Raw genomic sequence first — 72089 nt, 5'->3', positions numbered from 1 at the left:
GTTCAGTCTATATGAGTTTGGATTTGTAGCAAACTTTGGTTTTGGCAAATTCACATGGATAGGAACTCATACATCATAAAATCTAAGTGTCATAAGATTCCCTCCTTCATGAAAATGACTGTGAGGAAATGCTTTCACTAAAAGAGTTTTTAAGAAGATAGCGATTGTGAAAATTGTATTCTCAAAATTCGATTATGGTTACGGCATCCCTTTCCATAGTTCGAATTATGAGATTTGGCAATTAGTTTGAACATTTGGAACTTAGTAACATAGATTCTAAATTGATTAAGCACACATATGAGCTATCTAAGGTAAAGGTGCATAAGTTCAAGAAGCTTAGATAAAGGCTTATCGAAGCATCTAGTATTAAAAATATGAATTTCAGAAATTCAACAGGCATTGTTTTTCTGGAAGTTCATTCGCTTTCTGAATACATGTCAAAGCTAGTGGGAGCATAAGTGTTATGCTTATATGATAATAATCATCATGATAGTGGGAGCATAAGTGTTATGATTGTATGATTATTATGGCGAGTATTGCAAGTTAGCAATATTAATTATAGAAAAACAAAGATTCAATTTGCAAAGTTGCATGGGTTGAAACGTTGTTTTGATATAATTAAGGGAGAGAATATTATACTTCGTTTAAAAATCTAAAGCTTAGATTAAGAAATTTTAATATCTTCAGTCAAAGGATACATTGTGTGTTCTCAAATTTCGATTATGATTACGGCATCCCTCTTCATAGTTCGAATTGTGAGAACATGACACATAAAATATTATGGCAAAAGATTGGTAAAGTATCATATCTTTATGTAAGACATTATGCATCGTGTCCCATACGCTTCGGGTATAGGATCGATTGCAAATGCTATAATATTTACCATTCTAAAATTTTTCAAATGTCTAGCGCATTAAGAGGGAAAAAGGACTAGAATGGATTTTGACTAAAATTATTAAACAACTATCAAAGGACGATCCAAAGTTCGCTGAGGATTGGTCGCTTATGAGTAGATGGAAATATGGTATTGGATGGACCATATCGACATTATTTTGAATAGATAAGATTCTATTAAGAATGAGTTGTCATATGGCAAATATGGAAATGTTTCCATATTGGGAGTTGGATATTAAGAATCTATGTCTAGATTAGAAACTTTTATGCAAGAAGGATGTTCAAAGGAATGTACTTTGAATGTGAGACTTCACGTCTATGGAATTGTCATGTAACAATTTCTAAGAAAGCACTTTGTAATTTCATTAGCCAAGTGTTGGTGACTTTTGTGCTATGACTTTACGAAAGGATCGTTGCGTAAAATGTTAGAATCTAGCATATTCTAGTAGTGCCAAGAACCTTGTGTTCTTACACTAATGATAAGGATTGGGAATTGTGAAATTAGCATCATTAAAAAGGTTTTTCAATTGATCTATTTCACAAAGTAAGGACCATAGGAAACATAGTGTGCATGCTTTATGCATGGGACAGCTGTTGTTGTAATTTAAGTAATAAGTTGATTCTCTGAAACAGTAAACGATAATAGTGAGTAATCAATATGGTGGTTAAATAGAAGCGTTTTATTTACTCTCACAAGTTTGAGGCTATATAGGATTAAATATTATTGTTATGTTTAAATTTGCATGTTTTGACTTCCATAATAACTAGTTTATTCAAACATCCACAGTCGGTCATACGTTGGAAGTAAGTATGAAGGAAGACTGTCATGAATCTGTCTGTAGATTGTCTGAAGTGTTTAGACATGGCACAAGTTTGCTGCAGAGTTCATGAGTGCTTTGATAAGATTAGAGTATTGGATTAAACCCACGCTCACTTGGATCACTTCATGGTTTTATTACGAGTGATTAGTGAGACGATAATATTGTATATTCTTGAAACCGATACATGTGAGTTGTTATTTGTTGGTCGGTTGCACATTGATAATAAGTAAACACACCAGTAACTTGGTGTTATAAAACTTATTGTTGTGTGTGACTCGATCAATAAATGCAAGCGAGCATTTGAGTCGAAGTTTATCCATTCCTTTTACCCAAAGCGGGATAAAAGCGATATCTGTGGGCCTCTCGATGATTTAATGATGACACCTAAGCGCTTGGCCAAGCCGGGACTAAGTTGATGTGTTCAATTATAGTCTGTTGTCAGTCGTCATAAATCGGAAGTCGGGAAACAGTATAGAGAGAATGATTGAAACTCATGTCTTTTGTCTATACGATATATTGAGAATGGAGGAATATATAATCCCTTATCTAAAGGACACGCTATTTGATAAGATCAGAGTTGACAGCGGCTTTTGAAAGCTACGATTGCTGATCGGGTTCTGAAGTCATACGGAAAATAGTTATTAGACTTATCCAAGTGGGAGATTGTTGGATTAGTGTCTAAGTCCATAACTATTTTGGTATGTACTTGACCCGATTATGAGCATGGTCCTTTTGGGTTGCCTTCACCATAGCAATATGTAGGATGATTTAAGGAGAGAAAGGTTTAAATATGATTTATTAATATATTATGAGAATAATATATTAAAGGAGAAATCATATTGTTTAATTAATATTAGTCAAGAATTAATTGTTAATTAATTTTGTGGCTAAAAGAGATTAATTAAACTTAGGGGACTGAAGTTGTAATTATAAGATAATTATAATTGGGCTATGGATCACCTAATAATATATAGGTTGGACAAATTCTATGGGAAGCCCATTAGAAATCGTCCAAGGGATATGTTTAAGGAGTCCATGGGCTGCTTAGGGCCTAAGCAGTCAAATTAGGGTTTCCTAGTTGTAAACCCTAATAGCCTACATGTATATAAAGGGCCCCTATGCCCCAAAAACGTGGACAAGTCTTCCATTAGGGTTTCCATCCGTTTTTGGGCAGCCTCTCTTCTTCTCCCCTTCATCCAAGTTGTATATGGTGTTTGTGACTCCATTAGAGGTGCAACACTTGAGGCACTAAGCTTTCTAAGGCCAATCCAAGCAAGGAATTGATTGTTATTGCTATATAACAATCAAAGGTAATTCTATAAACCCTAATTCAGTTCATAATATGTTAGATCTAAGTTTATTAGTCTTGGATTCAAAGCATGTACAATAGAGAAACCTAGATCCAAGCATTAGGGTTTGTATGAGCACATAGGATTGTTCTTATGCCTAAAACCCTTCAAAATCATCATGGTGTGAGCAATGCAGTCATCCTGAGCTCTTCCATCTGCTACTAGAAATACCTAAATCCAAAACTAAAAACTGTAAGCACGAAGCTTAGAGAGTCTCCCCAAACTACCACATACCATACACATAATCACATAACCACATACATTGGGCCGATCCCGCTACAATGGCATTGAAAGGATCCGACATCAGGCCCCACCTGGCATCGAGCCCCGCTTGGTATACAAATCTGTTTCTACCTAGCCCGTCTGTCTCTAGGCCCCACACACTATACACATATAAACATATAATCATAATCATAATCATGCTAGTACATAACAAACAAATGTAACACTATAACTGCTAGTCTCAAGGCCCTACCTATCTCGCTACTAGCTGACAGATCCCCGAACTGTTGATCTCTCGACTCCTTAAGCGACCATTACCAAAATAACAATTAGTACAAACCAACAATACTCCTTAGGGTTAAATGACCATTTTACTCCTTATCTAAATTGGTCCAAAACTAAGGCCCAAAAACCATAATATGAAAGGCCCAATACTAGGTAGACTTCCCAAGCCCACTAGTGGCCCACTAATGGCCTAATTTGCTAAATTGAGCCCAATCCCTATAGTGGGCCTTACCCTAAGCCCAAACATATTTTTGGCCCAAATTATATGACTTCTGATGGCCCAATTAAGGCCCAAAGAAACAAAGTCCAAAGCATGGCCCAACCCGAGGCCCAAAACACGCCAAGCCCATATCTATTAAGTACGTGGGGCGTACTCCTCTGTACGCTAAGTGTACTGGCTAAATGGTGCGTACGTTGCGCGTACATGCATTTACGCCCAACATACTTCTCTGTTAAGTCACTCTTCCCATTAAACACTTATTACTCTATTCCAAAGGCTATAATCACATATCTAGGTCCTCTTCAATGTCTTAATCCATAAAGTCACTGACTTGGTGACTTCACATGACCCAACTAAGCCCAAACTCCAAAAATGGTATTCTATTTCCATGAAAGTGATCTTAACCCATGCATGAACCCATTAAGACATCCAAGATGGCAACTTTTTTGCCTTAGGGACTCATTTGGCACTGAGAGTGGCAACTCTAAGCCTAGGAATTAGATTTGAACCATAAAGCTCTATTCTTGGGACCAAAATGGTCCAAAACATCACTACCCTAGATCTAAGCATACTCGAGGAAAGTTCAAGGCTTTATACCTCAAATTGATCTGAAATGGAACAACAATCTCGGATCTACAGCTTCTCCTTTGAACCACCACCTTGCTTTGCTCTTCAATTTCTTGGAAAATGGCTTCACAACACCAAAATGCTCTATAATGGCCTTCTAAGCTCCAAGAACACTCAAGGAAGGATTAGGGTTTCGTGGTGACAATAAGTTCAATCTTACATAACTATTGTCATTAACACACATTGTCACTAATTAAATCGTCTATAAGGTTATTATACACTTATTATTATTATTCTCATTTTTGTCATAATGTTTTATTGGGTCGTATTTTGTCATAATGAAAATGAGTGAAAACTGATGTGTGAGAACAAAAAAAAAATTAACAAGAATGCATGAAAATGCCAATACTCTTGTAAGGTTGAACGTATTCACATTGCTAAACAACTTATTCTCTTAGTAATTCTCATAACATACGATAGATATACAATAATTAGTTTGAATAGAATAACCTAAGCCTATATATATATATATATATATATATATATATATATATATATATATATATATATATATATAAGATAACATGTTTAGATACTCATAAGTATATATTATACATCCAAACACAAATATATGAACCAATGGTATGATAAAATCAATTTTCTGGTTTTTGCCCTTTTTAAGTCGTAAATGGTAAATATTGAGTTAACACTTTGTAAAGTTTATTTTTACCTTTTCATGGAGGTTAAGTCAAACTAACCTTATATGTTTAAAATAGTATATTTTGGGTCAAATCTCACAAAAATGGTGTCATAACCTAGTTATGACAATTTTTGCTAGAAATCTCATGTAGTGTTCATAAAAACCATAGTTTTTGTAGTTTTGTTTTTATGACTCTTTTTATGTGGCACATTTATACTCATTTTTCATAGTTTTGCATTTTAAACAAACACACCACATATAAATGTTCTTGTAACTAGTTAATAACATTATTTCATGCAAATAATACTTTTACACAACATAAAGAAAAAGCATGCATAACAACTTGGGTTATTATACAAGTTTACTTGTATTCTTCCACCTAAAACTTGGATAAAACGAAAATGATGGGGTATGAACTCACCTTGAGTGGATATCTTAGTGAATTAGGATATGAAGATGAAGGTTTTCAAGCTTAGAACACTTGAAGTTGCTTGAAGAAGACTTGAACGTCGAATTACCCTATAGATAATAACACATATAAATGTGTGTAATTATAAAAAAACTAGTATTTTTATGTGCAGAATCACTAGATTTATGGAGAAAAGATTACCAAAAATTGAAGAACCAACTTGTGGAGGATTATCCTTGAAGGAAAACATAGTGTTCTTGAGAGGATTATGGAAGAAAGAAGAGGTTGAAGATGATGAATGGGAGATGAGGTGGGTGGCCGTAAATAAGGAGGGAGGGGGAGGGAGGGTAGGGGTATGGGGACAAGGATTTGACTAAGTGTGTTTTGCCTTCGTTAGTGTAATTGTACATAAGATATTATGTTATAAAAAAGTCAAACCTTTATAAAAAAAACTTGGCATTTATAAAAAAAAAAATGGTATTTCTATAAAGGAATGTGGTATAAATGATGCATAAAGATTAAAATTTGAATTAAAAAAATCAAATTATTATAAAAATCATTATTATCAAAAATAATAATACATTATACAACATATAGGTTGATTCCTAAATTCTTTTTGTTAAAAGTTTGGCATTTAGGTCGAGTATAAAATTTGTTGCGTTTGATGACGAATTCACCTAAAATTTTGTATATGTAACATTTGTTATGAATTTGCCATGTAGTGTAAGGTTTGCGAAGTCTTCTACATTGTGTTATGAATATTATTTATACTCAAATAATATATACTTGAATTATCGAGTTCTTACGTTACTAACCCTAATTAGGGTTTATATTCGATAATTGACAGCCATAGAAGTACTTTGTATTATAATTTGTTAATAGTACATTAGAAACATTAGGAAAATTACATTTCTCCTAAAATTCTAATACAAGTTAAGTTGACCTGGTTGACTTTTGTTGACCTAGTTTGACCCAAAATTGACTGTTGTCACACAACCACACGATAACCTTCTGATTTCCGAACAAAACTAGAACCAGGCATAGCCATGATTCCCCAAAAAAACGTTTTCCTACTTCAATCAAAACCTAACAAAAGAATCCAAGCCAAGAGAAACTTACAATTTGCCATTTGATATAGGAACACATAAGCATAGGCTTCATTCTTCGACATTAATAGGTTGAAATACAATAAGTGACAGATTAACGTCTTCCTTCACTATAAAAGCAGCCGCATCAGTAATTTCAACATGCCCTTGTGAAAATCCGATTATTACAAAATTAAAAACTACCAATCATTTTTACCTTGGAACACAAAGACATATTTGAGCAACAAAATAGTCTTTCACCCCTGTCGCTATCGATCTTCCCTCTGGAACCCTCCAATCCTTTGTTTATAAGAGAATTATCTGGAACAAAGATGGATTTGCTCCATCACATCGTAATCAGTGGTGTAGAAGCGAGGCGCCAGCAAGGTTTCATTTATTCCCTTCTCCATCCGTTCCTTTTTTCATGGTGGGGTTGTGGCGGTGGCTTTTTACATGTAATTTTTTTTGGAAGAAACGACTGTTCTTAGAATAGATGCGGTAGAGCAGGTGACAAATGGCTATTGGATTGTGATGAACATCAACGACAATGGTGATGTTGAAGCCTTGTTATTGTTACGGGTAAGAAGCCTAATCCTTAAATTAAACCCTAGCACCCATCGATACTCAACGTCAACAATAGGACCAGAAGCCAGTGTAAGGTTTTTTCAGTCAAGACAAAATCATTGAGTCAAAACATGGGAAGAGTAGACACGAAAATGGAAGACTAAATGGGCAAAGGGATCAATTTGGTGGAGAATGGGTATTCCAAGCGACTGACGGTGTGCCTTATTCTGATTGGAGTAAGACCTGACGGCGGAAAATAGGTGTCGAGCAGTAGAGGACAGCATATGGCGGAAGGTGAATGGAACAGGCATTGTTCCTAAGCATGTTAGGATTTTAATATGTATATTAACTATATATTAAGAGATATAACCAAACAAACCATAATCAACGAAAATAACTTTTTTTCTTATTTTGCAAAATAACCCTTTTTGGAACACGAAGAATCCGGAACTAAAGTAGGGATAATGACCTAAAAGGCAAATATATTTTTCGATTTGTACACATTTAGTTATTGAGTTTTTTTCGTCCACATTTACCCTTCAACTTGTTAAATTGTACACATTCGGTCCTTATGACCGGTTACTTTAGGTTAATTGGAAAAATGACTTAATACGGTAATAAATTTCTCATTTTGTACACATTTAGTCCTTAATATTTTTTTACACATTTAGTCCTTAATATTTTTTGTTTTAAAATAAGTCATTTTTGTTTTTGTACTTATTCGGTATTAATGAATGATTTTTTTAGGTTTTCTCACGACGTCTTACATGGGATCATCATTGATGAGGTGTTTGGGTTTGTTGATGCTTATGTCCATCGCGACCTCGACTGCTTAGTTGCGTAGGTCTTGTGTTTCGAACGTCGTAATTTTTTCATACGATATCAAATTTTAACGATCTTTATATCCACGTGTTTGTTTTTTGAGTCTACTACAACTTTCGTTAAGATTACTCCCGTTAAAATGTAATATATTTTTACTTACGATTTTATATAAAAAAATCCATACATACATTCATAAAAAACATATGGATATAAAGATCATAAGTAAAATATATTAATTTTTAACGGGAGTAATCTAAACGAAAGTTGTAGTAGACTAAAATACGAACGCATGGACATGAAGATCGTTAAAATTCGAGATCGTATGAAAAAGTTATAGCGTTCAGAACACATGACTTAAGCAACCAAGTAGTCGAGATAGCGATGGACATAAACATTAAAAGCCCCAAACAACTCATTAATGATTGTCCGACGTAAGATGTCGTGAAAAAAACATAAAAAAATCATTAATAAGTACTAAATGAGTACAAAAACAAAAAATGACTTATTTTGCAACAAAAAAATATTAAGGACTAAATGTGTACAAAAATATTAAGGGCTAAATGTATACAAAGGGATAATATATTACCTTATTAAATCATTTTTACCGGCTAACCTGGATTAGTCGGTCATAAGGACGAAAATGTGTATAGTTTAACAAGTTGAAGGAGTAATTGTGGACGAAAAAAAAACTCAATGACCAAATGTGTATAAATCAAAAAATATATTACTCTTTTAAGTCATTATCCCACCAAAGTAAATAAAATATAATTTTTTATTGTTGTTGGGGGTCAAAAATGGCATCGACCAAGTCCTCGCATGATGACCGTTGTGCCGCAATCGAATGTCTGGTCCTGGAGGGCTGAATGCGATATATGGGTTAGGTTGCGCCCTTTTTCTAATACCAATTGGTTTTAGATCAACCGATAGCGTTGATGTCTAACAGTGCTATCAGAGCCAGTGGCGAGGGTTCAATTCTCTCAGGGTGCAATTTCTCAGGGGGGATTGTTAGGTGTCAGAAATGGCATCGACCAAGTCCTCGCACGATGACCGTTGTGCCGCAATCGAATGTCTGGTCCTGGACGACTGAATGCATTATATGGGTTAGGTTTCGTCCTTTCTAACACCAATTGGTTTTAGATCAACCGGTAACGTTGATTTCCAACAATCGTTGCTGATTAATTATTGTAAATCCAATTCTACTAGTAAAAAAAAAGTTTATCTGCTAACATTCACCTATCTAATTGTTGGAGAAAAATATTTTGGAATGATATAGATAGCTAGCTTAAAATATATTTTTAAGTGAAATGCATTGCACTAAATACAAACGATATACAATACGTCTAACAATTTAATAAAATTTTGGGTTCTCTAATATTAAATAAAAAGGGAATAACTATTTGGGTACGTAGGGTCTAGGGAGATCATCCGCTTTTTATTTTTTCATAGGTTTTTTTTGTCTGGATCAGCATAATGAGTTTTCGGTAAGGAGTCGTATGAAGTCGGGGTGGGATCCACATCTTCCTAAACGATTTTTGATATTTTATTGTATACGGAAACTAAGGAATTAGGATCAATTAGTATAATCTATTTGAGGATGCATATATTCTCTTTCTTTATATTTAGTTAGCCTCCATTTATATATTGTTGTGTTCGTATGGAATAAAAGATGTACACAAATTCTTTGAATTCTTTGTTTCTACATGATATTAGAGCTAGGTTCAAACTTGGATCTGTTTTGATTCTATCGAAATCCCTCATTAAAAACCAGAAATCGACTGCACACCCTAACCCTACATCAAACCTCTTATATCTGTTGAAACATATAATCAAAAGCGAAGATGATTGGACCTGTAACCAAAGAAAATCATTCAAACCCCCTTGGGTCCGTTATTCACCACCACTATATTCAACAAGACAACTCTACATTCCTAACTTACTACTTTTGTGGGATATATAACAACCGTATATTATCAACTCCTAAGATATCTAACGATCATATCTTACTATCTTTTAGGATATTTATCTAATCTTAACATATTTTATCTAACATTTCAAGGCATCTCTAATGGTAGTCTGAACGTTAATGTGATCTAATGTATTACCAAGAGCCCCAAAATCGACGTTGTTTGACTAATAATTTTTCCCCGCCACGACACTTCATCAGACGTCGAAGAGTGAACAATAAGAAAGTTATCGTGTCGGGATTGTAGCTATCAATCGCAGGTGGGGTTGTCAATCCCCATATAGATCTATACATATATTTCTAGCTCTCACAAGATTAACGATTATATGTATTTGGGGAATGGTGAATTTAATCAAGGCTTTTGGATGAATTAACAGTTCACTAACACATTGACCTTACGTTTTTATCTTTTATCTTTTATCTTTTATCTTAATGTTTCTTGGGGATTACCTATAATTATCACAATATAAATATTTTATGTTATATTTGATAATTATAATCTTTGATCTCATAATTATTTTGTAGATAAAACTACAAAAATGGTCCCTGTGGCATGCAATTTTCTGAGGTTTAGTCCAAACCTCGACTTTGTTGGATTCATGGTCCTTTTGGGCTAATTTCATTGTAGAATTGGTCATCGATAAACTTGTAAAGACTACTTTGCCCTTTTAATTTGTTTTTTCCATTTACTTAATTTTTTTTTCTTTTATTTAAATATAAATTTTAAATCAAATCAAGAAGGGAAACCACATTCTCTCTCTTTCTCTCTCTCTCTCTCTCTCTCTCTCTCTCTCTCTTTAAGCCCATACTTCCATATCTACTCTTCCATAATGAACTAATGGATAAAGTTTCCAACTTTATCCATTGGGGCTCCATTACAAGGCTAGATCTAACATCTAATGTCTATTAGGTCCTTAATGAGGTTATAACTTGAACATGAGAACAAAACGTACTAAGCATGGTCCTTTTTCTTAATCAACAGAAGTCCAAGGACATAGGAAAACATCACACGTTATGGAGTTCTTCAAACTCCAAGAACATCCAATAAAGGGACAAAAACCACCCAAATATGACCTAGAACTTGAATCCAAAAGGAAAGATGTCAAAGTATGAACTTTATGCCTCCAACAACTCAGAAAACTGAAAAGAATGTTGCATCCAACTTGCTTCTTGTTTCCATTGCTTCCTTGTGAACATCCCTTTTCCATAACTCTACCAAACACCAAAGAACAAGGCTCAAAATTGATGAAATGGACTATCAAGCATGCATGGAGGCTAGGGTTTCGATATGGGGAGGTGGAGGCTAAAGAAGATCACTTAGAATGGTAGTTAAGGTATTTATATATGAGGGAAACCCTAAAAATCTCGGATATGAGTTGCAGCGCCTGCCACGACATGGCCACTTTATGTCATGTCGTGGCATCTCCAAAAACACGCATTATATTAAACTGCACGCCACGTCGTGGCATAGAATTTTCTCCAAAAACCTTATTTGATTTCTTAAGTCTTGTCCAATCTTCTTTAGAAAACGGGTGTTACACGAGCCACCACCACCGAATATAAATATCGGCCAATTTCCCGGTCGACAAAATCTCACGATTAACAAAGAAATGAGCGCTCTTAGTCAGCCGATCTACAATATCGTAGATAGCATCAAGTCCATTGGTCATCCTTGGTAACTTGGTGATAAATTCCATGGTGATCTAATCTCATTTCTACACAGGAACCTCTAATGGCTGCAACTTACCGTGTTGTCTATGATACTCGGCCTTGACCTTTTGACATGTAAGGCACCTCTCGACGAACCATGCTATATTCATCTTCATGCATGGCCACCAAATAAGTGAGTCTCAACTCTCGATACATCTTTGTGGATCCAGGATGAATCGAGAAGCTGAACTTATACACCTCCTCTAACAATGTCTGACAGACTCCATCAAAAAGTGGAACTCAAACTTGCCCACACTGGGTAAATAGCCGCCGACTGGTAGTGACAAATCTATGAATCTGACTCCTGATCTTTTCCTTCTTCCACTTCTCCCTCTTGAATCCCTCAGCCCGAGCCTCTCTAATCCTATCCAAAAGTGGTGAAATGATGGCCATCCTCAAACATAGGTCTCGAATATGAGTACCAACCGTCTTATGGCTCAAGGCATCGACCACCACATTGGCCTTCCCCGGGTGGTATAAGATCTTATATTCGTAATCCTTAACTACATCAAGCCACCTACGCTGCCTCATATTTAGATTTGGATGATCTAGGAAGTAACTTAAACTCTTGTGATCTGTGCAGGAAAATCTTCAAGGCGAAAACCACTACCCCCAACTCAAGATTGTGAGTAAGATAATTCGCCTCATGAGGCTTCAATGGCCTCGAAGCATATGCTATCATATGTCACATCTACATCAAAACGACAGTTATGCCTAAAATAGATGCATCACGATATACCACAAAGTCATCAACTCCCCCAGGGAGTGCTATAATCGACACCTCACATAAACTCTATCGTAGGGTCTCAAAAGCCACCTTCTCTTGTAATACCCATCCAACCTAAGGAAACTCTGTATCTTGGAACATCCCATTGAATTACCACCTCAATTTTGGCCGGATCGACCAAAATATCGTCCTAGTTGACGAGATGCCATAGAAAATAAACATTGCTTAACCAGAACTCATGCTTGGAGAACTTGGAGTACAACCTCTCTACTTGCAGAACCCCAAGAATCTCATGAAGGTGCTCCTCATGTTGCTCCTTGGTCTTATAATAGACCAATATATCATCAATAAAAACGATCACTGATAAATCCTACATTGGTCTGCACACCCGGTTCATGAGATCCATGAATAACGCCGGTGCGTTGGTGAGCCTAAGAGGCATCACCACAAACTCGTAACGACCATAATGCGTAAGGAAATCCTCTTCTAAGTGTCATCCTCCCCCCTCATCTGATGGTAGCCTAACCTCAAATCGATCTTTCAGAACTAAAACGCTCCCTTCAAGTGGTCAAAAATGTCATTAATCCTCGACAATGGGTAACGGTTTTTCACCATCAATTTGTTCAACTCCCAGTAATCAATGTACATCTGATGCGAACCAACTTTCTTTTTGATAAATATGATTGGTTCTTGTTAGGTTCAGTTTTATGCATCATTTTATCATATTTTATTAATCATTTTCGTAACATATTGTGTATATATTTAGCATCCATTTCATATGTTTTATTACATTATTTGTTTGGGACGATTTTACTCGTTTAAGCTTAATTTGTGCAGATCTATGTAAGCGGATAATGAAATTTTTGAGCACCAATAAAAGTCACAGGGAAGGCCTTGCAACTGCGATCGAATTCTGGGAACAACATCCACGATAAAGCAATAACACGAAGCGATTTAAAGATTTTTGGAAATTTGGCAGCAATGTGCATTCTTCGTAAAATGATTGGATCGATGGGTAAACGTGGTCCAATCGAGCTAAAATTTTACCAATGTATAGCTAACTCATAGATCTTTAATATGAACGGTGGAGATCGGATTTGGACTAAGTTTTTTTACCTTTGGGCCACGTCATCAGCAGCAAAAATTCTGCCCAGCACCCTAAAATGACATCCCATTTTGATTTTAGTTTAGCCCAAAGATCTGATTTGTTTTAAGTCCATTTGGGTTCCCAATGTTGGAACTAACACACAATTAAATGGAAGCCCAATATTATAAGCTTAGCCCACCATTAATTAATTGAATTAAAAGAATGTAATGTGAGTACAATGAAAAAAAAGGAATCGTTATATAGAAAGCTGAGATATATTTTTTTGGGGGATTATTCTCACGTACGACGATAAAGAGAGACGAACGGAACGACTGCTTGAAGGTTTATTTTGGTTTTTGGCATCAAAACAAAAATAAGTTTTATTTTTGTTGATTATTTTGTAGTTTCCGGTAGTTTAGCCATATGACCGGCATCGACATACGCTTTATAATCATGTGAATGACTTTGGATTTGCAAGTGAAGTTATTGATTATGTTACTTTGTTTTCTTTTTATCCATATGATTTCTGTTAGAAAAATAAATTTCGTTGTCTTAATTCTTTTTGAACTTGATCACCTCAATTAGGGTTTAGATGATTGAATTGCTATGTTGATTGTTTGGTTACTTAATTGACCATTTAATTAACTAAAGTAACAAATAATATTATTGACTTCGTAAAATGTTGAATGACGTTATGAAATCAGTTGGTATAATTGTTGGTTTTTCGAGTTTATGAGAAAATCACTTGTGGTTGGTATATTTGTTTGAACATTAATGCAATTTTCACATAATTATAGAGAGCTTGTTCGGTAATTATGTAGTGAATTAGTTTCAATTAAAGAATTTGTTTTAATTGGATGATTTTGTAACTTGGTTGAAAAGCTTGTAATCAAGTGCTAGACAAATATGATTTATTATTTAATAATCTCATTAATGAGTCCAATCAACCTAAAAAACGTTTAAGAAACTATTGCACAATCACAACTTATGATCATGCTTTTCCAACAATTACATGATTATAATACGAATATTGATTATGTTATTTTTAGTTTATTATTTTTTAAGTTGAATTAACACATCCGGTTTTATCTCTTTTTTTATCAAGTTAATTATATGATTTGATGTTATGTTGTTATTCTTTCTAGCCATTTTAGTTTTGTTATAATCGAATGTTTGATTCTTACCCCGATTCATGTTGGTCGTTTGAATTAGGGTTAGTTCATTCTCGTTATTCGATTTGTAAAATCCATAATTGTTTTATGAATTGATGCTAAGTACACCCATCAAATTGGTTCTATGATGGGATTAACTTTGGTGTAAACCAAAATTGCACGTTTTTACGCTTTCGAGCTTGTGAGAAGTATTGAACATTGTTGAGAACATTCACACAAAACTTAATGCGATCTTTCAATCTATTTCTAAGAGCTTGTTTAGAGTATGTTAGTAAGGTTAGGTTTAATTCAAAGAGCATGTTTTGATTAAACAATTTGGTGAATGGAAGATGCTAGAGCTTGTTAGTGTCTTCAAGTACCAACTTACATTAGAATTTAATATGACATCAATTTATCATTAACTTGTATCATTAGGTGAATAGAACTTGAAATCAGGTTGTTTTTACTTTTGTTTCTAGTATTTCTCTAACCGTATTTCATTTTAGTTTTACTCGTTCTCAAAACCCTCCCCGCATATTTACTTTTTATGTAGTTGAATAAAAACATGATTATCTTGGTTTATTTATTAATTAAAATCAAGTCCCTGATGATCGACCCTGTTTGCCACTATTATTATTATTCGTAAATCATATAAGTGCAAGTATGACTTATTGTTTGATGGTTTCAACATCCATCAGTGCTCCCTATGGTGAGCTGCTACGTCAAATAAATCCCTTACACAACAACTCTTGTATCTCAGGTGGTGCAAGGTGATATGGCACCTTGGCAATCAGGACAACACTAGGGATCATGTCGATCCTAAACTCCACTTGCTACTCAGGAGCCACAAATGGTAGATCACCTGGAAAAAAATCAGGAAAATCTCGCACCATCGGTACATCGGAAACTGACTTCTTTTCCTCTACTAGAGTGTCCATCACATATCCCAGGTAACTTGAACATCCATGTTGGAGATACTTACTAGCCCTGGCGGCCGAACAAAAGGCCGAACCAACTCTAGTGCCCTCCCCAAAGATGGTTAGATCTCCCACACTTGGGGTACAAACTACCACTAACTAAAGCTTACAGTCGATCAACACTCCATTTTTAGTTATTAGGTTTTGATTAATATATGACTTCTCAACGGATCCTATCCCTATATATATATATATATATATATATATATATATATATATATATATATATATATATATATATATATATAATATATATATATATATATATATACATACACACACACACATACATATACACATACATATACATATACATATAGGGGCAAATCAATAGAAAATGCATAAAGGTTTGGAAACACTAAAGCCTAGAAAATCAAAAGAAATACATAGAAAAAAAATACTTTAAGATATCTTTTTTTTTCTGACTTTATAGGCAAAAAAAATCGCAGGTTTTGGAACAAATTTGCTGAAAAATAAAATGAAATTTATTTCTTATAAAAAATTATTTATTCTTAATTTTTTTTCAGCGAAATTATATAAAATGTAGCGACTTTTAGTTTTGTAAAGTAAAAAAAAGATTGGATATCTCAAAGTATTTTTTATACATTTTTAGGGTTTTTGTTAGGTTTATGTATTTTCTCTTGATCTTTCTTATATATATATATATATATATATATATATATATATATATATATATATATATATATATATATATATATATATATATATATATACATTTTTAGGGTTTTTGTTAGGTTTATGTATTTTCTATTGATATTTCTTATATGTATTTATATATATATATATATATATATATATATATATATATATATATAGAGAGAGAGAGAGAGAGAGAGAGAGATAGATAGATAGATAGATAGAAGATGAATAAATATTATAGAAGATGATCTTTCTTTTATGTATTTTCTATTGATCTTTCTTTTATATATATATATATATATATATATATATATATATATATATATATATATATATATATATATATAGAGAGAGAGAGAGAGAGAGAGAGAGAGAGGCTAGGTTCAAATGTGGATTGACATCTATTGTGTGACCGTGTGGATAATGTTATTCTGTGAGAATTACAAAGAAAATATGTTGTTTGATAATATGAATACGTTCATTCTTATATAATTATTTTAATTATTAAGCATTTTCACTAATTAAATCGTTTATAAGGTTATTATATATATATTTTTAATTATTCTCATTCTGTCATAATGTTATCAGGATGTTCATTAAGTCGTATTCTGTAAGAATTAAAATAAATAAAAAACGATGAATGAGAACAAAAAATGAATTATAATTGGTGAGAATCCATTAAAATAACAATAGTTCTATGAGATTAAACGTATTCACATTACTAAACAACATATTCTCTTAGTAATTTTCATAAAATATCATTATCTACACATCCATACAATAGTTGTCCATCCACATTATAACCTAGCCCTATATATATATATATATATATATATATATATATATATATATATATATATATATATATATATATATAAAGGTTCAGATGAGAACCAAAAAAGATTAAGACCCCTAAGAACCATTTCATTAAGGGTATTTTTTTTTAAATACATTCATAACATTACACCCATTAAACATCAGATCTGATAGACTCAAACTTCAAAAAAACTTTCAAACTCCCTCAAAAATTTTTCAAAACTCTCATGAATCTTCAAGAACTCATAAACTTCAACACCACCGACTGCCATAACCTACCTCCACCACACACCACCGCAACCATCTATAATCGTCGCCTCCCTCAAATTTTAGAGCTCTACCACCACCTCAGATCGCTGACCAAACTCACCAACACCATCTCCAAGCTCTCAGATCTGAAGCTTGATATCATCCGCTACCTATCACCGCCGTATGACTTCTCCGACTGAATAGTAGCGCCGCTACAAACAACCTCCGATCGTCGCCTCCAGAACCTTACACAATCGGCGCTGCTTATCGTCAACCACCAGATCCAACATTCTGTCGTCCAGATCTGACATTCCGTCCTCCAGATCTGTAATCTTCGGTTCAGATCTATTATTTCTGCTACCACCAACGTTCAGATCTGAGAGCTCTGGTACAGATCTATGATCTATATTGCATTAGATATTCTATATATGTGATATTCCGACCATCGTTGCATTAGATCTTCTAGATCTGTGATTTTCGCGACCTCATTTTACTCCTCTCGCATCTGCACCGCCACAAACACCACCAGAAACACCTCCAGGTATCAGATTTTTTCCACCAGCTGTCAACTCCTCATCCTTCCGCTTATGCTTCACCACAACCGTCATTTTCTCCTCTAAACACCGCCTTCATATTGCTTCAGATCTGCTTTCATTATGATCAATACTATTACAAGTTCATACCCGACAACCGACTACACCAGAGCAAATATGAAGCCAAAAAAGTTTTTTTGTGGTCAGATTTATCAAGAAATAACAAAAACTCGTCTTCTTTGGTGGCTGGTGGTGGTTCCACCATCTTATGATGTTTTATGGTAAGATCTGTTTTTTTTAATAAGAACTCATCTTTTGTTGTCGCCTCCTTTCATTTCTCTCTTTCTTTTTGATTTCTGAAAACTAATTTATAAAAACAACATGCACACAAGCTGTTTGATGAAACGTCTCAATGAAAAAGATCTATGTTTTAAGCTGTGAATACTATGAATGAATATTTGAACTAGTCTGTTAAGTTGTGAATGCATATCTGAAATAATCTTTTAAGTTGTGATTGAGTGTGAACTAATTTTTTTAATTGTGAAATATAAACAAAATAGTATACTAAACTATGATTTTTTTAATCCATATATGATTATTGTAGCATGGTAAGAGCTTCATATTTGATGAAATATGTATTAAATTGTGAATATATTGAATTAGATGTGAATATACTACATTAAGTTGTGAATTTTATAAATTAAACTATAAATAGACTGAATTAAACTATGAATTTGATATATTAAATTGTGATTTGTATATAATTTTTATGTTAAATTGCGTACAAATGAATTAAATGTTGAAATAATATTGTAAGTTTTTACTTCTCTCCTCTATGATGTTGTTGGTCGTAAAAAAATTGTAAATAGACTACATTAAATTGTGAATAGACAGAATTAAACTGTGAATTTACTATATTAATTTGTGTATAATACACAACTTAAATTGTGAAATTATTATATTGAACGGTGAATTTTGTATATTAAATTGTAAATTCACTGTATTAAGTTGTGAATCAACTGTATTAAATTATGAATTCAGTGTATTAAGTTGGAAACTAACTGTATTAAGTTTTAAAATAACCGTGTGAAACTATGAATTATATTAAGCTGTGAATTTTTTTATAAATTTTGTATTAAAATATAAATTATTTATGTTTGAATTTTGTATTGGTTTTCTTGTAAATATATTAATTTTCTATATTGTATAAATATGTAAGAATGTAGTAGTTTTATAATTTTTTTACATTAACTCTAAATAAATGAATTAATATTTTATTAAACTGTGAATTAAGTATTTAATCGGTGAATATATATATATATATATATATATATATATATATATAAAATTTTGAAGGAAGGATGGTTACAATGGTGACTCATGGGGTTGGTGGCAGCGTATTCTATTGGGTGGTGATGATAAACTTTTTTTTTAATTCTTTTGAAATTTTGAATTATTGTAAAATGGATTGTATTAAATTGTGAATTTTGTGAATTCAACTGTAAATAGACTATATTAAATTATATAATTTATATTATATATATAGTAATAAATTATGAATGAAAATACTAAATTGTAACAATTCTGAATTTTTCATTTTTTTTAAGAAAAAACACTAAAAAATTAGGATTTTTATATGTTTATTAAGCATTCACGTGTTTAATAACTATAAAATGAGGTTCTTAGACTTCTTAATCATTTTGGGTTCTCATTTGAACCATTTTATATATATATATATATATATATATATATATATATATATATATATATATATATATATATATATATATATATATATATATATATATATATATTCTCGCTACCTTTAGTGTAATGTTCTCAAAATTTTATAGAAGCTGAACAAATATTTGTCTTGTGTATATATAACAAGAAAAAGGAATACATGCATACATTTTTATTTCTGTTTTGGAAAATAAAATAGAGCCTTAAAATACATTTTTTCTCTATAACTTCATTTTCAGAGGCCCTAATAATTCAATATCAATTATTTGAATGAAATTCTAATGTTTTGACTTCATGTCTGTTAGTTAATTTTTCAATATAAACAAATTTCTATTTGCCTTATATTAGCAACAGACAAAAAAAATGCGAACTATAATAACTTTCTGTATTTATATTTTCACGATTTTGAAAGCCATGAAATTTATATTACAATATATAGTTTAATTTAACATTTTTCAAGTAAACGATCATTAATTTGCTATGAAAAATAAAATGTATTTTTTCTCCTTTAAAAAATCCGACTTTTGATGATACTCAAATTATGTTTTAACTATGAATCGTTTTAAAGTAAGAAAAAAAAACATTGTTTGCCTAAAAGAGTGGGAAAAACAAGACCTACAATCCTACATAAGACAGGTTTTCAAATAAAGGCTTCCTCCTACTCCTATAGCTAGTAACTAGTTATTAACCAAACATATAGTAATATGTAATATGTTATTATTATATTGAGCATCTACTTTGTTATCGTTTATCATACGCAACATATTATATAAAGCTCAAATAAAAAAACATAGACAAGTGTATCACATCACTTGCCTTTCTAGATGCATATATGCCCAACACGTAGTAGATGTTGACATAGTGTAAGTAGGTATTTAATTGTTAGTTTTATTAATACACATCGGTGCAAATGATTTTGTACTTATTATAAAACAAGCAATGTAAGTTTTTTCTTTATTTTTTTAACAGACGAATGTTATAAAGAAACAAAAACAAGCGAATAACTAAGAACCAATTACAAGAAGATAGTAATAATAGAATTTTGCATCCACACAAACAAACTAATGTTCAACTTACAATAAAAACATAAAAGAAGTCACAACTATGCTATCAATAACATATCCTTTCGACTTTTCTTCATTCCAGACACAACCGCATATCGATAATTCCATATAGTCCGTCATGGTCCATAAGATTGCTTCAACTGCATTATTTTTGTCTTGTGATAATTATAACAAGTTTACATTATTGCAAAACTTCAATTGCTGAATTTGAATATTTTTTCTTAATATACAACAATTTGTGCTAAAAAATGTTGTATCTATACAATTTTATAAAACATAAATTGTTGTGTACGAATCAATTTAAATTAATTAAATTTATATAAAAGATTATTAAAAAAATTGGCTGCTGAATATATTATTTAATTAAAAGTTAAACAAAACGATGATATTTTTAAGTCACAATATAAAAATTACACAAAACATGAAACTGATGTAATAGAATTCCTAACGAAGATCAGCAGATCTAGTTTTAAAGAGATTCTCAAAATCAATGATATTGATATTCTGAGTTTTTCAATAGTTATATGATGTATTAAAATTTTAAATGCATATTTACTCCAATTTTAAATGGTTTAATGTTGAAAAGGACATCAATAATGTGCATTTTCATCTCTCACAGTCTTTTTCTAGTGTTAAAGGAATCTTTTAAATATTTTATACGATGACGTCTATATGGCACACGTACACTTTCTACTTGCTAACTCGAGGCTATGTGTAAATTATTGGTTATGTAGATTAAATAAATTAATTAATTATACTGAAATATGTCAAAATTTTGCAACCGTGGAACTTGTTATCATCAATTTTCAATATAAATGGGACTGAAATCGTAGACTTAGATTTTAACTGTATTTTTTTATTAAAAAAGTTAAAAATGGATATTCCGGTTATTGTTTTTTTTCTCCAACATATCAAACACACACACATATATATATATATATATATATATATATATATATATATATATATTTGACTGGTTATTATATTTTAATATATTTAAATATTTTCATTGACAATGAAAACCAATGGGATTAATGGTTATTGGGTACAGTGTAGAGCATAGGAAGAGAGAGGGGATTGAGTGGAGCTCCCTATTCTTGTTTTAATATGCAAAGAGAACAAAAACATAAGCAAAGTATTGTCAAAATGATTTAGGCATCCCACTATAACTGAAATTTGTATATTTTGGTGCAACAATCTTATAGGCTCAGCATTCATATCATCATATTAACTATAAATTTTAATGGACTACTTTCTATTTAAGTCATAATAATTCCTAACAATTCGTTTTCTTAATTCAGGCATTTATTAGAATTTCGGGTAATAACAAAAAGAAAAGTTTTTTTTTTTTATTTTTTTTTTAATTTTTTTTATTTTTTTATGGAAAATAGATAGTTGATCTAACCTTTTTGCATTTTCCAAAATGTCCAACATATCAGAAATATGTCCATTTTGGATCACAGACCATATATAATATGTAGCGTTTTTCATTTGCAAGTTACGTTTGAAAGGAAAAAAAATAGACCTTTTAAGTTTTAACTCGAAATGCTTAGTGTCGTCAAGTTTTCAATGAAATAAACTCTATTATATAAAATACGTCCGAAACATATATATTTAAAAAAAAAATGACAAACGCCATTACGCCAAAACATTTTAATTTTGATCTTTTTAATACGCCGCCTAATATTTAATATGAGAAAATGACAAAAATAGCTAATTATACTAATTGCATTACAAAAATAGCCAAAAAAAATCGGGATTACAAAAATAGCCACCCATTTCGCAGGTGAGGAGGCCCCATCTGCGAAATGGGCATCTCATCTGCGAAAGTACAAGTGCCTGAAGCACAGCTGTGCTTCAGGCACTTGTACTTTCGCAGATGAGATGCCCATTTCGCAGATGGGGCCTTCTCACCTGCGAAATGGGTGTTTTTTAGGTATAAAAACGTTTTTTTTTTTTTTCATTTTCACCATTCTCTACACAAAAACTCTCTCTAACTTTGGGCTTCTCTCGGAATTTTGGCTAGTTTTTGAAGAAAATGGAGGATTATGTCAACAATCCCGCAAATATGGTTAGATTTTAACTCTTTTAATGTTTAAAGTTATTTTTTTTTATCAATTGTTGTATTATTTAGTGTTAAAAAAAGGGTAATTTTGTTGTGGTTGATAGTTTTAGTATATTTTTAGTATACTTGAAGTTTAAATGCAAGTAGAGACAAGTAGAGACTGCGTGGATAATGTTTACAATTTGTTATTTTTGTAGTTTTTTTAGTTGTTGTATAACCTGAAATCTTGTAAATTTTTATCCTATAATTGTTTATATAAACTGTATATATATTTGTCGTATAACATTTATAAGTTGAAAATTTGTCGTATATATATTGTTAGAAATTGTTTTTATTTGTCGTATAAGTTGAAAAATTTGTATAAAGTAGTCGTATAACTTGCAAAATTGTTAGTTTGGTTGTCGTTTTATTTTTAAATTTTTTTGTTTATATGGTTATGGTTATATAATGTTAGTTTTAATTAGAAAGATAAAAATTGTTTATATATTTGTCGTTTAAGTTGAAAATTTGTTTAAGTTGAAAATATTTATATAATTATGTATGATATTGTGATCTATCGTAAATATATTTGTTGTATAACTTGGAAAATTGTTTATATATGTGTATGTTATTGTTTTTTATCGGAAATATATATATTAGTAATTAAGAAAGTATTTGCAGTTCGTAATATATTTAAAAAAAAAGTATATTTTTTAGTTATCTAATTTGTTTTTGTGTTTTTTTTTTGCAGCATGATTTTAGTTTAATGAATACGAAAGCATTTGTGAACCTAAAAGGCTCTGGCGGTAACATATGGGAAGTCTTTGAAGTTTTAGATGATGCCCGACGTGCTATTTTCAGAAATACCGTCTTTGGCTATTTTATTGATGTCCCTCGTTTACAAGGGGACGCTTTATTGTTTCATAAAATGTTCCTTCATCAGATCCGGTCGGACCCTGTTTTATCTCCAGATGGAATAAAACGTTTATATTTTCGAGTAGGCAATACCAAAATGGTTTATGGGCCGGAAGAGTTTTGTTTGATTACCGGCTTCAATTTTGGGGAGTATCCAAAAAACATTGGGAGAAAAGGGTCGGAAAAATTAATAAGCAGTAAAAAAAGATGTTTACTGCGTGAACGGCTATTTCCGGACCATACTAATAGTTCGGTGAAAATCGGCGACCTGAAAAGTTTAATTTTAAATCAAACATTCCTAGCACTTGACGACCTTGATGCAGTTAGAGTATGTTTGATATACATTTTGTGTGAAGGTTTTTTGGGCAAAGAAGTTAACGATCGGGTGCCACAAGATTGGTTTTTTTTGGCTGAGAATTTGGATCTCTGGAATAGGTATATTTTCTTTACGTTAAAAGTTCTATTTTATTAAAGTTATAATTTATATAATAATGAATTTTGTTTTTTTTGTTTTGTTAGTTTCGCTTGGGGTAGCTATCTATGGGATTTTACTTATGTTGACCTTGAGGATATGTGGAGTAAGATACATCATTATTTATCACTTCCTCAGCGTGGTCAAACTTTAAAGTATTCCGTCTCAGGATTTACGGCTCCAATTAGGGTATAAAAATTTTCTTATATTTATATTGTTTTATTGTTATCTTTTTTATTTTAATTTTAACTTTTATTACTGTTATTGTACAAAATTGTAGATATGGATATATGAGATGATTCCGGCTGTTCGTGCATGTGGATTTGCATTGAGAAAAAATAAAGACTTGCCTCGGATGAAAAGATGGAGCGGAACAAAAAAATTGAAATGGGTTGACGTGAACAAGATTTGGTCAAAGATGCAGGTTTAAAAATATTTCGTTTATTATTAATAAAGTTGATTATTATAGTTTTATATGCATTTTTAATATGTTTAATTTTTTAGGAGGGGCTACCACCAAGACAAAACATGTTACCGGGTGATGGTGAGATGACATCTTTTTATTATATGTCATTTCAAGAGTATGTATATGGTGAAGGGAAAGCAGTTCCATCCCCAGTACGAGACCATTTTAGGAGACAAGACGAATCTTCGTCTAGTATGTCGTCCAGTGGTCGCTCTCATGGTAGAGGTCGGGGCAGTGGGAAACACAAGCTAGACGAGTTGTTGAAACGGGTACATGCACTGGAGCAACATGTGTTTATGAACCGACAACCTACAGAGGTTTTTGTTGAAGAAGTGAATAATGACCAATTTTGGAACGACATTTTTTTTGATGATACGACAGTGTCACAAAGAAATTATGATGAACAGGTTAGTTACACGCTACATTATTTATTAAATTTTATTAACATATATGAATACCTGTGTTCATATTTTATATTTGAAAATATAGGTTGTGCAAGATGAAGTGATGAATAAAAACAATACAACTCAAAATGTTTTTGGTGATACTCAAGACGACAAGGTTGTTATAGATGTTACCTTTACGATTTTAATAATTACTTTTTAATAAAGTGTCTTTCGTTATTAAGTAAAAAGTTATATTTTTAATGTAGGTGTTGGAGGAGAGTAATCAGTATGCGGGGAACAAATTTGATGATGATGTGTTTGATGTAAACGATTATAGTGAAGTTAAAGAGGTTATTATAGTTACATTAATATTATATTAATATTTTGTTTATTTAGATATTATTGCTTATTAAATTATGTGTATTTCGTTATTAAGTATAAAGTATTATCTTTAATGTAGGAGTGGGAGGAGAGGAATGACAATGCAGGGAACAAATTTGATGATGATGTGCCGGATGAAGACGAACTAATAATAACGGGAAATGTAGATTATTTTCATGATGATGATGATGACAAAGAAGTTACACCCGATAAACCTAGGAGTCGAAAACCATCACAATTTTTATGCACTCCTTACACCGAGGTATTCGTTTTATTTATAAACTGATGATTTTATGTTTATGTGAATTATCTGAAAGATATACATTTAAACATATGAATATTGTTTTTAGTTGCACACGACACCGAAACAAAAAAGAAGAACAAAAAAGAAGGTTGGTACAAAATCAACATGCCCCGTTCCTCCTCCAGTTTTTGGTGTTGCTCATGACTTCTCCATGTTGCGCCTGCAACCTTACGTAGCAGGCGGTGAGGATGTCATCCAAAATTATGTATTGCATTCATACGATGTGCAGCATCGTTTGTTTAATTTCGTGTTAGATAGAGATTTTTGGAGCTCATTGTTTGGACATACACACGACGGATGGTTGGAGTCAGCGGTAAATAAATTGTTAATTAATTCTTTTAAAAGTTAATTGTTTTTTAGTCAATAACAAAAGTATCATGTGTGCAGCAGATAACCATTTGGTACCGACTTTTGATGGAGAGACGGTTTGAGAGCGACCGACATACAATAATGCCTCCAATTTTTTTTGTTTCTCATGCTTTGGAAGAAGGACAGGACTGGAGGGCGTTTATGGCTGGTATTGCTACATACCCTAACTTCATGGTTGCTTGGTGGGATGTTGATACGGTAAACTTAATAGTTTATATTGAAAATAATATCGGTTTTTTGTTATGTTTTTGTATTGTGATGTTTTTGTATTGTGATGTAAATAAACATAATTTTATTTTCTGATCCTTATACAGGTCTTATTGCCGATTCATTCATCCCCTAATCATTGGCTATTTGGGGAACTACGATTAGCGTCAATGGAAGTGCATATTTATGACAGTCTTGGTAGAGGTGCTTATGAAAAATTCCAATCTGAAGGAATCTTTTCCAAATTTGAACGTCGGGTGGCAAATTATTTGGACAAGATTAAGTATTGGGCGCGGAGGAACATCCCAAGGATTCCATTGAATATGCAATTCATTTATGAAGAAAACGTTCCCAACAAAGTAGTCATTTGGGAGATTGCGGTGTTTTTCTTTGTATGTTTATGGAGCAATTGGTTTTAGGTCAACCAATACGTGTTCTTATTGACCCAAAGAACGCAGCTTTAGAGTTCCGTCTCCGGATGGCAAAAATTATTTGGGGGTCTAGTCTTGCTCCTCTGTAGTTGGATTATATAAATGTATATACAAATTAATGTTGGATTTCATTATTAGTTTATCTTTAGAGTTTACTCAACGGATGACAAAAAATATAACGTTACGACAATTACCACAATTTAATGACCTACTAATTACTTATCAATAAATTCAAAACATAAGAACGACCACAACATTTGTTTTAACGTTACAAATACAACAATTTATTGACCTAACAACTTCAAAACCATAAAAACAATATTGAAAAGCTTACAACTTGTAAACAAGAACTGCCAAGAACAACACCCAACTACAAACCAACGCTATCTTTAACTTCTTATTTTCTGATTGAAAGAGCTTATTAGAGTTAGCTACTTTAGCTATTACCATAGAAGATTGGTCCTTCTCTTCATCAACCCAACTGATAAACCTGCATTTTGGTCCCTGTTAAATTTAATATCCACAGTAAGAAAATTAATTTGTGTCATGTAAACACGAGGGTTTAAATTTGAATGACGGTAAGAACATGATACCAAATACGGGCAAGCGTAGAACAATCTTCCTGGGTTTTTAGCTGTACCCGAAATCCTAACGATACGTTCTCCTCCACAATTGCAGTATGCCATTAGCCTTCTTATTCTTTTAAATCGGAGTTACTTTCTCAGTTAAATTTTTTCATAATGAGTGACACCCATTTATAGAATAAATCATATTACGGACAATTCTTTTTGACTATGAAATAAACTGGTTTGACTATGAATTCATAAAAGTTCAACTATGAAATGCAGACAAGTACATTCTGTAGTATTGTCATGTCGGTCAGTGAAATTTGACTATCAAATGAACTGGTTTGACTATGAATTCAAAATGTTCAACTACGAATTTAAAGGGTTAAACTATGAATTTTGATCAGTAGAGATACAATATCTTCTATTTATAATTCCATTTGTGTGATCATTGTAGAGCACAATTATCGGTATTGAAAATGAGTAGTCACAGCCAAAGAACCTTTTCTCAACTACCAATTTTCTTGCATAACCTTCAAAGAACAAATCCTAATACCTTCACAGCCATTAAGAAAACCGATAACAACCGCTTTCAATTCTGTTTTGTGGCTTTAGGTTGCGTGGTATAACATACTTCTTTTATTGAGTTATACAATATTTCATGGTAATCTATGTCGATTAGTTCTTACATAACACTAATATGTCTTCGTTTTTATGTAGATTCGTACCTTCCTTAGGTGCATGATACCGCTGATATATGTAGGTTATTTACCCCTTCTTGGGAGCTTTCTGACAACAATGTACTTCGCAGTGGCTTTAGATGGAAATCATGAGCCACTACTCTTAGCACTTGGTTTGGGAACCTTACAGTGTGAAGAATCATGGAGATGGTTCATGATGAGGTTAAGAGATTGTTTAGGTGAGGACACAGAGGTTGGTTTCATAAGCAACATGTGTGATAACATAGACTTTGGTGTTGACAGTGCCTACCCGGATTCCTATCATGGATATTGTCCTAAAGATATAGCTTGAAAGATACGTGAGTCTATCGGACATAACAATACGGAAGTCGAATCGTTGTTTTGGAAGTCATGCAATGCATATAGCATTAATGATTTTTACTTGTGTTTCGAAAGGTTGCAAAGTACATGTAGGCAACCACCTTTCTGCACCTTGCTTATGAGTCCAATTTACTGGCTTGACGATATACCGATTTCAAAATGGACAAGAGCATTTTTCCCAAAAATACGTTACAATGTTAAATCGATTGACGTCCCTGAAATTTTGCAAATTATATCCTCACGTGAGTTTCCTATAACAACGATAATTGAGTTAACCACCACGTCGATAAAATCAAAGTATGCTGAGCGGGCCGAACTGGCTGGTAAGGGAGATTGTTATGTTTTGTTTTTTTATTGTGCTGCTATTTTTATTAAAATATCAAATTTTACAGGGAGGTTGTCTGGTGGGTTGACCCCTTACGTTGAGAGTAAGGTTCAAAAAAGTCTCAGCAAGTCTTACAATTGTAATGCAAAACGTTTGTATGGGGATACATTTGAAGTCCATGACACTTTTGCCACCAACAACGTACAACTTGAACGAAGGGTATGTAGTTGTGGTAAATGGCAAAAAAACAGTATACCATGTGGCCACGCTATAGCATGTCTAAGAACCCGTACATCTGAGTCCATTCAGAGAATGGTTGAATACAAGTTCACTAATTATGTGTATCGAGTTGCATATGGATCTGAGTTGGTGAATGGTATACCATCATATGAGCATTGGGAAATACCAAATGAAACGGTGGTCCTGTTACCTCCCTCAATGCAGTAGTTATTCATGTAGCACATTTATGTTTTATGTAGTATTATGTATTAGTTTTTTATGTACTCCGTTTTTATTTTACTGCTGTGTTACGTATTAGTTATCCATGTACCCAGTTTATTTTTTATGTCGTATTATGTGTTAGTTATTTATGTACCCCGGTTTTATTTTATTGCTTTCTAAATATTGGCTATTGAGGGAACAACATACATTAAAAGAAATGGACGTTTATTAAATAGTAACGACTAGACACATACAACAAAAAGCAACTTAAATAACGAAAAACAATTAACTTAACCAACATGCATATTAAAAATAAGGGACATTCTTTAAAACATTCCATGCATCTAAGTGGGTAAACTCGCTACCATCGTATTGAAAGCGGTATAGTTCCAAAGCCACCTGCCGTAGAATGTCTTCATCCGTATTTGCATGTTCGTTATCCAACTCGTTATAAATACGTTGAAATTGTTTCACCTTCATTTTCATATTCAGAAACTTCGCTTTGACATCTCTTCTTCTTCGATATTGAGTGCGGTTCATTAAATGGTGAAACAAATGACAGACACGAGACCAAAATGATCCAGCACGAACTTGTGGGGGACCCGGTGGAAAATCCACCTCTACAGTTGTAATCCAAGCTTGAACCAAAGCGACCTCCTCTACGTTCCTCCATATATGTGGTGAGTCCATAATTGCAAGGAGGGAAGTAAGATAATACAATTACAACGGATATTGAAATCTATTTATAACGACTCCTTACTTTCCTGGTACAATGAGTTGTCAACTCAAACAACAATGTATTGTGTTGTCATTCAACTGGGGATGAATTGTCAACTCGAACAGTGATCTGTTGTGTTATAAGTATAGTACACTGCATTCGTCAGTTAATTTTGACTATGAATTGCAGACATATTAGAAGTTTGAACTGCGATTTTGTGTAGAAACTACTATAAATTGACCCTAAGTTACACGCAAAACGTTATTAAATTAACCAATATAGTTGTTCAAATATTGTTTTTTAGATTCTACCCTCTTTGTTTCAATCCAAATGACTTCTATATCATGGAGCAATGAAGAGTTCTTGGTTCTTACACATGCTTATATTCATGTGTACGAGACAAGCAAGTTGAATGATCCAATGTTTTGGAGCCGTCTAACAAATATTTTCAATGCTGCAAACCGAATGGCTACAAGAAACGATCGTGACGAACTAGACATCTTAGCAAGATGGTATGAAATGAAAACCGAAGTTCTATTATTCAACGATCTTTATACCAAAATTGACGACGCCCGTCTAAATGCTACTGAGGATGTCATCTTGGAAGCTGCTAAGGAGGAATACAAGTCATTAAGTAACAGGTTGGAATTCCAGTTTGAAGCCCCTTGGAATATTTTGAAATATATCCCGTTTGTTTAAAATCTATTTTAGTTTATTATTTCAGTACTAGGTTATTTTCATGTACTAGGTTATTTTCATGTATTTCTTATGTATTTCGTATGTATTTCGTTTGTTTAAAATCTATTTTATTTTATTATGTGAGTACTAGGTTATTTTCATGTATTTCGTATGTAATTCGTATGTGTTTCATATGTTTAAAATATATTTTAGTTTAGTATGTGAGAAACTCGTATGATTAAGTTGAGTTAATATATATATATATATATATATATATATATATATATATATATATATATATTAGTTTATTATGTGAGAAACTCGTATGATTAACTTGAGTTAATAAATGGCCATTGCATTAGTTATCAAAATATATTAGAATACATTAGTAACAAGATTCCATGAACCATTAAAACATCACAACAATTACATGAAAAAAACAACATAATACGAACAAAGCATTAACGTAAAACACAAGTCCATGGCTTATTCTTAACACAAATTAGAGCGGTCTACTTGAAATACTGTTTATCTCTAACAACCTTCCAAACTTCCTCATATTCGAAGTCTCTGCCTTCATGCTCAAAGATGTAAAACTCTGTAACAACTTCCAAGAACTCTTCTTCGTCACGACAACGAACATTGTTACGTTTCGCATAACTACATGCTCGATTGAACCATGTCACTTCCTCCTTTACATCCGTCCACTTAGTAACAACATCTGATTTTTCTCTTTTTTGCCCTTCTCCAATCTCATGGTTAAACAAAGATGTGATGCGACTCCATTCATCACCAATTAGGCAATGCGGGGGAGCAAGTAACGGTTCACCATCCTTAACACTTAGCCAGCACCGTGTTAGAAGTAACACCTCGTTTGTCGTCCATGGCCTTTCAGAATTGGAACCAGGTAATTCATTCGAAGAACTTGCTGCATTCGACGACATTTCTAATAATGGGAATTCGTTTCGTTTAGGTGATTTGGGTGTTTGGTTTATAGATCTTAAACATCTATTTATATAAATAAATAGACTATGAAATAATACTTTGACTACGAAATGGTTATATTTGGACTACGAATTTCAGCTTTATGCAGTGTTTTGTCATGTCAAACTGTCATTTATCTCTTGTCACTTAAGGGACCCACTGGGATGTGCAGGTTACTACAGTGACTTGTCATTACTGTCTAGTCATTTCAAAGTTGGACTTCTCATTACTGTCTAGTATGTATAAATACCACTTATTGCTCCAGTTTAATACAACATCGATTTTATTATGAGTTCCTCACACAAATTCGAAATTTGCTCATGCAACGAAGTAGATTGTTACTACTGTGATTCGGTAGACCCTTTTTTTACACCCTCTTCAGCCGGGTCATATATGTCACATGAAAATTTTGAAGAATTAAAGAAGGCTGAAGCACAACAAGAAGAGGACAAAGAGTCATCCCGACTTCTCACTCAACTTGCTAATGATATAGGTTCGGAATGCAAACAAGCTGAAGAATGGATTGACCTCAATAAAAACAAAATCAAAGAGCATAAAGATTGGATAAAAAAGAGTAAGAAGGCAATCAAAACGACTGAAAAACGGCTTGCTGAGAAGGATGAGCAGTTGATACACATTATGGTAAAAAAGGATCGTTTCGAAGACAAAATGAGAATTAGGGATGACTATATAACGATGGAGAAAGAGAAGTACCCGTTGCAGTTCCCTGAGTTTAAAAATTAGTTATAAAGTTGTTGTAATATTATCATGAAACAGATTAGCTTGCCAAAGGATCGTTTGTTGTTTTTTTTAAATAACATGTTGTAACTATTAAAATAAATCTGCAAACTATATTTTATAATATAAAGGCTTCATTCATTGTTATAATCAACAAACTTAACTAAAATATGAAAGCATAGCAATGTCTTGTAAGAGTTAATAAAAATATTACAATACATAATAAGCTAACAACTCGTCATTACTCTTAATTTCAAGGTTGTTTTATATCAAAATCAGCGTTATGGGTTTGTGAGCAACCCGCTGAACCACCAATATTATATGCCATTTCTGCAGTAGAAATTATGTGACCTGCTCTGCTACCAGACGCCCTTCCAGTACAATTATTTCTCGTGTGTCCTAGTTGACCACATGTAGAACACTCTTTTATAATTGGACCCTCGCCTTGGGATGGAATGCGGTCTGTGTTTCTTGGCCTGCCTGGCTGACGTTTATCCATTATAGGTGGCTTAACAATCATCAAATCATCGGGGATCTCCCATTCGGATGGCTTCGGCAGAGGGTTTATTGATTCCTCATATGTTTTCCTCAGTGTTTCGGTAAAGTAAGCATTTAATGCAAACCTCGAGCAGTCTTGGTAATTGTTCACTGTTAAACATCTTATGACATGACCACAAGGTATCCCATCAAGTTGCCAATGCCTACATGTACATGTCATATGTTGAAAATCAACAATCACATTTTGTGCCCCCTTTTTGACCTCGCATTTCGTATTTGAGATCATGCGAACATCCCATTTGGTAAAATTTTTCTTGTTTTCTTTTACAACTTCATCCGCCCAAGGGGTAAGGGTTGTTGTTGCTTCCGCTAAAAAAACAGCCAAAATGAAGAAGTTAAAATCAATAACATCGAAACTAATAAAACATTAATATTACAAATTTACGTAATACCTGCAAAGTTACGTCTTTGAAACCACCATTGTTGCATTGTAGCACGAAAAAAATCAATCAACATAAGTATTGGCACCTTACGTGCGTGTCTAGATAATGCATTTATAGACTCCGCACTGTTGGACGACATAAGATTGTATCGGTTCCCTTTAAAATGTGCCCTTGACCAGGTTTCTGGATTTATACTTTTTAAGTACTCCCATACTGGTTCTTTTGTCTTTTTCATAACATCCATGGCAGCATCAAAAGCATCAACTGTGTACGCCCTACACGCCTCCCAAAAAATTCCTTTAACCGTCTTACTCTTGCCGAATCTAGATACTATGTTGAAATACAAATGGACACCACATATTCCATGATGAGCGTGAGGAAAAATGTTGGCAACGGATGTTGCTATAGATGGAGACCTATCAGATATAATTGTAAGCTCCTGCATATTTCCTATGCAATCACGTAGTTTTTGAAAAAACCATGTCCAAGAATCAGTACACTCATTTTTGCATATACCATATGCAACCGGTAATATTTGATTTTGTCCGTCCTTAGTAACTGCAAGTAGCATGGTACCTTTGAACTCGCCCTTTAGGTGAGCTCCATCTACTACTAGGGTCGGCTTACAAAAATTGACAAAAGCTCGTACCTACAATACATTGTATATCTATTCAAATACACCAAAATAAATATTAAAAAAAAATTAGGACATGATAATACTAACCGAGCAACCGAGTGCGACGTACAAAAACTCAAACCGATCATCAGCATCTGTTTTAATATGTGTGACAGTACCCGGATTATGTTTGGCCAAGTTGTGACAATACGCCGGAAGTTTGGTAAAAGAATCCTCTTTCGTACCCCTTAACGACAACAATGCATATTGCTTCGCACGCCATGCCTGATGGTATGAGATATTGATATTCAATTGAGCATTCATATCATTAACAATTTCTTTTCCCCGATAAACTCTACTATAGTCTTCAGCCAAAACATCAGCAACATATTCACCCAAAACATATTTGTTTGCTTGTCGATGATTAGGTTGCAACAATGTTGAAGAACATGTGTGTACATCAACAAATTTATTCACTTGGAAAAGTCCATCAGTATTTTTAATTGCTTTTGCTCTTAGTAACCAAGAACAATTTTTCGAAACACACACAGCTTCATACCTTGATTTGGTGGATCTACTTGTCCTCGTCTGGAAACCTTCTCGAAGACATTTTTTACCAATACACCGCTTTAAAAGTTCTTTGTTTTTAAATATACTCTCACATTGAATCTTTTGAAGATTAATGTCTACCATCTGTGTTGGGATATCTTCATTATTATCAACTGGCCATGCTGGTACAGGGGGCATACCGTAAAAAAGGTTATCGGGATACTTAGCTTTAACTTCATCACCCAACTCATCTCTATCGGAATTACTTTGTAGCTCGGTTATATCTAAACATACATCACCAACATCAACATAATGCCCGTAAACATGATTTTTTTCATTTTTTTGAGTTGAATTTTTTTTCTTTTTAGTTTTATCTACCACACGCCTATTCATAAGTTTAACTTCTTGTTCGGCAACATCATCACAACGACCACCAACATGATTAAGATATGTACCAACATCATCATCACCAACATACTTGTAATTCTCGGGATCCACATATTGAATAGGTGAATAACTAACATTAACATTTTCAGCAACAGTGTGAAACTGAGGTACACTAGGAGTATTGAAAGTACCTATCGGATCGTTGCTCCCTTTAAAACTGCATAAATTACCAACAACTTCGTTTCCAATTTCACCGCCCCCATTAACCTCCTCAACTTCATCAACCACCACAAACACTTTCACAGCCCTTCCTCCACTACATTTGATTACATTTATCAACATTCTAACATCCACGTCTTCAACTATAGCTATATAATAATTTAATTCAGGATGGTGGAAACGAAGACTAATTCTATATTTGTCTAACAAACCAATTTTGCTTCTTACCATAGATACAAAATCACTATAACTAATATACTCAGAAAATATCAAAGCAAATTCAGAAATACCTCCCTGTGGACATATGTATTCCAGATTAGTTCCATTAACTTGCCATCTCCCACCGGTTACAAGACAAACCAAATATTCAATCATTTTTTGAGCAAATTGTAGAGATAGAGAGTATTTCACAAACCAAATAACAACCAAAATGATATTTTTTCTACAAAAATTTTTATATAGCAAAGGCCATTTCGTAGTCAAACCAATTCATTTCGTAGTCAACCTTAAAAAAAAAAAAAAAAAAAAAAAAAAAAAAAAAAAATTCATCATTTCGCAGATAGGATCAGAGGATTTCGCAGATGGGACCTATTCCATCTGCGAAATTACCCCTATTTATACCGAAAAAATTTAAAAAAAAAAAAAAATTCTCATCTGCGAAAGTACAAGTGCCTGAAGCACAACTGTGCTTCAGGCACTTGTACTTTCGCAGATGAGATGCCCATTTCGCAGATGGGGCCTTCTCATCTGCGAAATGGGTGGTTAAATATGTAATCCCGATTTTTTTTGGCTATTTTTGTAATGCAATTAGTGTAATTGGCTATTTTTATCATTTTCTCTATTTAATATTTTTAATTTGAAATAAGTCGTTTCGAAGAATATGGTTATTTGCTAATCATCCAAAAATTAAGTTATTTACCCATATTCAACAAACACATTGGTAATTTTGTGATTGTCGGTTGAATGTCGTATTCTGTAAAATTAACTTGCCCTCTTTTTTTAAATCAAGTGTTTATTGAAGAAATAATATAATATTAATTTAGATTTCTTAAATTAATTAAAAAATTAAAAAAGTGTTTCGAGTGCTCAGCTCTCGCTCTCAGCATCAGCATCATAAAGGTATCTTAAGCTTTCTATACAACAAAATGGAATAACATAACTAAGTTGTACTTTATGCAGTAAAACATGTATGTCAGTCTGAAAATGAGTCTTTTAGCCCTGAAAAAAAAGACCCTGAAATTTTATAGTGTAATTACTTCAGGCATCGGTGGATATATAGTGAAAGAAAGTACTGTGTTAATGTGAGGAATCTTTGCGATTTGTTTATATTAAACGGAGGAATCTTTGATATTTTTCATCAAATTGTTCTCATTTCTACTTTTAATCAAAGGTAATCTTTCTCTTCTTTCATCACTACCACTGATCTAATCAACTTTTCCTTTTGATTTTCTAATATTATTTTGTGGGTTCTGTTTCATTATCAAGCTTCCCACTTTTTCTTGCAGCAAATTTGGAATCTTTACTTCGTTCTCTGAAAATGGCAGGACTTTGAGCAACTTTCCAGGTTTGTTCTATCTTTTCGTGAAGTTGATTTCATTTCTCGCTGAGGATTGACAAGTATATTTCAACTTTTTATCAGTTTTTTTTTTTTTTTTTCTCTAAGCAAATAACCTGTTTGTTCATATGCTTGATGTTCTAGGGTTCTTCATTCAAATGGGTTCTCAGTTTTACTTCAAAAAAATTCATGTTTTCAATTCATAGTTCTTTAAAAAAAAATAATAACCTTCCGCAGTTCTGCTCCTACACTTGAATCTTGATGTTCTAGGGTTTGAGTTCACTGTCTCAAATTATAACCTCGTTTTTTGGGGTTTCATAAACGGATCTTAAAATTTCATTCAATGTTCATTTAATTATTTACTTATACATCCAAGATTCATGGCCTATACTAAATTTGGTAATGTCAGATTCTCGATACGAAGCTTTTTTTGAGGTTTATTTGTACATCTACTTAATAAAATTCAAACGTATGATACATCTATTCTCAATTCTTTTGCAGATCGAAAAAGGAACCTTTCCAGAATTTATCATCGATCTTAATTCAACTTCTTAAATTATGATGTCAAGATCTTACACCAATCTCTTCGAACTCGCATCCGGTGAAGCCCCATTACCATCATCCGGATTTGGTCGCCACATGGGAAAAAAACTTTCCCGTGTGGCGACCGTCCCAGGGGTATTATCGGAACTAGACGACGAAGGTTTTAGTTCCGATGCCCCATCATCCGTTTCCCAGGATCGTATGATCCTGGTCGGAAACCAACTCCCGCTGCGGGTCCACAAGACCCACAACGGGAGTTGGACATTCAGTTGGGACGAAGACTCCCTTCTGTTACAACTCAAAGACGGGCTCAACGAAGACGTAGAAATAATCTACATCGGTTGTCTCCGCGAAGAAATCGACCCGAAAGATCAAGATGACGTGGCGCAACATCTACTCGAAAATTTCAAATGTGTCCCCGCGTTTATACCCCCGGAGCTTTTTAGCAAATTTTACCATGGGTTTTGTAAGCAACATTTATGGCCATTGTTTCACTACATGCTCCCGTTATCACCGGACCTCGGGGGCCGGTTTGACCGGTCTCTTTGGCAAGCGTATGTTTCGGTCAACAAGATTTTCGCAGATAAAGTTATGGAAGTAATTAGCCCGGATGACGATTTCGTATGGGTACATGACTACCATTTAATGGTTTTACCTACTTTTTTGAGAAAAAGATTCAATCGGGTCAAACTCGGGTTTTTTCTCCATAGCCCGTTTCCGTCTTCTGAAATTTACCGGACCCTACCGGTACGCGACGAGCTTTTGCGGGCCCTACTCAATTCCGATCTTATCGGATTCCATACTTTTGATTACGCCCGTCATTTCCTTTCATGTTGTAGTAGAATGCTCGGGCTATCTTATCAATCCAAACGAGGCTACATCGGGCTCGAATACTACGGTCGAACCATAAGCATCAAGATTTTACCCGTTGGAATTCACTTAAAACAACTCCGGAATGTTCTTGATCTCCCCGAAACCGAGTCGAAAGTAGCCGAGTTACGCGACCGGTTTCACGGTCGAACCGTGTTACTCGGGGTTGATGACATGGACATATTTAAAGGCATAAGTTTGAAGCTTTTAGCTTTCGAGAATTTGCTGACTCACCATCCCGATAAGAGGGGTAAGGTGGTTTTGGTTCAAATCGCGAACCCGGCCCGCGGGCGTGGACGTGATGTTCTCGAGGTGCAATCGGAAACGCATACGACCCGCGAACGGATCAACCGGAAATTTGGGCGACCCGGATACGAACCCGTAATTCTAATCGATAGCCCGCTTCAATTTTACGAACGGATCGCGTATTATGTCATTTCCGAATGTTGCCTAGTGACAGCTGTACGAGACGGAATGAATTTAATCCCGTATGAGTACATCATCTCTCGACAAGGGAACGATAAGCTCGATGAAACCCTAGGGGCAAATCCGTCAATTCCGAAAAAAAGCATGCTCGTTGTATCCGAATTCATCGGGTGTTCACCGTCTCTTAGCGGCGCGATACGGGTCAACCCATGGAACATCGATGCGGTTGCAGAGGCTATGGATATGGCTTTGATCATTGCCGAACCCGAAAAACAAATGAGGCATGAAAAACATTATAGATATGTCAGCACACATGATGTGGCGTATTGGGCCCGCAGTTTTTGGCAAGATCTAGAAAGATCTTGTAGGGATCATGTGAGGAGAAGGTGTTGGGGGATCGGGTTCGGGTTGGGTTTCCGGGTTGTCGCGTTGGATCCAAACTTCCGGAAGCTTTCGGTTGAACATATCGTTTCGGCTTACAAACGGACTAAAAAACGCGCTATTTTGTTGGATTATGACGGGACTATAACGGTTCAAAATTCAATCAGCACCACCCCGAGTCCGGAAGTTTCCGGAATGTTGAATAGTTTATGTAAAGACCCGAAAAACGTTGTTTTTATTGTTAGTGGGAAAGATCGGGCTACTTTGACCGAATGGTTTTCTTCATGTGATAATTTGGGTGTTGCAGCTGAACATGGTTACTTCCTGAGGTACAGATTCAAGAAATAGCAACATATATATTTTTTTTAATTTGTGATTTTATTTATTTAATGTTTGTGTAGGGAGAATAAACAAGCGGAATGGGAAACTTGTATTGCGGTTCCGGATTTTTATTGGAAACAGATAGCGGACCCGGTTATGAAATTGTACACGGAAACAACAGACGGGTCGACAATTGAGACGAAAGAAAGCGGGTTGGTTTGGAACTATCAATACGCGGATCCGGATTTTGGGTCGTGTCAAGCAAAGGAGCTTTTGGATCATTTGGAAAGTGTTCTTGCTAATGAACCCGTTACAGTCAAAAGTGGTCAAAATATTGTTGAAGTTAAACCACAAGTTAGTACTCTTTTTCCTTTATATATATTTTTTAAACAATAATAGCAATGTATTTACGTTTTTTTTTTTTTTTTTGAATAGGGGATTAACAAAGGGCTTGTTGTGGATAGACTGTTGACAACAATGAAAGAAAAAGGAATGTTGCCTGATTTTGTGCTTTGCATAGGGGATGACAGGTCAGATGAGGATATGTTTGAGGCGATCACACGGGCAGTTGCGGGCCCGGCTCTGTCCCCGGTGGCGGAGATCTTTGCTTGCACAGTGGGCCGAAAGCCCAGCAAGGCCCGATATTTTCTTGAGGACACAACCGAGATTTTGAGAATGTTGCAGGGCCTTGCTGCTGCTTCGGAGAATTGTTTGCTAAAGAATGTAACAAAAGGTTTTCAGAAAGTGGTCATGGAGTAAGGGGAATTTACGGAAATGCCATTGTTAGTGTTTGTGGGTGTCGGGTTGCTTGTGAATAATTATTATCTTCTCCGAGGTCACCATTGATGGAGAGGTTTCGGTTTTATGTTTTAGAAGGTTTCTGTGAAATTGGTATTGTTATAGAGAGAGAGAGAGAGAGAGAGAGAGAGAGAGAGAGAGAGAGAGAGAGAGAGAGTATGTAGTTGAGTAGTTTGTAGTTTGGACCTTTGATGTAAATAAGTTGGCTTTTGGTGATTTAAGTCAAACTTATGGATATGTATGGTCAACGCGCTTTATGTATTGTTTTAGTCGTTTGATATTTTGATTCTAGAATAATAACCATTGAGAGTATATTGGCAAAGACTATACAAAAAATTTCTCAAATCTTTTGGATAATTAGTAATTACCCCCAAATCAGAAAAGGGTTTTTAATGAATTTTTTTTTGTCTTTTCTCACTTTTATTTTTTTTTTCTTTATTAAATAATCTGATGTACATACGTATTTAATTGATTTTATAAAAGCTTCCTTGCCATTATGATGAACCTGTACCACATGCCCCATCGCCATTCAATGTACAAGTTGTGGCCTTCCTCTTATAAATGGAAATGTGGACCATTACTTTCTTCTTCTATGGCTTACCCGTTTTTAAACAAAAAATGTGATATGCAATTATGCATCCTCTGTCACAACAGGGGATGAAACAAGGTATGTTTTGATAATCAAAATGGCTCCTCCATCTTTTTATTGATTGTGTAAAAATTCACTTTCCATATTTCAATATTATGTATGGCCGCACCAAATTTAATATAGGATAATCAACAAAAGACATTTTCAAATTTAGTCACTAAGAAAAGTAACATAAAGGAGTTGTGAAGAAACTTCACATATTAGGGTATTAGGGTAGAGGATGTCCATCTTTTCTTTCCTTCCAATCCATTTGTCGTATCACTCTCACATTAGTTTTTTTTTTCTCTATTCTTTCTTATATCTTTTCCATTAAATGTACACATAGAAACTCATCTTTCCCTTCATTCTAACCCATTCCACTTCTAATTTTAAAATAAATAAGAACTAGTTAAAATCATAAAACAAAATTATTAAAAACCTACATAACCAATTCACAAAGTAATTAAAAACATACAAAACTATTTTGGTATATATATATATATATATATATATATATATATATATATATATATATATTCGTATAAATTCTAATTACATTAAATGAATAGTTGACAGTAAAAGACTTTAATTGAAAATTAATTTCATTCAAAAGTTAGGGCATTAGAGGCTTTAGTTTCAAGATTAGTTTTACTATACTTTCAAGATTAATTCCATGAAAAGTTAGTGTGTTTAGAGGCTAATTAGTTTCAAAATTAATTTCACACTATATAATTTAGAGTTTATTAGCATATTTTAGTATAATTATAATTATTATCAAGACATGTTGAGTTCGATTTAGTATCTGAGATCGGAGGTGCGAGGTGCACATTCAGATTGATAAACGTGCAATCAAGAATACATGGTCCGGGAAAGCGCCCCTTACGGGGTCCAAGGGGCAGAGCCCCTAGACCCTGCAAGAGGCACTGTCTCTAGTCTATGACATCATTATGATGTAACAATTGGTTATGTCTTATAACCACCATTGTAACTACCCTTTTTTGGCACCATTTTGTGTACAACCAACTTCCAACGGCCATCTTCCTTCTATATAGGAAGATGAATGTTCCATGTAAAGGGTGAACACTTTTGATAACCGCATCATATCTATGTGTTTCTCAAAAACTTAAAATATAAATATATTTTTTTGTGTTTCAAATTTGGAGGTGGCATGAATTCTAAATTGTCATTATTTAATTATTCCAAATCAGATTTCGTGATAAACCAGACAATAAAAAAATAGGGTTGAAATCACATATTTTGGAATGTGACTGGAATCATGATTCTTATATTAACCTAGGTTATATTGATATTCTTATACCAAAAATCTAACATATCATTGACATTATGTGATTTTGAATATTTTTGTTAGAAATTTTAATTTCATGTTTGTAGGTTTAAATTTATGTTAACCGTCGTTTAAAACCCGACACGGCTTGCTATTGAAGCTGTTTTTCCAAAACACATTCAAAACAAGTTATCTAAATGTGACACGACAATAAAATTTCTTAGATTCGAAACAATACAAAGTAGACATTTATCCAAATACATATTTTACAAGAGTGGTTCTGACTTAGTTTGAGGACTAATTTGTTCTTAGTATTTTATCTACTTGTTAACGAATCAAATCAATCAATCTAGTGAATTCATTCAAAAGAATGACATATCCAAATACACTATCAATGTACCTGTGATTTCCTCCTATAAATAAACAACCCTATGGTTCGCTCGTGTTGCTTATCATTGTTGGGATCACAGATGCCAGCCCTATAAAAAATAATATGCTGATTGATTGCATATCGTATAGATCTCCAAGCGATTGTAGTTCACCAAGTGCCATTCCTGCCTGCACATTGGATAAAATGGTCAAAATCTTTACTATGACAAAGTATTTGGAACCCATATGGACAAGACATGACACAACATGATAAATAGTCTTGTACTGCTTTTGGTACGCATCACACAAATACTAACACCCATTTAACAAAATATGTAACCTTTTTATCCCATCCATACTCTAGATCGATCTCTCGTATATGTAAAAGACATAAATGTTTTTTCATTTTAATCATTAAAAATAACCTAAAAAAGACTTTATCTTCTAAAAAAAGAGAGATTATACCCTAACGGTGATAAAAGCAACTGGAAGGAGGCCAAGAGAAGTTGCCAACAGAAACGTGTGAAAAGGCACATTTACAAGTGGAGATGCAATGTTAATAAACGCGTTTGGCAAGGTGGGTGTCACCCTTAGAAAAAGCATGTAGTTTAGTAACCGGGTTTCCCTTTTCGCCACCTGAGAAAGACAAACACAAAGTCATGCATTGCATCATATATATATATATATATATATATATATATATATATATATATATATATATATATATATATATATATATATATATATATATATTAAAGCCATGAACTTAAAGAGGAACTGACCTGGTTTTGGAAGAAAACCAGTTTATCAGGCCAGAGAGACAAGATTAGAGGGCGGCCGATCAAATTAGATAGAAAGTAACAGGAAGATGCTCCGGCGGTGGCAGCAAAGACAACGAGGGCTAATCCTTTAAAGACCCCGAAAAGGGATCCGGCGAGTAGAGACATGAAAACAGTTCCTGGAATCATGAATGTTTGCATGAAAATGTAGACTGTGCAATACCCAACAAGCACCTGGATTGTGTAGTCACATGTGTATCTCTCCAGATTATCCCTGAAAAAGAATCAGAGAAATCTAAATCCATTAATATGAAAATGTATTCACAATTAATCCAGATGCATGGAGACATTTATTTGGAGGAAATGAAAAGGGGGAGAACGAATACCGGAGGACATGAAGATCTTCAAGCGTTCGTGGAAGCTTAAGGAAGGAGTAGTCAGAAACCGGCAAGGAGAGATAAACTCCGATGAGACTAACAGCGAAACCCAAAACGACGGCGGATGCACCCGCCATCTCCCCATACGTCAATACAAATTTGGATGGCATTGCCGATGATTTCACTGTATTTTCCCTGTAATCATCATTTGATGTCGTTGAAGAAGAACAAGAAGAAGAATTATCCGATGTTTCAACCCGCCGTTGCTGTTCCATCGAATTGAATTCTTCTTCTTAGTTTCTACTTCAAAATCTGAGAATCTCCAGGGAAATTGAAGATTTGATCATTAAAGTAATGAGGATTTTGTTTTGAAAATTAAATAAGCACCCAATATTGAAGGCAACGAATTATGATATAAGAATGAACCTAACACGTTTCTTCTCCGAAAACCTGTTATGGTAACCTCTTCTTTTTTTTTTTTCTTTTTTTTTTTTTAAATTTTTTTTACCGAATTTAATTTCAAAAAAATATGCGCGCAGAATATAAATTAAAAAACAAATTGTACAAACTTTTTCAGATAAGTGGAAAATGACTTTGTAATGCAAGTAACTATCATCTTTGTAGGTAATTAGTTATTTTTTTTTAATACTATTTTATCATTAAAAATATTAAAAATATCAATTTGACCGGTTATTTAGTTTAACCGATTAAAAAAATATCACTAAACTTTTATAATAGCTAATTCCTTGTTGCAAAATTAGTAATTTACCAACTTCATGTTTCTTTTTTTCTTTTTGAAATATCAAAATTTAACCCAAAATTGTACGAAAGAACAAAAACATAAAGTTCTTAACTGAGGCTTGAGTTTAACACAATCTCCTTAAAACAAATTCGCCCTATATGAGTGTTTGTTTCCTAGGATACAACAGTGGTAAACAATTCTTCTAGATTGTCCGAACCCACACGTGACCTGGATTATACCTTGGTTGCAGCAAGAGAGAAAAGATCAAAGCAGAAACGTAAGAAATGAAGAGATTTATTTCTTATATATATATATATATATATATATATATATATATATATATATATATATATATATTGTTAGGAAAATATAACCCAAAATTGTATGAAAGAACAAAAATATAAATTTCTTGATTGAGGCTTGTGTTTAACACAATCTCCTTAAAACAAATTCGCCCTATATGAGTGTTTGTTTCCCAGGATACAACAGTGGTAAGCAATTCTTCTAGATTGTCCGAACCCACACTTGGCCTGGATTATACCTTGGTTGCAGCAAGAGAGAAAAGATGAAGCAAAAACGTAAGAAAGGAAGAGATTTATTTCGTTTCATTCGGTATCTTTAACCAGTCACATAGGGATTGTATATACACAACCTAATATAACCGATTAATTCGTTTTTGTAACAGTTAACCAAAAAGAAAAAAAATGCAAAAAAAGGTCCTTGAACTTTTCTAGTCGACCGGTGGTGCATTCGTATCCGCGGGACGCGCGCTCGCACACAAGTTCAGTGGCACGAAGTCAATTTGGCTCACATTTGCACCCCTCCCCCCTATGTGGGCGCGCAAGAGAGAGCCTTAATTCTAATTGGTCTTACAAAGGTAGCTAGTCTTAGTAGTTATAAACCAATTTTTTTTCCTTCTTCCACCAATGTGGGATGAGCTTTAAAAACTCACTTAACTCCTTTATCTTCTCTTCAATTGCCTTACTTTGACAAGTAATTTCTCATTCACTTTTAATTCGTTTTGGACGTGTGATATATCAAAACGTAGATATCACGGAGGAGAACACAAATATATAATCAATAACTTGTTTTGATTATATTTAGAGTATTAAATACGTGCTCAAAAATGGAGAAAATCCAAATTTGGAAATTAATAAAATTAATTTTCCAACATATATATATATATATATATATATATATATATATATATATAACAATTGGTTTTTTATATATCGAAATACATTTATGATGAATAAATATTTAATAAAATAAATCACAAATTACAAAAGAAATGATAAAAAAAAATTAGATTCATATAGAACATAATTGTTTTTATATAGGGTTTTAAGGAGTAAAAAGTTTGTAGGGTTTTTTTTGTGGTTTTTTATGTTTAAAAGCCAAATTTTGACGTAACAAAAATTTTAACTATATGTTATATGTGTTTCTATTTATATAAAAACATATAAATTGAAAGAAATAAAAGAACTTACATAGTCTTATCTATTTCCACGTTCGTTTTCATTTTCATTTTCATTTATTTTAGACAACTAAAACAAAAAGAGAAGAAAAACATGTGTTAATAATCAAACGAATAAAGAAAACTATTCTAAATATATAATTTTTTTGGTTCTAATTTGTTAAATAATAAATTACTTTTTAATGATCACAATACAAAGAGTGAGAAGATAAACGGACAGCAAGCTGCGCCGTTAAACCTTTATCATCTTGCATATTTTTTTTTCTTTCTTTTTTTCATACATTATATATACCTAAAATTATATATACCTAAAACGAACAAAAAGATGCGAAATGAATGTGACTAACTAAACAAATCAAGAGACACTTTTATAAATAAATAAACTGAAAGAGAGGAAAAAAAAACTCAAATATTTTTACCTATTAGCACATTTTTTACTTTTCTTATTTTCATCCATTCTAAATAACTTTTTATGTATGCAAAATAAAAATCAATTAATCAATAATTAAATAATATAAGTTGAAGAGGTAAGAATATTTCAAACGAATATAACTGAAGATAAATAATCTATCTTAAACTAAATTAATTTAAATGGCTTGCTTTATAAGATTTATAAGATTTATAGAGACCTTTTAAGAGTTTATGTTATCATTTGTTTCAAATGTCAGATCGTGTATCACAACACATAACTCATTAAATGTTCGTATCTGAAAATGCTCGGTTGGTATTCATATATGACATATTCTCTTTTTATGTTAAGTCAAAATGTATAATGTAGGCTCGACACCAAAATCTTTTAGTGTTTAAAGTATAACCTATACACTTTTATTAGAACGTCAACGCTAGGAGGAATATGAAATTATTGCTCATTAGTTAGTTTAAGTATATTTTACTAGTTTTTTAAAAATATATCTTACTTTTTTTCCTCAAATAAAACATCATAGTATAGAAAGATGAAATATAAATAAAGCGAAGTGATTTGTACACAACAGTTTTTTGTCATACATAAGAATTCATGAATTATATTGTTGTACAATATAACATTTTAAAATATCAATTGTTGTGTATGGAGAAAAATTATTATGTACCAATTCCTATAAATAAACCTTATACTGTTTTTTTGAAGTGAAAATAAAGTCAAATTGAAGTAAAAAAACAAGTACTAGTTTTCATTTTTTAAAGACGCGAAGAATCTATTATTTATTTGTAATATGTTTTTATATTAGTTAATAAGCCAAAAAGTTATCCAATTAAGGGCCTGAAGTTAAAAGTTCTTTCTTTTTTTTCAATGAATATAATGAACAGATGATTACTTTAGCGTGCTTTTCTGAAAGCATATTTATTCTTTCTATTTCAACATAAAGAATATTAATACATGTTCATCAAAAGAGAATGTCTTTTAGGTTCAAATACATTTCAAAATGCCAACTTATCTCTTCAAAATATAAACAAATTTTTTTTAGAAAAAAAAGTGGTAGAATAAGAGTCATATCTTTTGAAAACTAATTTGTAGGAATTATCTTTTTTAATCATTTTTTATATATAATTTACCATTAAACTTATATTTGCTATTAAAAAATATAATTTTGATCGTCCATCGTTAGTCTAACCAGTTTATATGTTCAAAAAACACGTGAAACTCACATATGTTTAAGAATCACCATTAAACTTATTTTCACACACTAACCACATCCATTTAAGGATACACATTTTATTGTTTGAATATGAGTTTGAATTGATTGGATATATGAATCAATGTTTACATTTGAATGTAAACTTGAATAGATTTTGTTTTATATTGAAGTTGGTTTTTGATTAATTACTTGGTGGTGGTGAATTGTGGATGTAGGAGATTGTAATGGCGACTAGTGATGATGGAAGGTGGTGTATGTTGTTGAAGGTAGACGATGGTGGTGGGAGTGAATGGTGTTGGTCGGAGAAGATGGTTGAGACTTAGTTTAGTGGTAAATTAAATTAAAAAAAGTTTAATGGTAAATTGTATACACAAAAAGGCATTTAACATGTAATACCCGGTCAAAATGGTAGGTTTTGAATATCCCGGACGAGGTTAATAGTAATCGTGTATAAAAAAGAAAGTGGCTAGATATGTAGAAAATTGATAATTAATTGTCATATAAAATCATTCTCTCAATTAAAAATATGGTAAATTGCATTATTTGTGCGACTCACCTTAACTCATCCATGCCCCACATTGGAGGTCAATTATGGAACATGTTAGGATCAAGAATCGATAAACATACAACACATGATAAAAATGCTAAAAAAAAAACAAGGAATTGATGTGTTTCACACAATCAGAGTGATTGGCTAATCTACAGATGAACTAAAAATAGATGTTATTGGATTGTAGAAAATAAACAACCATCATACACATGCTTTCTAGTTAGGGTTACAAAAGTATAATGAGATCTATTTATAATATCAAGCTTACTTAAAACCCACTAGTAGTACAAGGAAAAAACATCATCATTTGAAAATAGACTTTCTACCCGAGCACCGTAGACTATCTGATTGGGAACTGGAGTCCTTGTGCATGAGTTTACCAACTTACTTTTGGGTTTTCTATGCATCTTTACGCTAGAATAAAGCAACGAAATCATTCAAATATAACCTAAGTGTACATGCACCATAGGTCTAGGTTTTACTATTATAGCAACATATTTTCAAAACATGAATATAAACTAATCAGAAATATATAAGAATAACTAACCTTTCAAGTATAATTGTATATATTTTTGATTCCCTTGTAGATCTCAAATTCTTTGCAATCACTTGGAAGGGCTAGCACCCAAAGTAGAATGTCTCTAATGACTCACACCCAAAAATCTAAAACCCAAGAATATTTAGTACAGAGGAGAAAGGACCATGAGAACGAAATTCTCACTCTTGGAAAGGTTAGGAACAGAATTTTGAAGGCTATAAGGGTCTATTTATAGCTAATGTAACATGCAAGCAAAGCAAATTTGAATAAATTAAATAATCAAATTTAATTCAGATTCAAATCTTTTCCTTATCTATTACCTGGTTTGATTCTAGATGCCTCCAAGACTCCCCAAAATTGTCCACACCCTTTAGGGGTTCCAGAATGTTCCTCTTGTTCAACTTTTAAACAATTAACATTCATTCTTTGTAACTTTAATAAATTCCTTAGTAATTCTAATTGATTTCAATTAATCCAAATTAATTCTAAATTAATTTTAACAAGTTTCTAATTAATTTACCAAGCTATGATAAATTAATAAACTATTTATCTCACTCTCTTAAATCCTTTCTAGCTATTTTAGCTCTTGAGGGAAACTTAAAAATGGCTTTGTTATTATTTCCAAAGTTATACCAATTTAGTTATGACATTGGACACCCATTTCCAACAGTTTCCCACTTAGACAATACATCAACTACTATTGGTCGAATAATCTTCGAATAACCAACAAAGTGTGCCTTCCACAACAATTGGTTACAACTTGTAACGACCCAATTTTCACGTCCAAAAATTTCGTTTTAAAACATTACTTTAGAAAACATTAATAATTAAAAACATTGTTTAATCAACCATAACACAACGTAAACCATGTCTAAAAGCCAAATCATACAACCAATCAAATTCAGAGTATAAATCCCAGAGAATCTCATAAATGCGGAAACCAGAGAGTGTGTGTGTGTGACATGCTGCTACCTCGCCGACTCTTTTCCCCTAGCTGAGGAGGTACCTGAAACCAAAACTGAAAACCGTAAGCACGAAGCTTAGTGAGTTCCCCCACTGTACCACATACCATATAATCTCATAACATACATATATTGTCAGGCATATCTGGGTGCCCGACCTACCCATTCGGCCCTCTCGACCGGATATTGCCTAGCATATCTGGGTGCTGGCCTCCCCTTCGGTCCTCTCGACCGGATATTGCCTAGCATATCTGGGTGCTGGCCTCCCCTTCGGTCCTCTCGACCGGATACTGGGGAACTATTCCTCCCCTCCACTACTACCACATAACATGTATCACAATATCAGATCTATCTAACATGGCTGGGTATAACTACCCCTTAGGCCCTACCGACCGGTTACCTCGGGGACTATCTCCCCTCTATTGTCACTTGCACATAGCATCATAACATACTAGCACATAAACATAACACAGGTAGTAGTAATCCCTAGACGAATATCACGGAGACAATCATCTACATACAACTCCTACTGGTGGGACGACATTGTGGCCGTAGACCCACCGCTACTGGAAGGTAACTCACCTCGAAGTAGCTGTTGATCTGATCGGGAACTGACTGTCTACTACTGTCGCTGCTGCTCCGGAAATCCTCTGGCTGCAATTCCCACAACATACACAATCAAACACTGCTAACTATCCTTTGGGTAAAATGACCATTTTAACCCTGATCATGCCCTAAGTCAAGTTAGAGTCAACTTTCAGTTGACCCGACTCGCCGAGTTGACTTTCCAACTTGCCGAGTCCCTCCCCAAGTGACTGTCCTGAATCCCGTTTCTACTCGTCGAGTTAGGCGACGACTCGACGAGTTCTCCTTCTAAACTGATATTCAAGTCCTTCATCCTACTCGTCGAGTTGTATGAACAACTCGTCGAGTTCATCTTCATCCGATGAACACTTATGCTAAGACTCGCCGAGTTGTATGAACAGCTCGCCGAGTTCATCTTCACCCGAAGAATACTTATGCTGAGACTCGCCGAGTTGTATGAGCAACTCGCCGAGTCTGTTCTTGATCTAAGGAGATTGCCTTGAACTCGCCGAGTCAGGGCATTGACTCGCCGAGTTCCTCCATAGATGAGTTCAGCTTCCGACTCACTGAGTCACACCCCGTGACTCACTGCTCACTCGACACTACGAAAAGGGGACAAACTCGGAGACTTGCGAACATACTCGCCGAGTCACATGAACGAATCGCCGAGTCATTGCCATGCACCCACTAAATACACAGATTTGCTCGATTCCAGTCCATGCCATTCACAGATCTGGACTCCTAGAACACGAATCACATGTAAAGTTTCCAACTTTACGTGTAGATATTCACCAATACGGATTTTAGGGTTCAAAATGTACTTAAAATGGTAGATCCAAGGTCTTCAAGCAATGAGGGTCCATAAAGGCTACAGATCCGAGCCCTTAGAGCCCAAACATGCCTAGATCTGAAGTCCCTCCACACTATAAGCTCATTACACAAAGGTCAAGACTAGAAGAAGCCTTGAAATGGCTATCACAAGCTCTCAACAAGATAATAATGAAGGGACAGAGAGGGTTTCGAGTCCAATACCTCTAGAAGTTCTGAAATGGCACAAAGATTCTGGATCTTCTTCCTCTCCTCTTGATCTACCTTCTTCTTCTCTCCAAAACTTCAAAGAAATGCACAAAAATCACCCAAATTACTAAAAGAGGGGTTAGAGCTTCGAGAGGGAGTGTTCTTGACGCAATGGGGGCTGATATGAGGCACAAAACATCGTTTAAATAGGGTGCAACCCCTGAAAAATAGGGTTTCATCCAACAACGGTGACTCGCCGAGTCCGGAATATGGACTCGCCGAGTCGCCAACTTAAACATGTCTCGGGTCCCGTCCTTACTCGGCGAGTTGGACCTATGACTCGCCGAGTCCAAGGCTAAAAAGAAGGAAAATTCTCAATAAGATTTACATACCAGGAACCAGGTGCTACAACAACTGATTAAGTGAGAAAAAAGTCTTAGTTGAGTGTTCTTGGTCCCATACACAGGTTTTGGCCTTGATAGAGCACATAGTGTACTTAGGATTGTAGATCTTGCTTTGGGGTGAGGTCCTAATGGATAAAGTTGGAAAATTTATTCATTAAGTTAATGAGATGGACTAGACCTGAAGTGTGGAACCTTGATATGGAGGGATTAAGCTCTTAATGAAGAATTGAGTGATTTTCTAGTATCCACAATGTGGCCAAGGAGGACCCACGACATGGTGCATATCTGATTCGCGATTATTTGTTGTGACATGCCACAACATGACCAAGGAAGGCCCACGACATGGTAATTTCATGTATGTCAACTATTCTGCTTTGACATGCCCATGACGTGACCAAGAGGTCTCCATGTCGTGGTGGTTGTTGACCGTGGTTGACCGTTGGCTTTTGACTAGTTTGAACTGGAGTTAAGCTTGATGGATTTGGGTTGTTAATTGAGAATTGATCTTTATTTTGTGTTATTTGATTCGTGGGATTGATCAGTGCAAGGAGTGAGAGTGTTGTTGTGCTTCTCCAATTCTTCGGTTCAGGTGAGCTTCTCACTATGCTACGTATCCCATTATCCTTTATATGTTAGGATAGTGGTATTGTTAGAGTACGAGATGCTAGTTGACTAGGATGGCTCCTCGTTATGTATGTGTAGTATAAGACACTTAGTGTCATAGAATGCTAGACAGATAGAGTCTTTCCTAAAGATCTAAACTCTCAAAATGTCAACATACACGCTCCTCTCAAATCCATCATCTCTACGCGAAAGGCTCTAAGCCTTTCATCCAAAATCTCTACTATACCCTCCTTGACTGTGCCAAAGATCACATGAGTCTGGTCTAAGATACTGTACGTGATCTCAGTTGATACAAACTCTCTCATTCGCTCCTCGAGCTACTCGGTCCCTAAACTCGAGCCTGATCCCTCTTCGGCGCATGATCCGCCCACTGGCCTTCCCCGCAACGTCACCATGCTGAAAGCATATCACAATAACTATCAAAATACACTTCACTGCTGAGGGATTACACATACACGCTAAAAGTTCCCTGGCTTTGTCTTGGTCCCACTTGAATCGAGTACGGATCATCTGCTTTCAGTAGTACGGGCCCATATTACCTTCCACATCTATCTGTACTTTCCTCTAGAACTGCCTTGACTCTACCAAGTCCCTTCTACTGCTACTGATCTCTGCTACTCTCATCCTAGGCTTGCCCTAAGGAAAATCTCTGACTCCACCCAAACCAGTCCTCAGCTGCTGAAGTCCTCCTTGTAATGCCAATTAGCCATCACCTGAATACCATCACATGCGACGAGGCTAAGATAATCCTTTGAGTAAAATACTCGTCCCTACAACGGTTAGACTCAGACGAGAGCTGCACAATAGGGCCAAATCCAGCACTCTGATATTATTCAACCCTAATCACATGTGACGTGACGTATTCACCTAATGGCTAACTCCCATCACTCAAAGTCCCACCAAGCACAAAGTAAGCAGCATTCAGACACAGGAAAATACTCAGGCAAATCTATCCTCATAACAAGAAACTGTACTAGCATACAATGCTAAGCTCATACTAAGAGGCATAACCTAAACAGGCTATCCTACTACTGTCTACTCAATACTAGCATGCAATTCTCATAAAGTTGGAACACATATAGCATGCACATAAGGCATCCTCCTAGATCTTTAGTCCTATTCTAGCATGTTGTCCTACTGAAACTGAAACTGATAATCATAACATAAACTGGTATGGGTAATTTGGGAGTACTTACTTGAGCTCGGGTGATTGCATGCACCACACCCTTTTCTATTTTCAAAGTTCTTTTCTTTTAAATTTCTTTTCGCTTTTTCTAAAAGTCTTTTCTTTCCTCAAAATCATTCTTACAAAAATTGGTTTTCTTTTTGAAAATTTCTATACTAATCCTTAGTTTGAGTTCATACATACCCGAAAGCGTGCCTGAATCTCTCAAACCAAGGCTCTGATACCAACTTGTAACATCCCAAAAACACAGTCTGAAAATTTCGTTTAATTTAATAATAAATACCATAGTCAATAAACCTCATATAAAAATCATAAGCAATGTATCTCAAAATATTATAAGAACTGTCAAGTATATGGGAGTATAAACATCCCAGGCTGAACAAATGGTGTGAGCGCTGCAATCTTCCCGGGCTCCTCTTTTGAAAACTGAGTGCCTGAAACCAAAACTGAAACTGTAAGCACGAAGCTTATTGAGCTCCCTCAAACTACCACATACCAAACAATAACATATAAAACACATACTAGGCCTTGCCTACTGCATCAGACCGAAGTCCGAACTAATTGGGGCCTTGCCCCTACATCGGACCGAAATACGGACAAACTTGGGCCTTGCCCACTGCATCGGACCGAGGTCCGGACTAACTGGGACCTTGCCCCCTGCATCGGACCGAAGTCCGGACTAACTGGGGCCTTGCCCCCTGCATCGGACCGAAGTCCGGACTATTTGGGGCCTTGCCCCTTGCATCGGACCGAAGTCCAGACTAACTGAACATAGCATTACATGATCATAGCATATAACATAAGCACATATACTGCATACTACAATGGTCCGAGGTCCGGACGAACTAACACATAAACATGCCTGAATCACAAAGACATCAAGCATACTGAACTACTGCATCGGACCAAAGTCCAGAACTACTACTATCTAAACGGGCTAGCATTGTGGCCGTAGACCCGTTCCTACTGGAAGGAAAACTCACATGTACTGTTGAACTCTGCTGACAATCCTCTGGTTGTTGATCAACTATTCTCTGAAGCGCTGCTCTCTTAGCTCTACGAGCTGTCAACACCAAGTAATAGAACTTAGCCTAAACTGTCCTCTAGAGGTCAACTAAGTCAACTCTGGTCAAGTTTCTGGTCAAAGTCGACTTTCCAGTTGACATGACTCGCCGAGTGCATGCCCCTCTATCTCAAAAAAACCCCGATTCCACTCATCGAGTCTGGCAATAACTCGATGGGTTCTCCCTCAACTAACACTTTGGGACCATCTTCAACCGACTCGTCGAGTTCATCATCATCGCATGAAAGTCTAGGCTTTGACTCGCCGAGTTGTATAAACAAATCGTCGAGCCCATCTTTATAACTAAGAAGATTGCCTTGGACTCGCCGAGTTCCTCATTGAACTCGTCGAGTGTTATGATCTTCATCACCATTATGGGTCCTAACTGACTGAATCCTCCTTAACCCCACTCACTGAGTCGACTTATAAACATAAGGATTTGGGTTTGCGACCCGACTCGCCGAGTCCATGAGCTGACTCGTCGAGTCCTCCTTGTTACATATCTACTCTGTTGATTTCAATCCATTCCAACACTTCCAACTTATAGATCTGGACTCCTTATGCTAGCATTGCACGTAAAGTTGCTAACTTTACGTGCATGCAAGGTGTTATGAAGCCAAAACACTTAATCCAAGCTAGAAAGAAGGTCTAGGTCATGGAATGGGATCTTAGCTAGATAAAGCAACAAATTTGAGATTCTAAAGCTCAAGAGTGTCCAGATCTGTGTCCAATCCATCCTCAAAGGCTTAATACTCAGGTTGACCTTGGAAATGGTCCAAATGTGACCAAATCTATGCTAGAAAGGGGATCTAGATGATTAACAATCAAGGCATAAGCTTTTTACATCTAAATGGTCTGAAATGCTACCCCAACTCTGGATCTATAGCTTCTTCTTGCACCGCCAAGGTCCTTCTTCCTTCTCCAAGCTTCAATTCACTCTCAAGGAAAGAACTAGCTCACAAATGGAGTTGGGTGGCTAGGATTTTGGGTTCTGGACGAGAGAGGCTGTAAATGAACCCTAGGGAAGAGAATAAGACGCTTAAATAGGGTACAAGGTCCCAGAATTAGGGTTTCCCAACCCAGACCAGACTCCCCGAGTCCACTTGCCGACTCGTCGAGTCGGTCACTTACTTTTCCACACGGAGCCCGCTCCGACTCATTGAGTTATTCCTTGAACTCGACAAGTTGACTCCTTTGACTAAGGGCTTTTCTTTCCTTTCTTGGTCTTTCGGATTCTGGGTGTTACACAATACATATAATCAAGGTTTAAAAAGGCGGAAACGGGCCTCGAGGCTAAGCCCTTAGCCTCAAGAGGCGTAAGCCTCGAGGCTAACCGAGGCGTAAGCCTCATAGGATTATCAATAAATAATTATATATATAATAAAAAAACATAATTTTATATCTAAATGAGAAATATGATAAGTCACTAAGTTAATAACATAAAAGTGAAGCAGAAAATCCTTAAATGTCAATAACACAAAAGTCTAGCATAGAAGTCTTGAATGCATGGAACCTAAATCCTTAAATGTCAACAACACAAAAGTGAAAAGTCTAGCACAAAAGTAAAGTCTAGCACAAAAGTCTTAGAGGCACAGAGCCCAAATTCAAACATTATTAAAGCAATCATTTTCTGGCGCATCGTTCTCACGATAGATGTCATCTTCATCAACCGAATTTAGTCCATCATCATCTTCATCCACCAAATTCACTTCAACATTTTTCCGCTTCCTAGATGAACTTTCACCTCTCTCCCCAATGGCCCTACAAACTACATCAATTTCATCCTCCTCACATGCTTCATCATATTCATCACTTGGGTTGGCTATCCACTCGTTATCAGATAACACCTCATCAACAACTAATGGGTCATCAGACTCTTTTAGCTTAGTCTTCCTGATAAACTTTTGCTTCAGTTTCTTATTGTACATGATGTACACCAAGCTATTCATCCTATTAGTGCTCAATCGGTTTCTTCTTTTTGTATGAACTTGATTAAACGTACTCCAGTTTCGTTCACACGCCGAAGCCGAACAAGTAAGACCCAATATCTTCATCGCAAAGGCCTGTAGTTCTGGAACTTCATCTCCATAATGGCCCCACCATGTGACTATATAAGTTAAATGAATAAATAAATTAGTAAATAATATAATTATGTAAAATAATAAAATAGAATAATTATAACTTGTAAGTTATAACTATTTATTAGTTACCAGGAATACGCTTCATATATGAATTCAAAGAAGCTCTACATCCAAACATTCCATTTTTGTATTTGTAGTCATCAAGTTGAGCTTCGATCTTCATATAAATATCATTACTCTTGATTAATCTGTCCATGCAATTGTACAATCCTCTCTTAATTTCCGGATGCTGGGAAACATTAGGACTCCATCTAAATTGAGGATTCAAGTAGTAGGCAGCTGCATGCAAATCCCTATGCATTTGATGTTCCCATTTTTCATCAATGATATCCCAAATCTCTTTATAAGAAGAGACTTCATTATCAAAGTTCTTAGCAATTTTTTCTTTGCACTCATCCATCGCACCGTAAATAAAAGCCATAGCTGGTGATTGCTCACCATCAACAATCCTCAACACTTCGACAAGTGGCTTTGTAGTTTTGAGAGAATAAACCACACTAGGCCAAAAACTTCTCTCGTCCATGATTATTTTCTTTATCTCTTTTCCATCAGCTTTCTTTGCCCAATTACACCTCCCCCATTCTGTTGAAACAAACATCTGCTGCAATGGTTCTTTCAATTCATACATGCTTTGTATAGTCAAAAATGTTGTGGCAAATCTCGTGGCTGCTGGTCTAAGAAGATCTTTTTTTAAATACTTTCTAGCTAAACTCAAAACCCACTGATGATTGTAAATGAAGTTGCTAACCTTTTTTGCTTTGATCAAGGCATTTTTTTGCTGTGTCAAGTCCCCAATTTTCTCAAGCATCGGGTCGATGCAATGAGCAGCACATGGGGTCCAATACAAACTCTTTCTTTTCTCCATCAACAATGTTCCAGCGGCTTTGTAAGCACTCGCATTATCAGTCACCACTTGAATAACAACATCTTCACCGATTTCTTCAATTACCCCATCAAGTAACTCAAATAATTTTTGGGCATTCTTGATACAATCTGATGCATCAACTGTTTTTAAGAAAACTGTACCATGTTGATTGTTCACTAAGAAGTTGATCAAGCTTTTATTTCTCATATCCGACCATCCATCCGATAACAATGAAACTCTAGTGGTCTTCCATGTTGCTTTTATCTCGTCCACAGTTGCGTTTGTTGTTTTGACTTCTTCTTGTAGGATCCAATTTCTCAACTCGTACATGGTAGGAGGTTTCAATCCTCGACCATAGTTACCAACGGAACGTAGCATACTAACGAATGAAGGACTATTTGCTACATTAAATGGGATCCCATTCTCATAAAAGAATCTCCCGATGTCTAAGCAAACCTTGTTTCGTTGCTCTCTAACTGTGGTTGGTGTCATTTTTCCACCTGAAGTTGGTCCTTCTTCATCGTCTCCTGGTGTATTCACAAATCGATCCATTGGCCCTCTAACACCCCTTTGGACACTTGGACAACAGTTGCCATGCTCTGGTGCGTTGGCACCCACACTCCCATTTACACCTCCACTACCTACAAAGTATGCTCCACCATTAATAGCCTCTTCAAAATTCCGTTGGTATCTGAATTTTGAACTTTCAAAGTCTTTCAAGAATTGCTTCATCTCTTCTTTCACTTCTGGAGGCACTAGAGGACAAGGTGATGTATTTTTGTGCGTACCAGCAAGATGGGCTTTCAACCTATGTACTCCTCTGGTGATAATTTTCTCACAAAACTTGCACATTAGATATTTATACCCTTTCATTGCACCCTCTGCCGGCACCTGCTTTTCTACACCATACTGCCAAGCGGGATCTGTTCGTGATCCCTTACCAGCCATCGTAAATCTTGAAGCCTTCGGTTTGCTAGAGAGAATTTAAGGGGGTGCGATGGCGAGAGAGAAAAGAAACGATGGCGAGAGAGAAAAGAAACGATGGCGGCTGACTAGGTTAGAAAGGGTTTATGAAGTTTATAAATATGTATAGAAAAATAAGTTAGAGTTGAAGAGTCGGGAATAAAAGACAAAAAAGTCAATAAAAAGTCATAAAAAAAAGTCAAAATGTCAATAGAAACATGTGTCTGATGAATCTTAAGCCTCGACGCCTCAAGTCGCCTCAAGCCGCCTCACTCCGGTGAGGCTTATGCCTCATTTTGGCCATCTGAGGCTTTTTTCTCACGCCTCAGCCGAGGCTAGCCTCGAGGCTTACGCCTCAAACCGCCTTTTTAAACCTTGCATATAATGTGCAAAACTGTTTTCATTTAAAATCAAAGATTTCAAACCGTTGAATACACCACTCATATTACTTGCTCCATTATGACCTTGCCCCCTCACCTATATATTTGAAAAAATTAATAAAAAATATAAGAAATAAAATTAAAACTAATATTGTATGAAAATTTAAAAGAATAAATATTTTATGATTTCTCACCTGAGCCATACTGAAGTTGTTGTTGGAAAATATGGTATCGATGACGGTTTTAAGAGTCAAAGACAATGTATGCAACACACGAACAACTCCAATAAATCTTTCCTTTATAATCTCAAGTCCATCAACATATCTCAAAACTATATCCATTTGTTCTTTTTTGGAAACATCCCTAGACTCATCAACTAATATGGCGAACACATCTTTACCAATTTCATCACAAATAAACTTGATTATCTCTTTTGAAAAGCAATTGACAATATCTTTTTGAATTGTCGGAAAAGTCAACTTTTCATTTTTTAGAGCATTTTCTAAAGTAACTTTAAAAATCTTCTCATTATCTTCTTTAATCAAATATAAGACTTCAATGAAAAATCTTTTATTATTAGACTTTTCCGTCTCATCATGTCCAAGAAATGGTAATGCATTTTTCAATAAAAATTTACAACTACTGATTGTAGAACGTAACCGAATTTCATAATTACTTTTCTCAAGTTCATTTTGTTTATGCAAGACTTCACCAATATGTTGGTTTTTTCTTAATAACAAATCACACTTTTCTTGGGCCTTATGGAGATAACTTTGAATATTACCCATATGTTTCCGAAACGAGCATTTTTTTACTCCAATTGTCAAAGCCTTCGGTTATAAATGCGTATCTTCCACATTGTTTCCATACCATGTCTCCAAACAAGTAGCAACAAAAACAATATGACTTCTTATTTTTTATGCTATACTCTAACCATGGAAAATCAATAAATCATTGTACAGCAAAATGTCTTGGCTTATTACTAAATAAGGTAAATTCAAAACTATGCCTATTTGGTTGATAAGGTCATTCAATCAAATATGTCCTCCTTATTTCATCCATTTGATTAGGAATATAAGATGTAATCTTTGGCCTCTCCCCTGGGTCCGAAGGAAGATCATTCAAATCAAAAGATTGTGTCACTTTTGGTTTTTGAGTAAGTTCATTAGATTGTGGTTCTTGTGGTTTTGGAATAGATTGATTAGTTTCTGGAACTTGGTTACTTTCATTAGCCTTACTTTTTGGAAGTTCCTTCACCATTGTTGTCGCCAACATCTAATTGTCTTTTGAAATTTTTTTAATAGCAACCTACAATATAAATATATGAACTATAAACTTGTTTTCAAGTTTCAACAACAAATAACAACCTACAATCAAATTATCATTTATCAAAATATATCAACTATAAACTTGATTTCAAGTTTCAACAACAAATGAACAAATATGAACCTACAATCAAAATATATCAACTATAACTTGATTTCATGTTTCAACAACAAATAATCATTAATTATTAACCCTAAGTCCCTAATTTCACAAAGTTAATTGTTGATTTCTAATTTTTCAAATATAATGACAAACAATTGGAATTTGAATTAACATAAATACATAAAAGGATTGAGTATTTTTTATACTAACTTGTTGCATTGTGCAGGTGGAGCTGAGGAGGAGGTCGCCAGAGCTCTCCCTCTGGTAGCAGACGACATGTAGTGTCTCTGTGGGTGAGGGTTGCGATGACAAGTCGACGATGAGTCGATCACAACAGAAGACAAGTTGACAGATTGACAGAACACAGAAGTCGACGATCACAAGACAAACAGACATCCGATTTTTTCATTCAACCAATTGTGCTTATACGTCTTTGTTTTAATAAACTAGTTGGTGTGGGCTTAAATTTTTTGGACCATTTTGGCTTGTTTGTATTTTGGACTATTTAGAAATAACCTGAATTTTTTTAGGATAGCCCAATTTTTTTCGATATAAAACTCCAACATAAAACGATTTTTCCGAAAAAAATTGACATTGCTAAATTTTTTTCGAGAGATATCAAGGGATACCCCTCGGATCTATTCTGGATTCACCAATGGTTGGATGGAGCCTTAGCCACGGGATGTCACACGTTCAACATTCAAAAAAATTGTTCATTTATTGTATTTTACGATTTCTTTTCAAATATAACCTTATAAATACTCTTTTTTTTAATAACATTTTCATATAAATATTTTACTCTTTTACTCTCATGAACATCTTACAAAACAATTGCAAGACGGAGTTTTTTACGACTTTATAATAATTTTTTAATGTTTATAATGCATTTTAAAGAAAATTTATCATAATTCTTTTATTGTTATTTTTTTTTATTTTAGATTAATATTACTTTTATTAAAGAATTCAAAATTGTGAGTGACATGGTAATGTAGAGAATGATGAGTAACTTTTTAAGTAAAGATTTTTTTGGTAGTTACCGATAAAGTTAGATCTAACTATTTGAGTTAGATACAACCTCTTATCCAAGTTAATAAGAGATGTATTAAAGATTATATGTTTGAATTATATTATTTTTATTGTAGTATCAAATAGTGTGATGATTGTTTGATATGTTTCTTACTAGGTTTGATAAAAAAAAATTATGTTTGACTGAGACATATTCAGACTATTTGATAACATAATTAGAAGCAATTGACTTGATCATAGAACATCTAATATATAACTTAATCAACAACTATAAACAAATATTAAATCTGACAGAATGAGATCCATCCTCTTACTAGACAAAGTACGATGAATATCAAATAACCATAAATGATAAAAATATGATATGATATCAGAGTAAGGGTGTTGATCGGGTAAACTTTTCGGGTTTCGGATAATTCAGGTTTTTCATGTTAAAAAAATACTCATTACCCGACCCAAATTAAATTTGGGTAATTCGGGTAGTAAGTCAGGTTTGGATAATTCAGGTATTACTCGAAAATAAATGTAATGAATTAAATTTATCATGTTCTATTAGGCTTATTTATATAAACAAACGAGACATAAACGAAGTTATTCTGTAACGACCCAAAAATCACGACTAAAAATTTCTTTAAAAACATTACTAAAACCATATTTACAAAACTGTATCATAAGTCATAACATAATTTTTAGAGTATTAATTCAAATCATAATCTCATTATCAGAGTCAAACATCCCCAGGCTAACTGACTATGGTGTGTGCACTGCAATCTTTCCGAGCTCCTCTTTTGAAAACCGAGTACCTGAAACCAAAACTGAAAACCGTAAGCACGAAGCTTAGTGAGCTCCCCCAATCTACCACATACCATACAATACATATAAAGCACATACTAGGCCTTGCCCACTGCATCAGACCGAAGTCTGGAACTAGCTGCATCGGACCGAAGTCCTGAACTGACTGGGACCTTGTCCCCTACATCGGACCGGAGTCCGGAACTAACTGCATCGGACCGAAGTCCGAAACTGGCTGATCATGGCATAGCATAACACATATCAACTAATATAAACACATATACTGCATACTGCATCGGAACAGAGTCCGGAACACATAACACAAACATGCTTGAATCATAAAGACATCAAGCACTCTAACTACTGCATCGGACTAAAGTCCGGGACTACTGCTAACTAAACGGGCTGGTATTGTGGCCGTAGACCCGTTCCTACTGAAAGGAAACTCACCTGAGACTGCTGAACTGATGCTGCTAATCCTTTGACTGCTACTTGACCTCTGACTCCGAACTTCTGCTCCACTAGCTCCTCGAGCTACCAATGCCAAAATAACACTTAGTCCAACTGACCTCCAAAGGTCAACTAGGTCAACTCTAGTCAAGGTCAAAATCCTGGTCAAAGTCAACCTTCCAGGTCAACCCTACTCGCCGAGTCCACCTAATGACTCGCCGAGTTCATATGCTCAGGGTCCTTCTATTCGCGACTCGACTCGCCGAGTCAGTCCATGACTCGCTGAGTCAACTATTCCCGAGTCCTGACCTGTCCAACTCGCTGAGTCTCCACCCGACTCACTGATTCGAGTTTCAACTCGAAGGGTTTGGGACTACGCGACCTGACTCGCCGAGTCTAAGAACAGACTCGCTGAGCACAAGACAATCTTCAACCAACTCACTGAGTTGTTCATCCAACTCGTCGAGTTCATGCCCGTCTTCAACCGACTCGACGAGCTGTTCATCCCACTCGTCGAGTTCCTCCTCATCTTCAAGCTACTCGCCGAGTCCACTCGAAGGACTCGCCGAGTCCATTCAGATCTACATACATGCAAAGGATTTTTGAGTCATGCATGGACTCCAAACTATAAATCCACTCTTCTAAAGCCTATTCCTTACGTAAAGTGGCAAACTTTACGTGTAGCTAACGAGATCTAGGCTCAAATCACTATAAACTAGGGTTTGAGACAAAGGGGCTCAACAATCAACCCATAGACTGATGCTTTATGATTCTCTAGGCCAAGATACACATAGATCTGAAGTAGCAACTTCAGATCTGGTCTTCTAACTCGGAATAGGTCATAAACTTGTCCTAAAAGTCCCAAATCCCAAGATAAAGGTTGATCTATATGCAAAAGAGGGAAGGTAGCGACTCATTACCTTCAAAAGCTCTGGAAGACCTCACAAACTCTGGATCTACTGCCAATTCTTGAATCCCCAATGTGTGCCTTCCTCCTTCTTCCTTCAATTCACCCAAATTGGCAAGAAAGCTTGATTGAGCAACAATGGCGGCTTAGGGTTTCTGGTTCTGGACTATAGGGCCGCAAATGAGCCCTAGGGAAGAGATTAAGATGCTTAAATAGGGTACCAAGTCCCGAAATTAGGGTTTCCCAACCCAGACCTGACTCGCCGACTCGCCGAGTCGGTCACTTGCTTTACACCCGGATCCCGCTCCGACTCGCCGAGTTCCTCCCTGGACTCGACGAGTCAACCCTCTTTAACTTAGGGTTTGTCCTTTCCTTTCTTGACCTTTCTGATTTCGGGTGTTACATATTCAAACTTTGAACACTGAAATTTTTTAGTCAATAATACTTGAGATATCAGGTAATCTTTAAACAACTTAATTTAATCAATAACAAAAGGTTAAAAAAACAAATACTTAAAGGTCTTAGTTTAAAAGTTGAATCTCATGATAGAATTAAAAAAAAGTTTAATATATAAACTAAATATATTACTCATTATTTTTGATGGAAGATTTGCAAATTAAAATACTAGAAGTAAGCAAAAAATATCAGGAATAAGGATAAAGTCATAAACAACATTTGGATAAGTGTGAATATTACCCAATGGGTCCTTTATTTTTTAAATAATTCGGGTATTTCGGGTATACCCGAAACCCTATACATATATCTTATACCCGGTCTGAAAAAAAATCAGCTAACCCGAATACCCAAAAATATATACTCGATACCCGAGTTATTCGACCCGATTTAATATGAGATGTGAAACGTATATGCCATAACCTAAGTTTGGGGGAGTGTGTAGGGGTGTTCGTTTGTATGGATCGGTTCGATCCGATCCAATTAAGTAAATCCAAATTGATTTTGGTTTTCAAAATATGAATCCGAATAATCCAAACTAAATTCAAATCTGATCCGATCCGATCTAATTACAATTCAGTTGGATCGGTTTTTATAATCCGGTTTTCAAAAACTAAAACATTTTAAAATGACATATAATTATAATATTATCCAATTTTTATAGAAGAAGCAAAAAAATATTTAGTTGTGATTTAAAATTTATAAACTACTAAGAATGTATATTATTGTTTAATATTTAATAGATAAGGAAATTTTTAGAGAAAATGCATATTAATGTTTTTTATTAGATGAAACTTTTTAAACTTATTTGAAAAAATAAATAATAAAATTAATAAATAGTTATAGTTATATTAAAAATAAATAAATAATAAATTGTTATTCGGTTTTTTTGGATTATTCGGTACATATTTTATAAACCAAAACCAATCCAATATCCAAAATAGTAATTCAGTTTTGTTGAAAACCAATCCAAAAATTCGAATATCCGAACCAAATAGTTCAATCCAATTTGTCCAATTGAAAAATTCGGTTTTATCCAAATAATGAGCACTCCTAGGAGTGGGTGCGGTAGAGTGTGCACCCTCTTGCCACATCAACTTGGAATACCACCCCCTCAATGCAGTTTTGGTGCGGCAGAAACCGCATTATGGCACTCCAAGGGAGCACTCCTCTCTTCCTATTGTCAGTCCAATTGACCGTTAAATGGTCAGATTTAAAAAATGTTTTTTTTTAAAACCTTTTAAATTGAGTGTGACACCACTCTTTGAGTGTGCCATGAAACCACTTTTGTGGTAATTGCTGACGTGTCGCCTACGTAGTAATACGGTTTCATGAAGGATAGGGGTGTAAGTGAGCTGAGCTAGTCAGCTACTTGGGATCGACTCATTAAAAGCTCAACTCGAGATCGAATTAAACGAGCCTGAGCCGAACTCGAGCCTAAATACGAGGCTCGTTTATTAAATGAGCTCGGGTCGAGCTTCAATTCATTAGCTCGTGAGCCTAAACGAGCCTATATATATATATATATATATATATATATATATATATATATATATATACACACACACACACACACACACATAGAGACTTGTTTAGGCTCGATTAGGCTCGTGAACCCACTAAATTGTTAACGAGCCGAACTCGAGCTTCATTTTAAGGCTCGAATCGAGCTCGAACTCGAGTTTCCTCAAAATTAAACGAGCCGAGCTCGAGCTTGGTCAGGCTCGGGCTCGGTTCGAGTCGTTTACACCCCTAATGAAGGAGTATGGTACCACTCTCCGACCTCATATAATTAAAATTATGTCATCAAATCCATGTGGAATAACTGATGATTTAAAGAGACCCTGATTTAAAGATACAATGGTAGTATAAGGTGGGCCCTGGCTCTCGTAAAGAGGTGAGATTTGTAACAACTCCTAATTCAAGGTAAAAAACATTTTAGTAACCTCAATTGATCCAAAAAAAAGTTATGGCAGTCCAACTAATTTTGTATATCAACAACATTTGTACACAAGTACACGTGTCCAACTATCAATTTACAAAGTTGAAATGTGGCAAGAGGCTTTTGTATATTTCAACGTGATTTGGTAAGCATTAAAAAATTAGAAGCATCCTCATATCAAACCATGTTCCCTCACAATCTTGAAATGGTATTCAACAATATTCTTCGTTTAATAATCACAAGTTGAGAAGAGAATACATATGATGTTAGGCGAATTAAACACATTTTGATAGTGATAAGAAGGGGGAGATGAATCATAAATGTGACTCTAAATTGAGTTTAGTATGACAGTGAGAAAAAGATGAACTCATAAATAAATAGATCAAAAAAATATGTTTGGTTAAAAATATGAAGTTATTCTATTGATATCTACTCTAATAAATGAAGGTTTTTTGTCACATGACATCTTCTCATTCATTTGAACACATGGTATTTTGTAGAATTTTTAAATTTTCTATTTTTTAATTGTCATTTTATTGTATTTTTTATTTTATTAAATTAAAATTTCATATTTAATATGTAAGCTAATATATATGTAAAGTATTTATTAAAAATGATGTATATATGTAATGTATTCAATATATTAAAGCATTATTAATTTTAATAATTCAAAAAATTTCTCACTTTTCTTACAAATTCAAAATTTTCAAATTGTTAAAATTTCATATTTTTTTTAAATAAACCCGTGTAATACATGAGTCTCATACCTAGTATTTGTTAAATAGTTTAAACACATAAATGAATAATAGACAATATATATTAAAAAAAAAGTATTAATTTCTGAAAATAGGAAGTACTAGTTTTAAATGTTAAAAATAAGCATCAAAAAATAGAACACGATATTCAGATGGAAGACCGTAGTCAAGTGTAACAAGCGACTTGTGGGTCCGCATCAGTCATTATGGTTGACTTACGTCAGAGAATAGTTAGATCTCATCCGTTGATTTGGCACTGTATATAAATCCAACGGTTGGAGATATACGTAGCTTAATTTCAATGAATATGCCACGTGTACTATCCATTCTTTAACTATAGTTGAATCCTGTAACTCGATACACGAGTTAATTCACCGTCTGAAACCCTATATATACCCTCCGTTTCACCTAACTGCACCATCATTCTCAATACACAAACATCACTTATATATATCTAGCATACTAGAACAATTACAGTATTTGCTCTTCGATTCTGATTTCTATTTGTTTTTTTATCACTGCTAATCCAAAACTAAGAATCCTAATTCTGTATTGAAGTTTTTGTTATGAGCGTTGTGATTGCATTGGTGAAATTTGCAGAAAATACAGTTGTTCTAGAATTGATAAAATGGCGGAAGTGACGGAGAAGCGATTCAGTGTGGGTTACGCACTGTTACAGAAGAAACAGCGCAGCTTCGTTCAGTGTTCTTTGTTGAATTCGGCAAAAGAGCGTGGTATTGATCTCATTAGGATCGACACCGACAAGCCGCTAATTGATCAAGGCCCTTTTGATTGTGTGCTTCACAAGTTGAACACTGAAGACTGGCGGAAACAGCTAAAGGAGTACTCCATTCGGAACCCTAGCGCTTACATAATCGATTCTCCTGACGCAATCCAGCGGTTACACAACCGGATTTCCATGCTCGAAGTGGTTTCGGAGATTGAGGCGGCGGAGGTGAAAGACGGTGAGTCGGCTTCCTTTGGGACACCGAAGCAGACGGTGATATACGAATCGGAGAAGCTGAAAGACACGACGTGTTGGAGCGAGGGATTGAAGTTCCCGGTGATTGCGAAACCCTTGGTGGCGGACGGAAGTATGAAATCGCATAAAATGTCTTTGGTTTTCAGTAGGGAGGGTTTGGATAAACTGAAACCCCCTACTGTATTGCAGGAGTTTGTGAACCACGGCGGAGTGATCTTCAAAGTGTATGTGGTCGGCGAATATGTCCAATGCGTGAAGCGGAAGTCCTTGGCGGACATTACTGAAGAAAAATTGGGGAGTTTACATGGTTCTTTACCATTTTGTCAGGTTTCTAACATGACTTCGCATCCAAAGAATGACGATATATACTACAAGATTTTGGAAGACGCAGAGATGCCTCCGATGAGTCTGATAACTAATATCGCTCGTGGGCTGCGTAAGGCAATGAAATTGCATCTTTTCAACTTTGATGTGATCAGGGATACCAGAATTGGGAACAGGTACCTTGTTGTAGACATCAATTATTTCCCTGGCTATGCCAAAATGCCTGGTTATGAATCCGTCTTGACTGATTTCTTGTGGGATGTTTTGACCAAAGAAGAGGCTAGGTCTTTCAATAACAAGAAAGAAACAACCAAATTGGTTGAAAAAATCGATGTTTATGGTGACCAAAAAGGGTCTCTTCCTGTTCTTTCTATTGAAAAGGATGAACAGGACCCTTTTCAGGTCTGATAATGAATCAACACTCATCCCTGATCTTGAGTTTAGGTTTCTTCACAGTTTACATGGTGTTCCTTGTTGATGATGTACATATCATCCTTTACTTTGGAAAGATAGGTACTTTTTTTTTTTTTTCTTTTTCTTCCAATACTTGGAAATTGTAGGGAGGTTAGGTTGCTTTGCTTTATAAGGCGTATTGTACTCCATATCTCAGAAAACATTACAGTGTCTGTGCCTTGTAAAGCTTTGGTGGATGAATCTTTTGTTTTTTGATGATGATATTTGTTCTTTTCCAGTTGCTGCAGTATATATATATATATATATATATATATATATATATATATATATATATATATATATATATATATATATATATATATATATATATATCGTGTCTTTTCAATTTATTTAGTGAAAATGGTAATGCACTAGCACATGATTTGTTACTAAAGCTACATATTTCATCTTTAAGACGATGATCCTAAAGTCTCATTTAATGAATCTTTAAGACGATGACTCTAACTCATGACTTCAAAATGAACTGTTTGTAGAACTTAACACTTTGAACAAGGTTTGCATTTGGTTATGTGCTTTATGTGTGTTCTTAAGTTGATACAAATTGGTCAACGTTGACCTATTCAAAGCATCTGCTAAAACATAAACGGACATGGATTCTGCTACTAATTCAGGATTGCAAGTCTTCATATTGATGTGGAAATATATGATTATTTTTTTCCTTTAATAAATAAAGTTATTGTTTGATAATCTATTTTTCCATATTATAACATGACACATTCAATGCAGTAAATCGTATTCCTTTTCTGCTTATTTTTAGCCCTGCTTTTGTTTACTACAGATTTTGTGTTTGGCTGGTAGCAAAACGCGTGCCAAGTTGTCGCCTTTCGCCTCAAAGTGAAAGATGTGTTTGGGTGATAGGATCAGTTTTGACCCGATACAACATTCAGCAAGAAGCATCAAATGCTCATGCTGTAGAACACAAATATTCAGATGCTACAACCATTACTCTATGGTATGACATGTTTCTTTTTTGGGATACTTTCTAAATGTAAAGTTAATACAAGCTATATGTAAGAATCCTTTTAGTTTGCAAACATAATTAGGTGAGGACAATGAGGAAGTTTCATATAAACTTATTTAAATTCACCATGTAAAAAGGCAATCTTGATGTCCATTTGTAGTAAAGGCCATCATGAGTTAGAGTCAACAAGGGCTAATAACACAAATGAAGGTACAAAGATTAGAATAAGTTGATTGCGACCAAATAATTGAGCAAAAGGAGATATCTTGTTTAATGATGGAGAAGGGGAGTCTTTTAATGAGGTGCATTGATATAAAAAGAGCTTTAAACCAAACCCTAGCATGGATAAACGGAATCAATCTAATAGAAGCGTATAGACATCAAGGTGATAGTTTTTATTCTTTCAACCACCCGTTTTTTAAGGTGTTGAAGGACACAATCGTTGAGAAATTATGCCATTTTCTTGTAGGAATTTTTGAAAAATATGAGATATGTATTCTCCACTAGTGTTTGATCGAAGAATCAAGTAGTAAATTTGGTTTAAACATACGGAACAACTTGAAAATTGAAAATACTTTATGTTTACTACGTCTGAACAAAGTATTTGTAAATTAGATATGACGAAAGCGAGATTCAAGGAGAAGAAGACGACCAACTTTAGGCCTCCTTGCAAATCATCTTTAGAAAATTCCACTTAGCAATCAACTTTATGGAGTTGCAGTGTTGTAAAACTCATTCAGATAATCAGTCAATGACTAAGATGAGTTATGAAAATCGAACTAAACGCTGAAAATTGATCAAACTTGGACAACTTGAACAAAAGTATGAGCTTCTAGAGGTAAAGTGACAAAAAATTCTTATATTAAGCCCAAGATTCATGAAGCAATAGTAAAAGTTGGAGGTAGATAAACGATGCAATGTAGAAAAATAATAATGTAAATTAGTATAAAATAAACATAATAATAGACTAAAGACACATTCAACCAGTGGCGGATTCTGATCAAAAGTAAACTGAAATCCATTTTATAATTTAGAGTTGATAACATCTTTATTTATAACCTTAGAAATTTTTTCTCTTTTAACCATGCAAATTACCCAATCTGTTTTCATTTCAAAACTAACAAAACTAATAAATTTGTTGGCAGTTTTCATTATCAAACATCTAACATGTTGGTTTTTCCACTCCAATAGCTCATAAAACCATGCAAAAAAATTTAATTAAACTCAGAAGTTAAAATTACTAAGTAACTAGGTGTCTTTAAAGGGTTATTAACTTAAAAAAATATATTTATATATGTATAAATATGTTGGGAGCTACAACAAAATGGGGTGCATGGACCCCACTCCATACATACTAGCTCCGCCACTCATGCAACCAATGACTATCATTTTTGTTGCTTGTTTTGTCTTGTAATTTGTCTCGATGCTTATATATTAGACCTCGTTATGTTTAACAAACGAGAAATCAACTAAATTGGGAAGAAGCACAAGCGTTAAATTATGTAGATTTTACTACATTCATAATCATTTGACTATAAGTCATTAAATGCACCTCTTATGTTATTAGGTTCATCATAACCTTGTACTCAAACCCTACCGTGTGTAGATATATACAATTTGTTAACGGTGAATAAATGGTTGTCTTAAATGACAGTTTTGGAGGGTCATCGACATGTTTTATAACATAAAACATCTCCACAACAACCCCTCGACTGTTGACAAACCACAAAACCAATGTCATTTTCTCTTTAAAAAGACACGTTACATAACTCGTGTATAAGAATTGCAAATAACTCATCTCTAATATCTTTCATAGTAACTTTAATAGTTTCCTTTGTTGTAGCATATCCATTGTCATTTTGAATATAACTAGATTTCATTTGTGAATTCTTTGACATATTATTTAAAACTAGATTATAATTTGTGGGTTCCATGGTTCACAAAGTAAAATAATTGAATAAAGAGCAATTAAAATAGTTAAATACAAATATTAATAAATACAAAATGATTTTGTAGATAAAATATTATTTAAAGACTAATGTATACAGTGAATAAATTTATTACCCTTAAAATATAATAGTTATATTTTGTTTCATATGTAAATTCTTTTCTCTTATGCAATTATTTTGAGATTTTTATTTTTTTATTTTGTAAATTTTAATTGGTTATATTTAATGTACAAACTATTTGTTATAAATTAAAAAGAAAATTATGTAACAAATTTATCAAATCGACACAATTTGTAAAAAAAAAAAATCATACTTTTTTTTTTTTTTTTTTTTTTTGTAAATTAGTTTATCTCTTAGTTACCAATGAATAATTTGTGAAGAAGTTCAAAATTTAAAAATAAATCCAAAACTAATTAGTAGATGGTTTCAAACATTAAAAAAAGGAATGTAAGGTCCTTACTTAAGAAAGTGATTTATTCACATAAAATATATATTTTATTTACTTGTATAATAATGTAATTGTGTTGTGTTGTAACTTATGCGCATGAATCAATATTCAAAAGTTTAAAAACCTCATCATAATTCCACTAAACAACCTTTAATGCCAAATATCTAAATCACAAACTTTGAATTGTGCTAGATGTATAATGATATATTTCTATGTTTCACGGATATTAAAATTTCCCATAAGAATAAAAGGAAAATCATGTCCTTTAACGTAACTCCTAGAAATAAAACATATAAATTTAATTCCATTGAACAACTTTAATAAATAAAGTAAGTTTATGTCATCCTAAAATTCTTTTGTGTCACCTCTAGTTATCAATACTCCTTGCTGTTCTCCGATGTGAATATCCCCAAAACAACAATAACCGTTTAACATGTGTGGTACAAGACAATTGATCGTAAGATCTGTTTCAATTAGAAGGAGAGTTTAAAGATGCCTAAGCTGAAGCTCTTTGATTATTCCACCAATTCCTAATTCTCCTGATTTATATATAATATAAAATTAGCAATGACACTTGGAAGAACAAAAACTTGAACACAAACCTAAATAAGGACAAACTCTCTACCTGAAGATGCATTCATTCATTTGGTTAACTACAATAGTTATGAAATATAGAGTTACATGCAATAAAAATAGTGACGTATTTTTATTAATTTGTACATAATGGCATCAAGCTTCAATTACATCATTCAACTATAAAATGTCAAAGAAAGGAAAGTACAATTGATACTTCTCGCTATAATGGAAAAAATGAAAGAATGATTCTGTAACTAATGAATTAAGAAAAGTATATAACTATTTCTTGCACCGACAACGTTGAAGGAGCATAGTGTCTTTGTGTATCTGGTTGTGTGTGTGT

General features: G+C 34.2%; 5 protein-coding genes, 2 long non-coding RNA genes and 1 pseudogene across 9 annotated transcripts; 4 read left to right on the top strand and 4 right to left on the bottom strand.

Annotated features, from left to right (window-relative positions):
- The first annotated feature begins 24156 nt into the window (after window positions 1-24156).
- LOC145094311 (uncharacterized) lies at window positions 24157-24793 on the top strand. Its single transcript, XR_013703277.1, has 3 exons — window positions 24157-24238; window positions 24330-24473; window positions 24554-24793. It is a non-coding gene; the product is annotated as an uncharacterized LOC145094311 (long non-coding RNA).
- Window positions 24794-25167: 374 nt separating this feature from the next.
- Window positions 25168-25681, top strand: LOC145094310 (uncharacterized). Its single transcript, XR_013703276.1, has 3 exons — window positions 25168-25251; window positions 25362-25544; window positions 25633-25681. It is a non-coding gene; the product is annotated as an uncharacterized LOC145094310 (long non-coding RNA).
- Window positions 25682-33353: 7672 nt separating this feature from the next.
- On the bottom strand, window positions 33354-35358 carry LOC145095095 (uncharacterized). The gene is made up of 3 exons (XM_079033036.1): window positions 33770-35358; window positions 33400-33694; window positions 33354-33358 (listed from the first exon to the last, which is right to left on the bottom strand). Exons 1-3 carry the CDS (start codon window positions 35189-35191, stop codon window positions 33354-33356), a joined length of 1722 nt encoding a protein of 573 aa, XP_078889162.1. The 5' UTR covers window positions 35192-35358.
- A 711-nt stretch (window positions 35359-36069) lies between these two features.
- On the top strand, window positions 36070-39990 carry TPS5 (trehalose phosphatase/synthase 5). 3 transcript variants are annotated; one of them, XM_079029497.1, is made up of 5 exons: window positions 36070-36206; window positions 36302-36380; window positions 36873-38920; window positions 38993-39266; window positions 39348-39990. In XM_079029497.1, the coding sequence occupies exons 3-5, from the start codon at window positions 36930-36932 to the stop codon at window positions 39669-39671; spliced, it is 2589 nt and encodes an 862-aa protein (XP_078885623.1). In that variant the 5' UTR covers window positions 36070-36206; window positions 36302-36380; window positions 36873-36929; the 3' UTR covers window positions 39672-39990. The 3 variants fall into 3 exon arrangements, with proteins under 3 accessions (XP_078885623.1, XP_078885625.1, XP_078885624.1); XM_079029499.1 differs by having other exon boundaries at window positions 36072-36206; window positions 36322-36380; XM_079029498.1 differs by lacking the exon at window positions 36070-36206 and having other exon boundaries at window positions 36227-36380.
- Window positions 39991-41823: 1833 nt separating this feature from the next.
- LOC145094309 (putative membrane protein At4g09580) lies at window positions 41824-43501 on the bottom strand. The gene is made up of 4 exons (XM_079032570.1): window positions 43158-43501; window positions 42775-43045; window positions 42458-42628; window positions 41824-42181 (listed from the first exon to the last, which is right to left on the bottom strand). Exons 1-4 carry the CDS (start codon window positions 43421-43423, stop codon window positions 42053-42055), a joined length of 837 nt encoding a protein of 278 aa, XP_078888696.1. The 5' UTR covers window positions 43424-43501; the 3' UTR covers window positions 41824-42052.
- Window positions 43502-55534: 12033 nt separating this feature from the next.
- On the bottom strand, window positions 55535-57884 carry LOC145095094 (uncharacterized). The gene is made up of 2 exons (XM_079033035.1): window positions 56141-57884; window positions 55535-56037 (listed from the first exon to the last, which is right to left on the bottom strand). The coding sequence occupies exons 1-2, from the start codon at window positions 57882-57884 to the stop codon at window positions 55535-55537; spliced, it is 2247 nt and encodes a 748-aa protein (XP_078889161.1).
- A 363-nt stretch (window positions 57885-58247) lies between these two features.
- On the bottom strand, window positions 58248-59067 carry LOC145095093 (uncharacterized). Its single transcript, XM_079033034.1, has 2 exons — window positions 58474-59067; window positions 58248-58376 (listed from the first exon to the last, which is right to left on the bottom strand). The coding sequence occupies exons 1-2, from the start codon at window positions 59065-59067 to the stop codon at window positions 58248-58250; spliced, it is 723 nt and encodes a 240-aa protein (XP_078889160.1).
- A 7394-nt stretch (window positions 59068-66461) lies between these two features.
- LOC145091720 (inositol-tetrakisphosphate 1-kinase 1 pseudogene) lies at window positions 66462-68010 on the top strand (annotated as a pseudogene).
- The last annotated feature ends 4079 nt before the right edge of the window (window positions 68011-72089 follow it).

The sequence above is a fragment of the Lactuca serriola genome, chromosome 3, assembly GCF_051521515.1.
Source record: "Lactuca serriola cultivar US96UC23 chromosome 3, Lser_US96UC23_V15, whole genome shotgun sequence".
NCBI classification, from domain to species: domain Eukaryota; kingdom Viridiplantae; phylum Streptophyta; class Magnoliopsida; order Asterales; family Asteraceae; genus Lactuca; species Lactuca serriola.
Note: the sequence above shows the minus strand (reverse complement) of the source record. Positions and strands in the feature narration are given on the sequence as shown.

Excerpts from the sequence above, each read along its gene's own strand:
- LOC145095095 (XM_079033036.1), bottom strand. The coding sequence starts at position 35,191 with ATGATTGAATATTTGGTTTGTCTTGTAACCGGTGGGAGATGGCAAGTT. Across the intron at positions 33,695-33,769 it reads ACGTCGCACTCGGTTGCTCG|GTACGAGCTTTTGTCAATTT; the intron begins GTTAGTATTATC and ends AATGTATTGTAG.
- TPS5 (XM_079029497.1), top strand. The coding sequence starts at position 36,930 with ATGATGTCAAGATCTTACACCAATCTCTTCGAACTCGCATCCGGTGAA. Across the intron at positions 38,921-38,992 it reads GAACATGGTTACTTCCTGAG|GGAGAATAAACAAGCGGAAT; the intron begins GTACAGATTCAA and ends ATGTTTGTGTAG. Across the intron at positions 39,267-39,347 it reads TTGTTGAAGTTAAACCACAA|GGGATTAACAAAGGGCTTGT; the intron begins GTTAGTACTCTT and ends TTTTTTGAATAG.
- LOC145094309 (XM_079032570.1), bottom strand. The coding sequence starts at position 43,423 with ATGGAACAGCAACGGCGGGTTGAAACATCGGATAATTCTTCTTCTTGT. Across the intron at positions 43,046-43,157 it reads GAAGATCTTCATGTCCTCCG|GGATAATCTGGAGAGATACA; the intron begins GTATTCGTTCTC and ends ATTCTTTTTCAG. Across the intron at positions 42,629-42,774 it reads TGGTTTTCTTCCAAAACCAG|GTGGCGAAAAGGGAAACCCG; the intron begins GTCAGTTCCTCT and ends TGTCTTTCTCAG.
- LOC145095094 (XM_079033035.1), bottom strand. The coding sequence starts at position 57,884 with ATGGCTGGTAAGGGATCACGAACAGATCCCGCTTGGCAGTATGGTGTA. Across the intron at positions 56,038-56,140 it reads ATATATGAAGCGTATTCCTG|TCACATGGTGGGGCCATTAT; the intron begins GTAACTAATAAA and ends TAACTTATATAG.
- LOC145095093 (XM_079033034.1), bottom strand. The coding sequence starts at position 59,067 with ATGGGTAATATTCAAAGTTATCTCCATAAGGCCCAAGAAAAGTGTGAT. Across the intron at positions 58,377-58,473 it reads ACAACTTCAGTATGGCTCAG|GTGAGGGGGCAAGGTCATAA; the intron begins GTGAGAAATCAT and ends TCAAATATATAG.